At 44.5% G+C, this 72089-nt stretch overlaps 1 protein-coding gene across 2 annotated transcripts; it reads right to left on the bottom strand.

Moving 5' to 3' along the window:
* Positions 1-20123: 20123 nt before the first annotated feature.
* On the bottom strand, positions 20124-71320 carry ZNF395 (zinc finger protein 395). 2 transcript variants are annotated; one of them, XM_060250386.1, is made up of 10 exons: positions 71098-71320; positions 49169-49415; positions 46466-46767; positions 44340-44452; positions 38776-39011; positions 38207-38307; positions 34434-34704; positions 32433-32525; positions 31192-31304; positions 20124-28109 (listed from the first exon to the last, which is right to left on the bottom strand). In XM_060250386.1, exons 2-10 carry the CDS (start codon positions 49403-49405, stop codon positions 27998-28000), a joined length of 1578 nt encoding a protein of 525 aa, XP_060106369.1. In that variant the 5' UTR covers positions 49406-49415; positions 71098-71320; the 3' UTR covers positions 20124-27997. The 2 variants fall into 2 exon arrangements, with proteins under 2 accessions (XP_060106369.1, XP_060106377.1); XM_060250394.1 differs by lacking the exon at positions 71098-71320 and adding an exon at positions 62200-62277 and having other exon boundaries at positions 27685-28109.
* Between the last annotated feature and the right edge of the window lie 769 nt (positions 71321-72089).

The raw sequence follows: 72089 nt of genomic DNA, 5'->3' as shown, positions 1-72089 counted from the left end.
GAATAGAAGAAGAAGATATTGGATTTATATCCCACCCTATACTCTGAATCTCTGAGGCAGGTGAGGCTAAGAGAGATCTTACAGCAGCTGCCCCTTTCAAAGACAACTCCTAGAAGAGCTATGGCTGACCCAAGCCCATTCCAGTAGCTGCAAGTGGAAGAGTGGGGAATCAAACCTGGCTCTCCCAGTTAAGAGTTCGTGCACTTAAGCACTACCCCAAACTAGCTCTCTCATAGGGCTTTCAGGTCTGACTCAGGAAATATTGGGGAATTTTGGGGGTGGAGCCAGGAGCAAGATTGTGACTAGCATGATTGAACTCCTTCAGAGTTCTGTTCATCACATTTAAATAAAGAAATAAAGGGACTGCATTCCTGTTAATTGCCTTCCCTTCACTGGAAATAATGGGAGAATGGGGGCACCTTCTTTTGGGGCTCATGGAATTTGACTGCCTGGTCCAATCTTTTTGAAACTTGGGGGGGGGGTGTCTTTTGTGGAGAAGCACCAGGTATTATTCTGAAAATTTGGCGTCTCTTCCAAAAAAACCAGCTCCACCATCCCCCCCGGAACCTCACATATACATGGATTTATTCTCTTATACACTATGAGAACAAGTCTCCACAGGGTATAATGAAGTCTCCCCCCCCACACACACACAACGCTTTCTGCTAACCCTGAAGTGGGGGGAGGGCCTCCAACCAGGGGATCCTCTGCCCCCAACTGGGGATTTGGGCACCCCTAAAGGTGAAAGACTCAGCAAGGACTACAGCCCTCCAGAAGGCCCCTGAGGCCTGGTGCAAAGTTTGCAGGAGGTCTACATTTCCCAGGCACCCTCTGAGCCCTGCAATTGGATTGGGGTGAGATTGGAGGGAAAGGGAGGGCCAATCACAACCCAGAGGGCAGGGTCATGGGAGAAAGCATATAAGGCCCTGCTGCCTGGGGCTGGGGAGGCAGTCTTTTCCTTGAGTGGGTTGCAGTGGGGCTGCTGCTGGCAGGAGAGGACCCCCCCCCCCAATCCAATCTATCCAAGGATGGTGGGCTAGGACCAGGAGGGGTCCCTCATGAGGCAGCCGCATTAGGAAGTTTATTGCCAGCCTCTTTCTATGTTAATTTCGCCCTCTTAGCTGTTCAGGCTGTTAAAACTACTCCTCTAAAGAAGGTTTTCTTCTTTTCTGGTTGATTCCTACCTTGTTTAATTAGGGTTGCCATGTGGGTTGGAAAATACCTGGGGATGTTGGTGGATCCAGGAGAGGGGGAGGGGTGGGGGCTAAGCATAGTGCAATGCCCTAGAGTCCACCCTTCAAAGCAGCCATTTTCTCCAGGGGAGCTGACCTCTGCCAGCTGGAGATCAGTTACAAAAATCTCCAGGCCCCACCTGGAGGCTGGCAAGCCTAGAAACTTTAGTTTCCCTTCATGCTCCGCGCACCTCAGCCTTGATTGCTCACCTAGTAGTGCCCTCCGTGGGGGGCTGTGGGGAGGGGTTATTCTGGGCCCTCCCTGGTTTGGTGGTTGCTTGCACCAAATTAAGGCCCTTTGCTACTGAAGGGGGAAGGAGGGGTGTGTGGGGCGAAAGGGCTCGTGGGAGGGGCCACCCATCTGAGGTAAGGCCTTGCACCTCTGCCACACCTACTGAGATCTCGCTGTCAGGAAAGGACCGTTTGCCAATTGGGGAGGATGGCTGGTCACGCTGCCTGAGAGCCTCATTTCTCAAAGGTTTAAAAGCACAGAAGTATTTTTAGCCATTAATGAGCAAGCACAAAGAAATTGCTCATAAACTTTCCACAGACACAAGGGGGCAACCACTAAATGTCATCTCCCAACAAACAACAGAAACATGGAAAAATAAGGGCAGACGTATGGGCAGCCCTATCAGTACTTGTATGTTTGAGCCAACAGGATAACTAGTGACTCCTTGGAACTGTTTCAGGTCAGGAAAATGGTGCATGGCTTAAACTCATTCCCTAGCAGTATGCAGTGGGTTGGATTTGGACCCCCATGCACCTAGGATTGCCTGGAGAAGTGTACTATATATTGCACTTATTTTAATTTCTACTTCCATACACTGCACTTATTTTAAAAGGACAAAACATTTTTCTCCAGGTCTGTTGGAACTGTGCATTATGTGATTTTTTAGGAGGGATGTGAAAATGTAGAGAGCTCTATTTGCAGTGCCTCATATAGCTGAGCCTTCAGCTATAGGCTCTTGTCACACCCTACATTCATAAGAGAGTTTGTAAACATGATCTTACAGGGGAATTATGTATTCCAGTGCCAGGCAATCAGTCTCTGCTTTTGAGAGAATACCTGGCGATGGCAATAGCATTGTATTTGGGTACGGGGCCATGGCTCAGTGGTAGAGCATCTGCTTTGACACCCAGAAGCTCCCAGATCCAATCTTTGGCATTTTCACTTAAAAGGACCAAGCATAATATGATGTTAAAGACCTCTGCTTGAGACCCTGGAGAGCCACTGCCAGTCAGAGTGCTTGTGAATGGCCTCATCCTCTTGGAGAAGAGTGACAAGTGGAGTGCCTCAAGGATCTGTCCTGGGACCTGTTTTGTTCAACATCTTTATAAATGATTTGGATGAAGGAATAGAGGGAATGCTTATTACATTTGCAGATGGCACTAAATTGGGAGGGGTCGCAAATACAGTAGAAGACAGAAACAGGATACAGGATGACCTTGACAGGCTGGAAAACGGGGGTAAAACAAATAAAATGAATTTTAACCAAAATAAATGCAAAGTTTTGCATTTAGGTAGAAAAAATAAAATGCATGATTATAAGACGGGGGAGACTTGTCTTGGCAGTAGTTTATGCCAAGAGGATCTAGGGACCTTAGGAGAACATACTGAACATGAGTCAGCAGTGTGATGCAATACTTAAAAAGGCCACTGTGATTTTGGGCTGTTACCAACAGAAGTGAGTGATTGTGAGTGAAGATCAAATGAGTGATGGTATTGCTTTACTCTGCTCTGGTTAGACATCACCCAGAGTATTGTGTTCAGTTTGGGGCACCACAACTGAAGAAGGATATAGTCAAGCTGGAACATGTCCAGAGGAGAGCAACAAAGATGGTGAGGGATCTGGAGACCAAATCCTATGAGGAAAGGGTTTTAAAATTTATTTTTAAAATTGGATTTGTATCCCGCCTTCCCCACATGTGGGCTCAGGTTATAGGGTTGAAGGAGCTGGCTGGGTATGTTTAGCCTGGAGAGGAGACAGCTGAGAGGTGATATGATAACCATCTTCAAGCACTTGAAGGGCTGTCATATAAAGGTTGTATGGAATTGTTTTCTGTTGCCCCAGAAGGTTAGACAAGAACCAATGAGTTGAAATTACTGTAAATCAAAAGAACTCCCTGACAGAGTGGTTCCTCAGTGAAACAGGCTTCCTCCAGAGGTGGTGGGCTCTCCTTCTTTGGAGGTTTTCAAACAGAGGCTAGATGGCCATCTGACAGCAATGCTGATTCTGTGAACTTTAGAAGATCATGAGAAGGAGGGCATGGATGGGTTGCATCCATGCTTAGTTCTTGTGGCCCCTTCTTACACGCCCAGGGAAATGTAGTTTGCCACGTTGAGGTCAGGCAGCAATTTCTCTCCAGGCCAGTTTGGCAAGGGATCCTGGAGAGTTTTTTTTTTTTCTTTTTACCGTCTTCTGGGCTTGAAGCAGTGGTAATTGGGTGTGTGTTAGGGGGAGGTACATGTAAATTTCCTGCATTGTGCAGGGGGTTAGACTAGATGGACCTGGAGGTCCCTTCCAGCTCTATGATTCTATAAGAGTACACAGACAATACTGAGCTTGACAGACCAATGGCCTGACTCAGTAGAGGGAAGGCAACTTCAGCACTCTTGTGCATATCATCTGCTACTGAGCCCAAAAGAATGGTTCATTAAAGCAAATGCCAAAAAGCACACCTACTTTGTTTTGTGCCTTCCAGCCCAAGGGTGCTGGCTTTGCCTCTCATTTCTAGTTTCACTTTGAAGTTCCCACTGGCAGCAATTCATTATCTAGGAGCAAGGCAACCCAAAAAATGTGTTGCAACTATTTCAAGAGCTACACCTGAATCAAGATACAAGCTTGCTGGCATGTTTGGATTTGATCCAACGGCCTGAATACAGACACGATCACAAAGTAAAAAATGTGGTGGATCTGGGTTAGGGTTGCCAATTCTGAAGATTTGGGGGTCAAAGGTGGCATTTGGGGAGGGGAGGGACTTCAGGGTATAGCGCCATAGAAACCATCCTCCAAAGCTGCCATTTTCTCCAGGGGAACTGATCTCTGATGGCTGGAGTTCAGTTGTAATTCTGGGATAGCTCCAGGCTCCACCTGGAGTTTGAAAAAACAGCATGGGGCCACAGTTCATATTAGAGAAAACACAAATAAACAAACCCTGTGCTATGCTGGCTAACACATTTAGCAAATCTTTTTTCAAGAATCATACAAATCTTTTGTCACATTATACAGAAGAGAGCAATTTGTCACATTATAAAGGTAGAGAGCAATTTGCCAGCAAAATTCATAAAGCTTTTGCATCTGGTTAAAGAAGAGTTTCAAGACTAGGATGCTCCTAAATTAAAATTAAACACTTAAGTGGTATTAAGAGAGTACTTTGCCAGCAAGAGAGCATTTTGCCAGCCATATTCAGAAGGTTTTTGTATCTGTTTAGAGAAGAGGTTAAGGACTGGCTTGCTCTCAATATACGCACTAAATTGTAACAAGAGGCTGATAACTTTGAAGTAAATAGGAATTCTACAAAAAAGCCCAGCAAGAACTCAATTGCATATTGGGCCACACCCCCTGTTGCCAAGCCAGCTGAAACTGTGCTCCTGCTCAAAAAAAGCCCTGGGAATACTCCTGAGGAAGACTTTGACAAAATGAGCCTATATCTGGGTACGCATTGGGTGGACCTTTTTTGGTGATATTGCAAGGTTCTTTATAATATGACAAAAGATGTGCATGATTCTTGAAATAAATTTTACTTAAATGCGTTGGCCAGCATACCACAGTGTTTGTTTATGTTTCTTCCACCTGGAGGCTGGCATTCCTAATCTGGATTGCATTTATTTGCTGAATGCCTTTCAGATAGCTCCTATTCAGAAATAAATCCCATTGATTTCTATTAACAGGGTTTGTTGTAGCCTGTAGTTCAGATGTTCCCCACCTGGTGCCCATGAGCAGCAGGGAACCTGCCAACACCTTTTCTAGCATCCAACAAGAGTTTTTAGAAAATGAGTGGAGCTATATGAGGGGCTCTTGCCCAGACGATTAGCCACTGAAGATTTGATCGGCTGTGCAGAATGAAATAACATAATTTTAGTTGAACAAAGTCTGGGTCTAATGGCACTTTTAAGACCCACAAAGTTTTATTCGAGCTGTAAGCTTTTGTGTGCAAGCACACTTCTTCAGATACATTGAAATGGAAATCACCAGTCCATGCATTTAGGTAGAGGATGATCAGCAAACAGCATACAGCATAATGAAAGTGTTTAACAGATGCAAGGATCAAACTGGAATAAGGAGCTTAGTTTATATGGTGGCCATTAGTTTGGGTTTAATTTCAGGGGTGGGGGGTGGAGAGAGACATTGAAATATATCAAATATATCAAAATGGGAGAGTAATGGGCAGAGGTACCCTTTTTACCTGTGGTATGCTGAGAGCAGGGGTGGAATTCTAGCAGGAGCTCCTTTGCATATTAGACCACACCCCGTGATGTAGCCAATCCTCCAAGACCTTACAAAAAAGAGCCTTGCAAGCTCTTGGAGGATTGGCTACATCAGGGGTGTGTGGCCTAATATGCAAAGGAGCTCCTGCTAGAATTCCACCCCTGGCTGAGAGTAATTAACTTGAGATGCTCAAGAGTGGAAGCAACCATACAACATCCTCTTTGATGTGGGGAGACTGGCTGTGCAGTGTATCTCCTCTGTCCCCATCCCAGAGAAATACATTACAATCTACCATTACAAATTACATTACATTCTACTATTCATTACATTGCAATCATTATTCTGATCTACTATTCCTAAAAAATTAAATTAAATTAAAAGAAAGTATAGCCCTTCAGGGGGGATTGGTGAGAATACAGACTGAATGAGGTTAGCGTATGTAGAGAGATAAGAAAAAGCCCAGCAGGGGCTCATTTGCATTTTAGGCCACACACCCCTGACACTAAGCCAGCCAGAACTGCATTCCTATGTGTTCCTGCTCAAAAACAGCCCTGTTAAGTTCTAGGGATTCTATTGTTCTGAGTGTTGTAATAAGTTGTTAAGTCAGCTTTTTCCCTTTCTAGTTTGTTCCTTTCTAGTCCATTCAACCTTCCAGACAAGCTGTTATTTTTTACTTTTTGTAATATTGAGGCAAAATGTAGCAGGAAAATTGTCAAGGTGACAACTCCTAAAATACAGAAAAAATATTTATTCTGCTCCTTTAAATAATGGTAAAATATTTAGTTCCTTCTATGAGACACTTCATTGGTATCAAATGGTTTAGACCTTGAATGGTTAGGAGAGAGAGGTTTAAGTGACTCTCTGTCATGAGGGAGGATGAGATCATCGAAGGATGGGTCAGTTCTAGGTTGGGAAATATCTGGAGATATGGGAAGTGGAGCCTGTAAAGGTCAGGTTTAGGAAGAGAAGGGACCTCAGCAAGGTATTATAATACCACAGAGTCCATAGTCCAAAACTGCCATTTTCTCAAGGGGAACTTGTAACTTTAAGAGAAGAAGAAGATTGGATTTATACCCCGCCCTTCGCTACCCAAAGGAGTCTGAGAGCGGCTTACAGTCTCCTTTCCTTTCCCTTCCCTTCCCACAACAGACACCCTGTGAGGTAGGTGGGGCTGAGAGAGCTCTTACAAGCAGCTGCCCTTTCAAGGACAGCTCTGCAAGAGCTATGGCTGGTCCAAGGCCATCTCAGCAGTTGCAAGTAGAGAAGTGGGGGCTCAAACCCGGTTCTCCCAGATAAGAGTCCGCACACTTAACCATTACACCAAACTGGCTCTAGTCTGAAGATCAATTATAATTTGGCCTGAAGATCAATTGTAATAGTGGGAGATCTCAGGTAATCAATTGTAATAGAGGGAGCTCTCCAGGTGCCACCTGGAAGTTGACAACTCTTTCAGAGGATGGCCATCCCTGTGACCCACACTTGCAGAAACTTTCTGTAAGGTAGACCCCAGAGAAGTAGAACTTCCTCCCAGAAGGGACACTTCATTAGTACAGCCCCATCCCCTAAGTCAGAAGGGCCCTCAAGACAGGAGGCATCAGTATGAGTAGACCTGCTTCTGGACCCACCACAGTCTCCCCCAGGACCTTGGAAAAGGATACCACAGAGTCAGGGGGGAGGCCCTGAGGAGTGCGTGCCTGTAGTCCCCCTGGAAAAGCAGCAGACCCCAGTGATGATTTCTTACAGGACCTGGGCCCTGGTTCTCCTCAGGAGGAGGAAGGTGATCCAGTTAAGAGCACTGACCCTAATGAATGGATCCCAACTGGCTCTGTTCTCATTGATACTGGTTTGATCCCAAGCTTGTTTAAAACAACATCACTGGTTAGGATGTAGCACTTGACAATAGTGCTGCATACTTCAGGTTCACGGTTGATGAGAAGTTTATGTAAAAGAATGCAATGTCATTTTCCTCCAATTCTGACCCAAAGCTCATCTAAACTGTTGTTACAGACGTAGACATGCACTGAAGCTAGGGTTGCCAATCCCCAGGTGGGCAAAACTGGAAACCAGAGTGTACTGATTAGTAACAACTGAAATAAACCACTGTGTTACTTATATATTGCAAATACTTGCTCCACCGATATTTCTTATATCCTATTCATGTATTCTTCACCAAAATTCTTACAAATGTCCATGAATACAGCACAACTCAAAATACAAATTAATTTCCAATTGCTGTAATGGTACCAAAGTCAACTGTCTGTATCCTTTCATTGATAGACACGCAGTACCAATAAATGTGCTACTTCTTGCCTGGGTAGCAGCTCAAAATCCAACAGGTACAGCGTGTGCTACTTCTTGCTTGGGTTGCAGTGCGAAATCCGCGCAGATCCTGCGCGGTGAAGAGGGACGTCGCTGCCGATTAAGGTCAATGCGAAAACGCCCATGGTTTAACACCAATATGAGCATCTTACTAGAATGTGGAAAAGGATCTGCCATCTTGCAAAATGGTGGCTATAGGAAAAATATATCTCTGTACAACTAATATAATTGTATATTTGGATCTATTAACCTCAAAAACATATTTTTGACATCAAGATGAACATCCTCCGTGAATTTTTAAATAACGCAATAACCATATGCACCATCTTGAAAAATGGCAGCTACAGGAAAAACACCCCAAAATCAGGATATCTGCTCAATAAAATTTTAAAGCAGCAGTGCCCTGAAACACACACGCAATAAAATTCTCTGAAGAAGAAGGAGAAGAAGAAGAAGAAGAAGAAGAAGAAGAAGAAGAAGAAGAAGAAGAAGAAGAAGAAGAAGAAGAAGAAGAAGAAGAAGAAGAAGAAGAAGAAACAACTGGATTTATACCTTGCCCTTCACTCTGAATCTCAGAACTGGCCCACAGCCCAGCCAGCTCCCTCTGAAGTGGGGGAGAGGGCCGGGCAAGGGTGGGCAAGCAAGAACCCTCTCTCCCTGCCATTGCGATTACCTCACTTTAAGGTGACATCATTGTGCTGCACGTGCAAAGCATGCACAATTAGAGTGGGGGGGCAGGGCTCTGGGTTCTGGCACCAGCCCTGCCCAAGGCCATTCCAGTAACTGCAAGTAGAGGACTGGGGAATCAAACCCAGTTCTCCCAGATAAGAGTCGGTGCACTTAACCACTACACAAGCTGGCTGTATCCAGGACTATGAGAGGCTGCTCTGTGCTTAGAATGTCTACAGAAATTGCTGGGTGGAATTCCTATGCAGATTTGACACATCAGATTTGGACTCAGTAGAGACTGGGGTGGTTTACCTCATTGGGGAAAAGAACCGTACCTCCTTCCAGGTTTATGTACACTGTTCAGGCTCATCCTTACTTCATCAAGGTTTGGGAGTGGTCCATACCCAGTCTGATTGGATTATTTATTTTTTAGGCTAGATCTTGTTTTCATCTGTACTCTGCAAAGTAATGCAGTGTGCCTATATACTGAGAAATGGGATATCTGGGCTCTTGGTGTAGTAATTCTCCCTTTCCACCCTTCGTTTGTAGCTTTGGTCTGTATATGTAGATCCCTGCCAAGTGAATGTAACACTTCATGCATCTGATGAAAAGGGCTCTAGCCTTTTTTGGTGGCACAAGACACTTTATTGTTTTGGCTACAGCAGACTAATATGGCTACATTTCTAGAGCCTTTGGGGGTTTTTTGAATAGAGGAAAGCTTTGGGGAGAGTGCATCACAGAAATATTTGAGAGGCCCTACAAAGCAGAGGTGGACTGAGTTTTGTTTTCTTGACTGAGTTTTGTCCACAGATAAGGGCTAACAATATGCTAAATTTCCAAAGCAAGAGGTATGCACAATCTGTTATCAGCTGGCATATCTCATCTGAGCTAAATTATTCTTATATGTATGCTCCAGGGAAGCCAGCATTTTTGACAAAAAATTCTTCAACCAGTAAGTTCTCTGTGGTTTATTGAACATTGCTTAGTGGTTTCATTGGTGGACCCATTGCCTCTTTTCTGCACACACCTGCTACAGAAGATTCTAGAATGTGTTTCTTTTAGGATTTTCAAAAATTTCTTGAATGTATTCCAGTTACAGGGGCAAATGTGCCCCCCATCCCGATTAGAATGTGATTAGAATGTGATTCTGTGATGTCAGCATTGGGGATGATGTTCAAGAAACAGATTCTGGGGAGTCTTTAGCTCATTTTATATATTTTATTTTATATAAGATGATAATTTGAGTTTGAAACGTGTGTCTTGTTTTGTTTTGCTCAGAGCTGAATTATCATGAGTGTGATGCATGTCAACATTTCTCAGTTCCCTTTAATTTCTTCCTTCGCTGAGCTCCATTCCCACAAGGGCTTTTTAGGAGAACTTATGGCCTGTTCAGTATTGTATTTATTCTCTATTTTCCAGTTCAGATGAAAAGTTATTTGGTGTTTTTTAAAATATATCCAGAAGCCAAAGTCCAAGTGTCCAAAGCAATATGTATCAGAAGCAGGGCGTTTTTTTAAGCAGGAATTCACAGGAACGCAGTTCTGGCTGGTTTGGCCAGGGCTCTGGCTCAAAAAAGGGTCTCTGGCAGAGGGAAGGCACTAGGCAGCCATGTGCTCCTAGACTGCACTCTCCGTCCTCTCTACCATCTCCAGCCTCCAACGGGCTTGTGAAGAGCAAGACATGCAGAGCCACCCATGAGTACCCCCTTCCGGGAGAAGCTGGGCTGCCACTGCCTGCTCCACCACACATGGGTCTCTCTCTCCAGCCATGTGGGGAGGAGGAAACAAGGTCTCTCATTGGGCTGTATGAGAACGCACATCCATGAAATTCAGCTGATGACACTGTAGTGTTCTGTGTCAATATGCAGAAAATAACTGAATGGGTGACATCACTTGCAGTGACACCAGGGGCGTGGCCTAATATGAGTTCCTGCTAGGCTTTTTCTACAAAAAAAAAGCACTGGCAAGAAAGATTCAGGACCAGGGAGACCATGGGTGACATCAGCATGTAAAGTAGAAGAGAATACTTTCCAGTATTCTGAACAGGAAAACATCTTGGCGAGTCCAAAATGCCAGCAGGAAACCCACCCACTGGAGGATGAACCCATTCTTTGGGAGGGAGGTCAAAAGACACTCCATGAAACCACAGTTCAGATAAGAACTGACACTGGTAAAAAACAAAATACCCACAATGCTTATGGGGAAAGCTTGAGGAAGAACTTGGGCATTCCTCAGGGAACTTGCAGAGGAGGAAAAGTATGTGTGGAAAATATGTCTCTTATCTATCTGATCACAGAAAGCAATTCCAGCAACCATCTGAAGCTGAGACCTGTCTTGGAGAGATGCCTATTCTTGTGCTTTGATGAAGTGAAGATGAGTATTTGGGGCAAGCAGTTACTGGAAATTCTCCAATTCCTATTTCTTGGTTACGAATGCTTAGTGTTCAGGTTTTCTTCCATCTTGGGTTACAGAAGTTACACAATGAAGATGTCACTTTTCAGAGGGGACAGACATTCTGATCTGTTGCTACCCAAAATGACAGAAAGTCTTGTGGCACTTCAGCCAAGTGTAATAAAAGCATAATAACACTGACCTAAAGTTTTTGTCAGGTTTGTGCAAGAAATGTATGGGAAATAATTTGACACTTTAGAAGAGATATAAATGCTAGATGTTGATATAATGGGGAGGAAGAACCATGTATTATTCCCCTTGTGTCTGTGGGGGATAAATAAAATGTATTATGCCAGAAGTTTTCTGAGCTAGATTCTGTTTTGTCAGGTTCTTTGTTTTCACTTTATTTTGCATAATTACATCCAAACATGTTGCCTTGCCTTTCTTGGTGAGAGTTTGTTTTAGGTGCTTCAGCTAGGGTTGCCAGGGGATTTTGGGGGTGGAGCCAGGAGACTTTGGGGGTGGAGCTAGAAGCAAAGTTGTGAGAAGAATAATTGAATTCCAAAGGGAGTTCTGGCCATCACATTTAAAGGGACCACACACCTTTGAAATGCCTTCCCTTCACTGGAAATAATGAAGAATAGGGACACCTTCTTTGGGGGCTCATACAATTGGACCCCCTAGTCCAATGTTTCTGAAACTTGGGGGACTTTTTGAGGAGAGGCACCAAATGCTATGCAGAATATTTGGTGCCTCTACCTAAAAAAACCCAGCCTCCCCAGAGCCCAGGTACCCACAGATCAAGTATACCCTATGGGAATCGGTTTCCATAGGGAATAATGAGCACCCAGCAGACATTTCCTCTCCCTCCCCGTGCTTTCTGATGACCCTGAAGCAGGGGGAGGGTCTCCAAACTGGGGGATCCCCTGTCCCCACCGGGGGATTGGCAGCCCTATCACCTTGTCATAAAGATGTTATCTATCATTTTAAAAGAAAATATCCCATAATCTATGTCCCCCAATTTTTCTGGAAAAGGGTGGGAAACCCCCCCCCCCCTCATTTTTTTCTGGGTTTATTCAGGCCTTCCCATCTCTATATGGATTAGAGCTGTGTTGCTAGAAAAGAGAAGGAATAATTATTTCCCCCTCCCCTTGAAGTTTCCCTGATCAACAGTATGCCTACACACACACAAACACACGATTTTGGCAGCTGTATTAAACATGAGATTGTGAAGTGTTTCCCAGCATCTTGCATGAGTTTGGCCTCAAGCCTATTAACATTTAAATTGACATTCCAATGCAAAACAAGACTCCACTGCTGGTTGTCTGGCCAAGGAAAAGGTATGACCAGCTGCTTGCTGTGGAGGTGACAGGGCGGGGAGCAGTTCAGAGAAAGGGAGGAACTAATCTGAGAATTTGTTCATCCTTCAGGTTCTTACTGATTGTTTTGTTTTTTTCATCCTGGAGGTTAGAAAATAAATGATGGCTAGAACCCCTAGGGCTATCATCAGAAAAAGGCAAATCTGAGGAGTTGAAAGAGAACTTTGGGGAGCCAGAGGGACCAACGTAACAAGGAGAAAAGAGAATGGATAAATCCATCCTTTGTCAGGATGTAAATTTCTGTGAAATCCCTATCAAACAAAAAAGGAAATGAAAAAGAAAATGAACAAATATATTCGTGTTCACTGGAGAATTCACTCAGGAAATAAACCAACTAACGAAGTTTTGGGAGAGCTTCAGCTGGAGCAGAAGCCCTGAGTGCCAAATGCTTCTCAAAGGGGAGAAACCATATAAATAGTTGAGTGTGGGGAAAGTGTCAGCTGCAGCACAAGCTTTAATGCCTGGAGTGTGGAAAGAGCTTCAGAGCACAAGTCTTACATTGCATGAAATAACCCACGCTGTGGAGAGACTGCACAGCTGCTCAGACTGTTAACAGCTTTCATGATTGATCCAGTCATATTAAACATAAGAGAATCCACACAGAAGAAAAACAGTATGGTTGATCTGACTGTGGCCTGAGCTTCAGTACTCAGTCTAGTCTTATTCAACATTAGAGGATCCATTCAGGAGAGATTACATACCAGTGCTCAGAATGTGGAAAGCACTTCTGTCAAAGCACCATGAAAGCATCCACACTGGAGAGACACCACATAAATGCTTGCAAAACTTTGTTAGATTCAGTCACTAGCATTACTTCACATTAGAGGATTCACACTGGGGAGAGACCATACAGTTGTTCAGACTGCCACAAGAGCTTTTGTGATCAATCAAGCCTTATTAAGCATAAGAGAATCCACACAGGAGAAAAACCATATCCATGCTTCAAGTGAGGAAAGGACTTCAGAGGACAAACCTCACGTCACATCAAGGAATGCACACAGAAACACCTGAATGAACCTTCTCATACTCTTTGGTTGACAGACAGAGCTCTGCCTTAAATGCCCCCCATTTCCGAATTTTAGAAAGTAGTAAACAGAGCCTTTTCAGTGGTTGTTCTTTCCTTGTGGAATTTGTTGCTAAAGGTTTTGCATCTCGTTGCTTTTCATTCTGTGTGTTTAACTGAACAGCTCTAAGGTTTGACTGTATTTTATATAAACCACACTGGTAATCCAGGTTGAAAATGTGGAGCAGAAACAAGAAAGAAAAATAAATTGTAAGATTGTATAATGCTTGTTATATGGAAAGTGCTCAAATGAAAGACTCAACATGGGAGGAAACAGATTGTGAAGTTTTTCCCACTCACAGAGCTGTTAGCTTTCTAGATGTCATGGCATTCTCATAGAAGAGAAGCCACTGAAATATTCAGTTGTAGAGGAAGTTTTTCTGATAATCTGGGTGGATTACGTATCAGCCTGACTAGGCTAGACATTCTGAGACTTGCAGTCTAGAAAAAGACAGCTAAGCAGGGGACATGACAGAAGTTTATAAAATTACTAATGGAATAGAGAAAGTGGATGAAGAGAGTTTATCTCCCTTTCCCATAACACTAGAACTTGGGGGTACCCAATGCAATGGTGCAGCCCCAGCTTTAGAGTTTCTGCCACCCAAGGCAGAACCCTGCATTGCTGCCCCTCATGGCCTGTAATTGCGTGTGCAAAGCACACGCGGCGCAATGACATCACCCAGAAGTGACATCATCACAATAGTGCACGGCGCACCATTTGCCCAGCAGCCTTCTCCCACTTCAGAGGGAGCTAAGCAGGGGCTGCAGGAGATGCTGTTTCTTCCCTCCGATCACACCACGCAGCCCCTGTTCAGTTCCCTTCGAAGCGGGAGAGGACTGCTGGGCAGGGGGTGTGGCATTCTTTCTTTGCTCCAAGCAATCAGAGCAAAGAATGTTGCACAGTATCAGGGTCAGCGTGAGCAAGGACAAGGAGGGGGCACCACCCCCGCGGCGAGGTGGTGCTCTAGGCAGCCACCTACCTTGCCTAATCCCACACACTGGCCCTGCAATGGTGAGAGATTCTTTTCTTCTTTATGTAATGAGTAATTTAATTGTGAAATTTGCTGCCTGTGGATGTAGTGATAGCTGTGTGCATAGATGACTTGAAAAGGGGATTTGACGGCTTCATGGAGGTTAGATCTATGGTAGTTAGCCATGGTGACCGAAGGGAACATCCATGTTCAGAAGCAGTACACCTCTGAATAGCAAAGATAGGAGGCAGAATCAGAGAACAGCCTTGGCCTCTGTTCTTTTATTTGGCTCTCTGGGCTGTCTGTTGGCCACCATGTGAGACAAGACTAGATGAATCACTGGTCTGATCCAGCAGGGAACCCCTTATTTCTAATGGCCCACTTCCTTGGATTGTTGTGTGACTAAAAAGAAGGGGGAGGGAAATAATGTATTCCAGCCTAAATGAGCAGATTTGTTCTAACAAAGACCACTCTTTCTCATTCATGCAGTTATCTTTGGTTTTCCTGAAAGGATAGGCTGAGAGTGTGTGACTGGCCCAGAGCCACACAGCAGGCTTCTGTAGCAGAATGGGGATTCAAACCTGGATCTCCCAGGTCCTAGTCGCCACTCCAACCACTGGTTTTAGGTGCTTGTGTCACCTAAAGTATAACACCTGAGCCTGGCCTACTTGTTGCTTTATCATGTCCTTATTACTGTTTATAAATGCAACATCTGGGCTCCATGTGAGTGCCACTTAGCAGTTTGGCTTTCTCAAATGCTGCTGTAATATTAATAATTTGGACTCTGAAGCAAAATGGAGTAATTTGGGTTCACTGTACTCTTCTTTTAGGGTAGGTCTGGGCATGCTGACTTACCAAGTTGGACACAATATTCCAGCAGTGGATTAGGACCTACCAGGTGCTCAGTGAACCACAACATCAGTTGAAATTCTCTCTTCTATACAGCACTGCACAAGCTAAGCTGACTTTATATCTTTTCATTTTAAAAAATTGGAGACTTACATTGTTTGCAGCTGCTAAAAGGTCCTACATAGCTCAGTGGGAGAGCACCTACTGTGCATGAATACATGAAGCTGCTGGATACTAAATCAGACCCTTGGCTCTCCAGGGTCTCAGGCTGAGGGTTTTCACATCAACGCCTACCTGATACTTTTATCTGGAGATGCTGGGGATTGAACTTGGAACCTTCTGCATGCCAAACAGATGTTCTGCTAGGGTTGCCAATCCCCAGGTGAGGGCAGGGGATCCCCCGGTTTGGAGACCCTCCCCCCGCTTCAGGGTCGTCAGAAAGCTGGGGGAGGGGAGGGAAATGTCTGCTGGGAACTCTGTTATTCCCTATGGAGATTTATTCCCATAGAAAATCATGGAGAATTGATCCGTGGGTATCTGGGGCTCTGGGGGAGCTGTTTTTTGGGGTAGAGGCACCAAATTTTCAGTATAGCATCTAGTGCCTCTCCCCAAAATACCCCCCAGGTTCAAAAAGATTGGACCAAGGGGTCCAATTCTATGAGCCCCAAAAGAAGGTGCCCCTATCCTTCATTATTTCCTATGGAAGGAAGGAATTGAAAAGGTGTGCCGTCCCTTTAAATGTGATAGCCAGAACTCCCTTAGAGTTCAATTATGCTTGTCACAGGCTTGATCTTGGCTCCACCCCCAAAGTCACCAGATATTTCTTGAATTGGTCTTGGCAACTCTATGTTCTGCCAATAAGCCAGTCCCTCCTCAAAAGGTTTTGGGTTCAATTTGTAGATTGTAGGAAGTCAGTCTAAAACAGACCTCTTGGGAGAGAGCTGGTGGTTCAGTGCTAAATCAACTGCTTTGCATGTACAGAGTCCCTAGCATCTCCTGTAGCTGGCACTGAGGAAGACCTTTCTCTCACTTGAGACTTAGCAGTGGACAGGACTTTTTTTGTAGCAGGAACTCCTTTGCATATCAGGCTACACCCTCCCCCCCAATGTAGCCAATCCTCCAGGAGCTTATAGTAGGCCCTATAAGAAAAGCCCTGTAAGCTCTTGGAGGATTGGCTGCACCTGGGGGGAAGAGGCGGTATAGTCTAATATGCAAAGGAGTTCCTGCTATAAAAAAAGCCCTGGTGGTGGACACATGGTCTCTGAATCAGTTTAGGACTGCTTTATATGTGCTCAGTAAATAAAAAGATGGTCAGCTTCCACCATTTAGCTGCACCCAGGATATTTGAGGAAGTGTCTTTCTCTCTAGATAGATCCAAGTGGGCAGCCATGTTGGTCTGAAGCAGTAGAACAAAGCAGGAATCAAGTTTCACCTTTGAGACCAACCAATTTTTATTCAGAATGTAAGCTTTCGTGCGCTCTCTTAAGCACACTTCATCAGACGAGGGGATCAGGTATTGTGAGCTGAAATACAAGTTGGATATACATGTCCTTCTGTGATTCACCTAGATTTGCAAAAACACAATTTGGCAGAGAATTTTATTACCTTTTATGGCTATCCAGACCAAATGGCCTAGCCACACTGTTTTATGTGACCAGTTAGTTTGCCAGACTGCTTGTATTTCAGCTCACAATACCTGATCCCCTCGTCTGATGAAGTGTACTTAAGAGAGCACATGAAAGCTTACGTTCTGAATAAAAATCAGTTGATCTTAAAGGTGAAACTTGATTCCTGCTTTGTCTTTCTCTCTATCCCTCCCCTCCATGAGTCTGAAAAGAGGGAATTAAATTTAACTTTAGGTGCACATAACAAAAATGCCCTGTCCCAGAAGCAGAGGTTTGAATAAAGACATTTTACCACATGACAGCAATTGGACCAATTTGTGAGCCACCCAGGTCTCTTTTTAATTACTTTCTCAGGAAGCTGTGAGGTGGGGAATCACTTAAACTGCAAGCGTTTCATCTTTATCTGGAAAAGCTGCAGTCGGCAAGATTGATAGATGCTGGTGAAGTCATAATTCATAGCAATCGAAAGTGAGGGGGTGGGAAATTCCTTTTTGGAAACATCCAATTATTTATTGCCCCACCCAACTCTATCTCATCCAGCCAGGTCTCTTATCTCTTCTTTTTCCATATCGGACCCAACCCAGAAGCCTGAAACAGGTTATGAAATCTACTTCTTTATCTCACTGCATGCTGAAAACTCTCTCCAGTTTCATCCTCAGGGATCTAAATCTGGTTCGCCCGAACCCCACATAGACTCCTGGAGTGATTTATATAAGACCAAATAAAAACCACACAGTATTGAATAGCCCAAGTTTTGCAGATAGTCATCGTTTATTGGACCCAAGTTTTGCAGATAGGCACCGTTTATTGGACTCATGTTCATCTTTTCCATGAAGCATACATGGAAAGCACTGGCTGAGATCCAAAGCATCACTGTGTTTACATGCAGACACAAAAGCTGTTCAGCTTACACTATACAAGGGCAGCCTCCTGGTTCCCCGCAAAGGGCCTCCAAGATTGCCCCCCAGCACCCTTTAAGGCACAAAAACTTAACATTTGTGAGCTCCAAATCAGTGGTAATAAAACCAAACCATTGGGAACTTTCGTAATAAAACATTGATTCCAGTTTTGCCAGACTTAAGACATACTTTCTTCTAGGGTTTTCATTCCCCCACCCGATGGGGTTTCCCCCAATTTCAGGGCCTCCAACTCACCAACACAGAGATGGCTGGCAGGGGGAGCACCACTTTGAAAGAGCTCCATCATCAGCCAATATGCCCAGCACAATGACATCATCCAGAAGTGACATTATCACACTAAGCATGTCGCATGGGGGATGCTCTATCATTTGGATTTAAAAACTCTATGGCGCCCCACCAGCAGCCAGGTAAGATCCGGCAGCTCTTTCTTGCAATGAGATTGTACAGTCCCAGAACTTGTTTTGTTTTTAGGTATTGTCAGGGATCTTTTTAAAGAACTCATTTGCATATTAGACCACACCCCCTGATATCACCATTGTTTCACACAGCTTTTTTGTAGAAAAGGCCCAGCAGGAACTCGTTTGCGTATTAGGCCACAACTTGTGACGCAAAGCCAGCCGGAACTGTGTTCCTGTGTGTTCCTGCTCAAAAAAATCCTGCGTATTGTGATTTAATGGTTTATTTTTTAAAACAAAATGTTATACTACACGATGGATACTGGCCTGACATGGAAGGTCCAGGCTAGCCAAATGTGGGCAGCTAACCAGAGTCTACCCTAAGTACATGGATGAAAGACCCCCAAGAAGAGTTATTTTTATACCCCACTTTTCCCTACCTTAAGGTATCTCAAAGCAGTTTCCTCTCCCCACAACAGGGTCTTGTGAGGTAGGTGGGGCAGGAGAGTTCTAAGAGATTTGTGAGTGGCCCAACAGACTTCATTTGGAGGAGTGGGGAATCAAACCCAGTTCTCCAGATTAGAGTGCTGCTCTTAGCCACTACACCATGCTGGCTCCCTCTGGCACTAAGGAATTCTAGGGTCACAGAGGTCGGCAATGGCAAACCACCTCTGAACATTTCTTGCCCCATGAGGAGTCACCATAAGTTAGCTGCAACTTTACAGCAATTTACACTATCACCATGGTCATTGCTTATAATAGGAAGATAGCATAAAAGTTTACTAAATACATTCTTCAGCGCTGTTTAGGGAACTTTCTACTTACTGACATGGATCCCCAAGTCTTTTGATGTTTGCACACACTGTTGCATTGGAACTGCAGCTCAGCTGGCTCATCTGCATTGTGCTGTGTGTGTTTTGCAGATCAAAAAACAAAATCACACAGCCCAAAGCACCACTGCTTGGCTCTTATTTTCCAAAATGGCAGTGGCCTTTTGCTTTGCCACAGAAGTTGATTTGGCTTTGCCTGCTTCAGAAAGAATCATATTGTATAGATGAGCTTAAGCTCATGGATGCAGTGGTCTCTAGGGTCCGTTTCCCAGCTTTCTTAGTGCATAGCTGTTCCCATGTCAGTCCAGGACCACCTGTGTGAAAAGATTTCCATTCTGGCAATTCAGAGTTCCTGGCATATTTAGAACCCATTCAAGTGACAAGCCAGGAAACTGACCTGCACAGCTAGAATCTTTACACTTAGGTCCCATCTACGTGGGGACACAATTCCCCATTCTGCTTTGAAATAGCTGTCAATTCCCTGCATTGTGCAGGGGGGCAAACTAGATTACCCTTTTGGCCCCTTCCAGCTGTTTCTTTATGAATGGTACTTCTGCATAGAGATTTATTCCATGCTTTCTTCACCTGCCTGCTTTATTGCCCTTCACCACCAATGGGTTTTTTACTCCATCAACTACCATTTTTTAAAAAATGGGTAAAAAACCCTACCATAATGGGACAGTGACGGTGTGCAGGAGGATAAATGTAGTTGTGGGTGGGGAGACGTGGAAATCCACATTTTCCCAAACTTGCTTTACAAAACCTCAGGAAAGTTCTGCTACAGCATGTCTGGGAGAAACTGCAATGCAGCCAGAGAAAGCCAAGAAAGTTAGCTGGTGGAAGTATGAGAGTGTCCTGCAGAAGTCCAAATTATACCACTGTTGTGGGGAGAGCCACAGAGTAAAGAGCTCATGAAAATCAAGTTCAGATCAGCATGGGGGCAATCCTGCTGGGAAAGGTATGCGTGAAGGATATCAGAAGCAGACACATTTCCATTTCCTTATTTTCTACAGACAGAAGTGAAGTGGGGAAAAAGCACAAAAAAGTATTAGGGCATATCATTTTATTATAAAATATATTTCATATTGCTGTTGTAAAAATTACATTTCACATTTTTTTTTGTTTACAATAAAAAATAATACTTGGAAGACAATTGAAAAGCAAAGCTCCAATTAGACAGTAATTCACCAATACGATATATTCCCCCGCTAGGCTTGATAGCGGATCAGCATCCAAAACAGTGGCTGTTTGCACATTAAAGCATCCCATCCTTTTCCCCATTTAAAATGTCTCTGAACTGAAAGGGCAAGTTGTTTCTCACTATATTCCCTAACTACCAAACCCACAAAATAGGTTAACCTGTGTAATTTGGATTTATGGAGATGTGAAGTTAAACTGGACTAGCAGCTTTATCCTCCAAGCTGCCCAAATGCAAATCTCCCTGTGGGAATATTACATAATGGTTGGGAGTAACATGGAGTGACTTGGGTCACTCCCCTTGCTTTTGAAGGCGAAATGGCTAGTTTTTGCTTGGCTCCCTTTTCTGTTGAATATACAGCTTCCTGCACCAGAGATGGAGGGTGTAACGGCTTGCAGCTGCATATAGGTGTCTTTGGGTAGAGATCAATGTCAATCCCAGAGCCCAAGTGGGCAAATATTGTGTGCATGCATATGCATGCATGTATACACATTCAGCATAGCCATGTGCACACATCCCATTGTGCAACTATTCTGCCATTCAAAGGGATTTGGCCATTAAATTTGAAGCAGGCCTTGTAACTGAGTTACAGACTGGGCTATGCTTTGTCTAATGGCTTCCAGTCCAACTACCCATAGACTGGTGTATATCAAAGGTGCTAAGTTTCTCCACAGTATTTGTCTTTTTCGCTCTAGCATCTGGGGTCAAAAACAGGGTTTCACAGTACATAGGAAGAACAGAAAGTAGCCTCCAGTTAGTGCTACTGAAAAAGATTCTTATGCTATATACAAATGCTTAAAATCTCTCTGCCATCCCTTCTGAAAAGAAAACCAGCCCAAAGTGTTTGTGTGCAGGGTGTGGGGGGGGGGGCAGGTTTGCAGAAAATGTCTTGGATCTTCAAAACAGATGCACAGTCACTAGACCTTGAAACCAGGATGTGAAATGGCAAGGTGTGCCAAGGAAAGGAGAGCCATGGTATGTTTTCTTTTCTTTAAATCCTCCAAAAGTAGACATGCACCTGCGTCCTTGAAATATGGCAAGAAAAGGGTTCAGTTAGGACTACTAGCAGTGCAGGTCAGCTGCTCCTATTCAATACGTTGAGCTGGGCAAAGGAATGTTTGGCTTGGGGGAGGGCAGTTCTTCTAACTACAAAAAGTCTTCATTTCTATGAAGGACAAAGGGACAGAGAAAGCAACCACATTTGAAGAGGAAACCTGACCTAAGAAATGGGGGCAGCGAAACTACCCAAAATACTCATAACTCTCCCCCCCCTCTTTTTCAAGACAAAAGATGTAAAATTTCTGGAACAACTGAAGATGTGCATGGGGGGGTGTGAGACTTTGGGTGGGGGTTCAAATTCTTTTCTACAAAGGAAACACTGGAATATTTGTTTGGGGTGGTTTTTATCCCACCAGGGAGCTCAGAGTAGTTCTTCCTCCATCAGCTGGATCATCGATATTAAAGGTGACTCTGTCTTTGAGCTCAGAATTGGTATCTAAATACAGACCTCCCATAACAGCTTTTACCAAAGCCATGGCAAAATTGGATCTGCTCTGGCTTCTGCTAGGACAGGACTGAACAGAAGGGGGGAGGGGTGTGCAGTCACAGGAGGGGCCATGGCTCAGTGTTTTGCCCATCACAGGTTCAATCCCCAGCATCTCCAGTTCAAAAAAAAAAAGGGGGGGGGGACAAGATTTGCACCTATTCAGCGCAGATGTAAAAACTGCAAGTGAGGAAAGAAGAGTCTCCTAGAACAATCCCCCACCCATTTTCACACAGATATCCCCTTCCTCTTCCTGACCTTCACATTACTACAAAAGCAAGATTTTTTAAAAAAGAAAAACATATTCTCAACACACACAAAAAAATCACTGACATATCATCCAGTCAAATGTGTACCGCACAGCTCAAAAAATAAAGTGAAAAGGAAAACAAAAAAAACCCCTTATCCCATTTTTTTAAAAAATACTGATAACAAATATACTCCTATGTAAGGTAAGTTTTTTTTCCCATGCTCCAAACTTAAGTGCTATAAATTTTGGAATGAGGCATTGGATAAAGGTTGGTGATGTGCTGAAAGGTAGAGAACAGCCCCTATTGAGCTTTGGCAGTAGCTGGTCTCTACCAACAGCACATGCTCCTATGGTATCCTGGGAACAAGAGAACCATTTTACACCCAAGAGTCTGCGTAGCTTAGCAAGGGAATACCGTACACCACATGTTTCAACATTTGACTGCTTATTTGGGAATCCTTTACAATTTCCCTCTTTCCCAATTCCACCTTAATCAAAACAAAAACAAGCAAAAGAAGATAATCTTTTTAAATGCAGGGCCCAGGCTTCTGAAAGTGAGGAAACTGATCTTCCACCATATCTGGAACTTCTCCTAAGTCCCAGTGACACAAACAAAACAAAAAAAGAGTGCTTTCTCAACTTCCCTTCCCTTTTAACTGAAGGAGAATTTTTTAAAGAAAATTATTTATTGCCCAGTGTTATTTTAAACCAGGGATGGAAACCCACCCCCACCCCCCAAAACTTCCCTTCTAGAGAGATGGAAGTTGCTTCAACCTGAGAACCATCAGAGATTATTTGGCTATAGAGGCCTTTCAATCCAAAACAAAAGAAACATTCTTAAATATGAATGTTGACTTTTGACACAGTGGTGTGAGCTGTGTGTGTGTGAGTGAAAGGGGGGGGGGAGGTTAGACTTGATGGTGTGGGCAGATGTCAGTACTCTCACTGAAATGACAAACCTGCCTACCAAAGCCAGGGTTTTGAGGAGAAACAAAGTAGAAAATGGCAAGGGATATGGGATTAGAAACAACTGCCAAAATAATTGACAGAAGAAGCCTTTGGGTCATTAGATACAGATGTTGTCATGTAGAACCTCCAGAAGCCTGTGTTGGACTGCTGGTATCACTGATTTGTGCCCAATAGCAGGCCTGAAGACAAACAAAGGCACAGCTATGCCTGTTCACAAAGAGCCAAATCTTTTTAACCTCCTACCAAGCCACAAGTCAGCACTGAAAACTGGCACAACAGTAAGCCTTCCTCTCATCTAACAAGAGAGGCTTCTGAGGGGATGAACGCCCTTCTGCCATCTTAAAAAGGTGGGCTGCCAAAAGGATCAATTGCCGCAGCAGCCAAGCATCTCTCTAGCACCTCTCTGCTGGAAAGACTAATTGGTGCTGGGGGTTCAATTTGATTTGGGAGCCTCTGGTTGATGATTCCTACTGCAATCCATTTTAGAACACAAGAAAGGCTCTGCTGGATCTGATCAGTGGATTCATCCAGTCCATCATCCTGTTTCACACAGTGGCCAATCAGTTGCCCTGAAGGGTCAACCACAGGGTACAGAGGCCAAGGCCTTCTCTGGATGTTGACACTGGTATGTAGGAGTTTACTGCTTCTGAATGTGGAGGTTCCCTTCAGTCATCATGGCTAGTGGCACTGATAGACCTTTCCTCTAAGAACATGTCTGAAAACAGAACTAAAATGAGAACTTCCTGCTTCAGCATTCCACAACAGTCCACTGAAAAAGGAACTCTAGAAGAGAAAGAAGGAGCAACATTCATTGAGTATTTGAGGGTAGGGCCAGGAAGAAGGGAACAGGAGGGGCCAGCTAGAGCTGAAATGAAGGTTTTGTCCCAGTTGTAAATGTAAATTTATGAAAGTCAATATTCAAATTTATTGGGGGGATATTGGGATTTCAAAAACTAAACTCAGCATTTTTAAAACATTGTCACTGAAATCCAAGTTCTGTTATCAGAACTTCACATTTGTAGGAAGACTCCAATGTTTCCACATCATCAAGTGACAACTTCAGATTTAAAAAATAATAATTCAGAAGCACTGGCTAAAATCTGAAGTCTGCATATTCTTAAATTTCCATGTTCCAAATTTGAAAAAATAATCCAGTTGAAATCAAATTTTAGCATTCCAGTTCAACTGACCTCTTGTTCTTTGCAAGGTCATTTTGGCATCCACCAGTTTAGCACTGAACAGAAGTCCGGGCTAGAAAAATAACCCCTCCCCCCTCCCCAACATACTGTGTATATTATGCACAAAATTACAAACAAAAGAGCACAAAAATATCAACAAGCACCAATAATGTACAGAAACTCCTTTTTAAACTGCCCCACCCAACCCCACCCTGGTACCCTTAAAGCAACAGGGCTCACATTTTTGTAAAGAAATAATAGTTCTCCAAGTCACATGGTTCAGTCGCTATTATACAAGAGATTAGCAGGGAGGGGGAAACAGTCCTTCCCCTTTAAAATAGCAGACTTGCTCCTGCAACAGAACCTGCCTTGGGTTTGCATCTTTAGTTTATGGCTCCTGATTATCAAAACGCTGGTGCGGGGGATCCTCCACAAACAGTCCAAACTCTTCTCACTGCCACCCATACCCTCACCCACCTCTGCTGAGGCACTATGCACTATACAGGTTGCAGCTGCCATTTTACATTGGCCGAACAAAAGCAAATGGTGCAATGTGGCTTTTTGAGATGAAGGATGCCATATCCCCATTAGAAGAAACTATGGCTTCTTGCAAACTGGTGCTGGGAGTGGGGGGAGGGAGTCATGATGATAGCCATGTTGAAGAGCAGCACTGAAGTCCTCTGCTTGAGTAGTGCTACACTCACATCTGCGTGGTGTGCACTTGAGTGTTTGCCGCAAACTCCTGGCATTAGGTTCCACAATAGACTCCAACAGAGGTCCAGTGTACTGAATATACCTGTCCCTTTGGGATACTGCACATTCATATGCTGGATGGATCACTTGCACGCGGCCTGTGCACATAAATGCCAATGTGCCTAGGCCCCTGCAGTATCTTCAACCCACACAAAATCCAGTAAACTGTTTTTACAATTTGGTCCTTTCCCACATGATAGTTTATACACTCATAAAATCCATCTGCAAATGTTACAACCAAACACACGAATATTCAGTGGGCATGGACACGTGGACCCAATGGGAAAGTCTAATCCCTCACCTGTCTGCACATAGAATGAGCTGGATGAATGGTTCATGAAGTCCTTATCGAAAAAGAAAACAGACAAAAATCAGGGGGAAGGAACCCCCAAAACTCTTGTTGTGGGTTTTATCTGAAGCTTGAAATCGTGTGTGTGTGGAATGGTCTATAACAACCTATGATATATAGTTTATAACTATTACAGAGATTTTTTTTCCCCCAAGTTTATTTTCTATTTAAACAAACTGACAGGGGAGGGATTACAGGTCAGTGGTAGAGATTCTGCAAGGCACCCAGAAGGTCCCAGCAATCCCTAGCATCTCCAGTTGAAAGAACCAGTAGGAGGTGATGTGAAAGATCTTTCTCCACCCGAGACCCTGGAGAGCTGCTGCCACTCTGAGTAGACAAACTAACCTTAATGGATCAATGGTCTGTTTTGCTATAAGGCAGCTTCACGCATTCATGTGAATTTTATGTTTCTTGTTTGATGATCTATGCACCGTTTTCAGGTCTAGATAATGCCTTATTATTGTTTACTTCAATGTCACTGGTTTCTATTTTTATTTTATTCTTGTGGTCTCAAATAGCAAAATATTTAGATAGGCATTGGTACCTAGGATGCAACAGTCTGCAGCTTCTTCTCTAACTCTGGGTATATTGTTAATTATGATTTGAATAACAGGGTATTTATATTTTTTAAAATTTCATAAATAAAGTAGTGTCATTATCTGAGCTAAAGTGTACTTGATCCGGTTCACATGCTTTAGCTTAGCTTAGTAAGCATTTTATATATTTCGCTTTCCCCCCAAATTTCCATTTTTTTCCAAAATAATATCCCCCCAATTCTTAAAATAAAGGGTTTTGTCCCCCCATGGCTTCAAAAGTTCTAGAAATGTTCTCTCTAACCTGAGGGCCCCTTCACTGTCAAGGAACAAGGCTTCTGCATCAGTTATATTCAGGGGTGGAATTCAAGCAGGAGCTCCTTTGCATATTAGGCCACACACCCCTGATGTAGCCAATCCTCCAAGAGCTTACAAGGTTCTTTTTTGTAAGCTCTTGGAAGACTGGCTACATCAGGGGTGTGTGGCCTAATATGCAAAGGACCTCCTGCTAGAATTCCACTCCCGTTACATTTTATAACAAACACATGACAACCCTACTAACTTGGTTTTGGCTCCATCCAGATGCAGGAAAGATTCCTGTATGCAGGACCAGAAAGGCTTTGGCACTGGACTAGCTCAAGAAGAAGAGGAGACAGCCCAAGACACTTTGTCACCCGCTGAGTTCTCTGCTTAACGCAAGAGTTGTGCTCCAGTATGCTTTGAGAAACAGCAAGGAATTCTGGGATGTAGCACCTGAGTTGCTTGCTGCTTTGCTGGTGCTCAGTAATTTGGGCGGTTTGTGCAACTGGGCTGCCCCTGCCAAGGAAGGGAGGAGAATGGGGAACACTAGACTGCCTCAGCGTTTCAGCACCCCGGCTGGTTTGTTCCAACTACAACTGGAGCAACTACAAAGCTGCCAAACAGCAAGACCTATCCTAGGCATGACAGCTTCACACATTACATTTTATCTATACACTTATATATATATATAAAAACCCAAATCCACAACTTCAGTGTGTGAATAATTCATGTGCATGTTTGGAGACATGTGCATCATTCTAGAAGACCAATCAGGGAGTCAGGATTTCTTGGCAGCTCCTGGTCAAACATGCGTTTAGCCGGAACCTCCAGTTTGCTGCCATGTAATGTGCAGAATGGCCCAGAAAGGGTCAAACCAGGAGTGCAGGAACAAAACCTCAAGAAAAAGAGGACCCCATGCTCTCACCACCCCTCCACTGGTGCAAATAGCCCCACAAACATCAGTCTTCTAAAGTTATTTGCTTTGCAACAATCAGATTCTCCCAGGGGAGGAGAGTGGAACAGGCATCTAAATCCTCTCTGCCCCATAACTGTGGCATATAGAAGAACTGCAAAAGTCACCTTTCAAGCCATTTCAAATGTTCTTGCTTCCCCCTTCAAAGTGACCAAACAGCACTGGTGGAGAAAAGTCATCTTTTTGCAAATTCTTTCTACTTTATGGTGTTTCTAGGTTTGATTGTAATTTGATTGTAATTTAATGCAACGCTGATTGTTTTTCCAACTGCGTCTGCTTTGCAAAAGCAACACACGCTTCAGAGTGCAATCTATTCATTCCTCTGGGGCAGGGGGACCAACAGACTGAAGCAAGTCAACTGCTCCCCTCCGCCAACGTGCTCTGTTCCCTTTTGTGCCCATTAAGTAAATTCAGGGAGGCAGGAAGGACAGACTTAATGCTCCTTACTGCTACCCAGACAACCTCATCCACCTATCAGGAAGCAGTTCAGAGTTCTTTGGTCCCTAGGCCCACCAAGAAAGAAATCTGTCATATCTATCAAGCCAGTTGTTTTCTGCTCCTCCCCTTTCTTTACCCCTCTTATTTACAAATAGAAATGGAGACTGATTGTATGCGTGTTTTTAAAAAGGACAATGTGTAAAAAACATTCCCACAAAACATTGAAAAATAGAAAACCTGGCAGATGTAGACTGTACAGAGCTCAGAATGAGCACGTGGCTCTTGAAATCTCCAATGAAGCACTAGGATCTGCTTCTAGGACACCAAGCCCCCAGATGTAGCATCACACACTGAGGTGTGGCCGGTTGTTTATGGCCAGTGGCTAGAGGGAGATCTCCAAACACTTGAAAGTGTGTGTGCGTGTATATGTGTGTGCTCTCAGTCCAGAAATCGCTGGCAGGCCTTTTTCCACCGACAGGCTGTGCACCACTGGTCACGGTGCTCAATGCCATAAACTTTGCGGCACTTCTTGGCTTCGCCACGGACTTTCCTGTCAGTGAACAACCAAAGTTTGTTTTGTTTAATCACAATGCTTTTAGCTTTACTACACAGCATCTCCAAGGCAGCTTAAATAAGTATGAACATACTTAAATAAGTATGAACAAACATCCAAGCAATAATTAAAAGCAACAATATACAATAAAATATAGGAAGCAGAACATAAATAGTGAGTATATGAAGACGGGTAGCTGTGTTGGTCAGTCTGTAGCAGTAGAAAAAAGCAAGAATTCAGTAGCACCTTAAAGACTAACAAAATTTATGGCAGGGTATGAGCTTTTGTGAGTGACTCATGAAATTGGGTACATGAACACATGTCAAGATAGACCACTGATCAGACTGGCCCAAGCACTAATTAATTTTCAGCAGATTTCTAGAAACAGCCCTTTTAAGGTGAAGGGATTGTGGCTCAACTGTAGAGCAGGGGTTCCCAACCTTTCTGAGCCTGTGGGTATCACTGGAATTCTGACAAAGGATAGTGGAGGCAACCACAAAATGGCTGCCACAGGAGACAGAGCCAACCACATAATGACTGCTGTAGGAGGCAAAGTCTTACATAAAGAACAGGTCTAAGTGCAAGAGGAGTAATTTGAAAAATACACTGGGAAAGAAGACTGAAATGGTACAAAAGGGACACAGTGGTGGCAGCTGCCCATTGAAATAATGTTATTTTAATCCATCCAACCAATCAGAACTTCAGTGGCCAATCAGAAGCCCTGCTGGGCAAGTGCCACACATCTAGCCCCACCCACTTTCTAAAAACACTTGGTGGGCACCAAGGATGGTGTCAGCAAGCATCATGTTGAGGACCTTGTTGCAGACTATGTTTTGCATGCAGAAGGTTCTGATTTCAACTCCTGACATCTCCAGTTAAAAGGATCAGGTAAGAGGGGACATGAAAAACCTCCACTGGAGATCCTGAAGAACTAATGTCAGTCTATCCTTGAGAGAGCCAGTTTGGTGTAGTGGTTAAGTGTGAGGACTCTTATCTGGGAGAACTGGGTTTTATTCCCCACTTCTCCACTTACAGCTTGAATGGCCTTGGGTTAGCCATAGCTCTCGCGGGAGTTGTCCTCGAAAGTCTCACCCACCTCACAAGGTGTCGGTTGTGGGGGGTTAAAATACAGGAGATTGTAAGCTGCTCTGAGTCTCTGATTCAGAGAGAAGGGCGGGGTATAAATTTGCAGTTGTCTTATTCTTCTAGATAAAACCAATGGCCTGATCCCGTATAGGATAGGTTTATAAAACATCTATTCAGCCCTGCTACTTGAGAAAAACCTCAGCTTGAGACCCTGGAGAGCTGCTGCCAGTCTGAGAAGACAATACTGACTTTGATGGACCGAGGGTCTGATTCAGTATAAGGCAGCTTCATATGTTCATATGAGATCCTTTTAACTAGAGATGCTACAGACAGAATCGGAGACTTTCTACATGTCAATCATGTGCTCTGCCAGTGAGCTATAGTTCCTCCCCAAAAGTAGAAGAACCCTCTGTTAATCTCACAGCTTGTAATGGGGGCTACCCTTAAGACACCCAAAAAAACAATTAAGCTCACATGTGCCCTGTTCCCTTGGCCTCAGCTCCTCCTGCCCTTGTGAAGCTTACCAAGACTGAAGTCTTCCGCTACGACCAAGTAGTCAGGACATCCAAATGTGGATGCCTTAAGAAGCTAACAGGGCCATCCTAAGCAAAGTTACAACATTCTAAGCACAGTGAGCTTAGAATGATGCAACTCTGCTTAGGTTTGCACAGTAAGATGTGTTTCTTTCCCAGTTTTTGAGATTCCTAGCTAGGAAGTAATCTTAGCTACTGGGAAGGAAACTAACCTCCATTAGACCCAAATTAAGACATCATGTCTAATTGGGAGCTGGTGAAAGACTCCTTTCTTCAGTCTGAGAGTAATGCACAAAGAAAGGAGGGAGCAAAAGGGTCAGCAGCTTTTTTTTACTGGTCACTCTAGCTGTCCCTTTAGTATCAGTTTGATCTGATACTATTTACCTCCAAGCCATGATGAGCTGACTGTCCATTTCCACATGTTAAGTCTCTATTAAAAGAACAAGAGGAGGGAAGCTAAGCAAGGTCAGTACTTCTTCCGGCAGGCCTATAACACCTAACTGATACTTGGATGGAACATCTTTGGATGGAACAAAATGCTCTTATAGACCGCTGGCTTTATTTTATCTTGTTTTATTAACTATGCTTTTATTGTATCTGTAAATGTTTTAAATGGAACTGTATGAATCATTATGTTGTGAGCCGCCCTGAGACACTTTGGTGAGAAGGGCGGGATATAAGTCCATTAAATAAATAAATAAATACTTGGGAGACATAGGCTGGGATCTAGTGGAACATTTACAGAAGAGTGCAACAGCAAGCACTCTCTGCTTCTCACTAGCCTTGAAAGCCCCTTGCTGGGGTCACCAAGAGTCATAAGAACATAAGAGAAGCCATGTTGGATCAGGCCAACGGCCCATCAAGTCCAACACTCTGTGTCACACAGTGGCAAAAAATTTTATATACACACACACACTGTGGCTAATAGCCACTGATGGACCTGTGCTCCATATATTTATCTAAACCCTTCTTGAAGGTGGCTATACTTGTGGCCGCCACCACCTCCTGTGGCAGTGAATTCCACGTTAATCACCCTTTGGGTGAAGAAGTACTTCCTTTTATCCGTTTTAACCTTTCTGCTCAGCAATTTCATCGAATGCCCACGAGTTCTTGTATTGTGAGAAAGGGAGAAAAGTACTTCTTTCTCTACTTTCTCCATCCCATGTCATTGGTTATAGTCAGACAGCACATATATACATAAAGGGACATGGCATTTTTCTGCACACCTGCTGCCAACCCAAAGGAGGGGACATGTGAGCCTAACCATGTTTGTGCACATCACAGACAAACTTAAGTTTTGTTTGGACATTTGAATGCCAACAAAGTGTTTAAAAACACACACACACAAAAAAAAAATCAATGCCATCCCCCCCAGGGCAAGAAAACAAATAGGATTTCTTCAATAATATTATTTGTAGCCCACCAAGGACATCATGGCCAGCCTCTCGGTAGCTTCTTACCTGGTGCCACTGGGTGCCCGAGGAGGAGACGCAACAATCAGGTGGGATTTCAGAATGGGTGGCGGCTGCTGCTGCTGCTGCTGCTCACTGAAACTCAGGGACCGGCTTCGAACCTGCAACCAAGAAGCTTGGGGGGTCAGTTCTTATTGTTTCACCATAATATCTGGTTTACATCCTTAGTGTTGTAAACTGATTCAAAGTTGCTGGGAAGGGGGGGCTGGGGAAATTAGATATAAATGAAGTAATAAGAAACAATTCCAGATCGTTATCAGGACCCCCTTAGAGCCATACTGTATGGGAAATCAGCGTTCTTCAGATCTCCTGACATCTTTTATAAGTTAAAAGCACGTGACGGTGGGCAGGATTTGAAAGGACAGCTACACAGAGGAAGCCAACTGTGTCCACTTGCGGAGAGGGCGGGATATAAGTCGAAATAAATAAATAAATAAATATTCTTTTTGTAGAAATCCCACTCCTATTCTCCAACTAGCATCTTGCAGAGGGGGGAAAAAAGACATATGCTTGGATCCAGTGGAACATTTACATGAGTGGAAGAGTTTCCACCTGTGGACAACAACTATATCACTTCTCCCCTCTTGTTGCATCTCAAAATGCCCCCCTAAACAGCTGTTCCAGGGTAACAGGGGACCCCAAAGAAGAGCATCTGCTTGGTAAGGGAGGGACGGTGGTTCAGTGGTAGAGCACCTGCTTGGTAAGCAGAAGGTCCCAGGTTCAATCCCTGGCATTTCCAAAAAAGGGTCCAGGCAAATAGGTGTGAAAAACCTCAGCTTGAGACCCTGGAGAGCCGCTGCCAGTCTGAGTAGACAATAATGACTTTGATGGACCAAGGGTCTGATTCAGTATAAGGCAGCTTCGTATGTCCATAGTTCCATATGTCCATAGCATTTGGGGTTGCCACATGGGGGAATGTGAGAAAGTGGTCAGCAAAACTTCTTCCCTATACAGAAATACTTCACTGGATCCAAGCATAATATGGGTAATTGCCTTCCTCACCCCACAACTAGAGCAAACAGCAGTTCAGAGGGTGGGTGGGATTCCTATAAAGGAATGGCATTTGTGCACTATAGCCAAAACCAATTAACCAGTAGTTCAGTTCTTTGCAACCAAAACACACAAACCTGCTGCCTTTCACCAGACACATTTCTTAAATGGGTCTCTGCATTGAACTGGAGCTCTGCATCAAGACTCCTGCCCTCATCAACACAAAAAGCCAGACTCACCGGCGAGAGGGTTGGAATGGTGGATGTGGCAGCAGCCCAGCTGATGCTAGTGAATATGTGTGGGGAGACAGGGATCTGAATGGATGGCAAAGCCTGCAAAGAAAACAAAGGCAAATGGTACATTAAGCAGCCAACCGTACCTCCCTATTGCTGCCATCTTGAGAGCTATCCTCAGCAGGTCTATGCAGTATCCTATTCAAGAAGGTTTACTCCCACAACAAAGTGTTCTTAGGATCGCTCTATTTACAAGACATACAGCTCTTTTATTTTTAACACTTCAAGTTCTTTATTTTCACCCAGTTGAAGAGGTTTAGGATGGGAGGCTGTATATATTTAAAGGTGAAAAAGTTTTAACATCTTGTTTCAGATGTAGAGACTAACCAAACCACAGTCTAAGGATTCCGCTTTCGGCATTAAAATATCAAAAGGCAAATGTACTGCCGCTAACATGTGCGCAGAATGTTATGGAAAGAGTCCTAAAAGCATAAGAAAAGCAGTGGATTTGGGACATTTGAGAGGTTCTTATAACTCAAAAAGGCAATGTCCATTTCTGTTATGATGCAGAAAAGCTACCTTTCAGCTAGACAGCCAAACATGGAACATGTTTATTTAAAATACTGATGCCACCTCTCTGCTTTCATGCATGGGGTGATTTATAACAATACAAATAAACAGTTTACATCCAGACACACACTTGCTCAAATATACAACTTACTCAAATAGCAATCAAGCACGAAAAAAATGACAAAGCATCTCATAAAAGTACTAATAATTAGAGAACTAAACTTCTAGAATTAGTAGAAACAATGAAAATTCAGATACCGTAAAACAATCTGGATTCCAATTTGCTAATGCCAACAATTTCCCAAGGAAGAAATAAATCTACTTATTTAAGTGGTGATTAGACAAAAATACCTAGGTCTTAAGTTTCCCATCTGAAGAGTTTCCAAGGAAGGAATATGTTGTAGGGCCCTTAAAAACCGACATCTTACGCATCAGAACATTAACAGCACTTGACTAGAATATGCCGCTCTTCCAATGTATTCTAGTTGGTTTTTGCAGTTATGATTCATCTTTTTCATAAGTATTTCTATTAAATGCTAAATAAGGAACCATTCTTTGAAATAAAGAACAGGTGGCAAGCCTACCTGGCTAGGTGCCAAAAGATGTGTACAGTTAGTACCAAGCAAAAAGAGCAGAAAGGTGTATTATATAACCACAGTGCCATATTTGGAGATGGTCTCATCCCTCACATAGAAAAACGGTTGTTTGTGGAATCATGGCACGTTAATTACTTAGATAACCGTCTTGACATACATGAAGTTGCCTTTGACTGAGTCAGACTCTTGATCTACCAAGGACAGCATTGTCTACTCTGATTGGCAGCAGCTCTCCAGGGACTCACATTTGAAACTTTTGAGGAGTTTCAAAGATTGCTGGTTTCCAAAAATTCCCAATATCCTATTATTCCCACATTGATACAAATGTTATGTTTAAAAGCCAGCAAATTAATAAACCAGAGGCAGAGCAACCATGCAGGTTATAAAGACTTTGGTGTTGTAAAAAAGTAAAGCTTCACATTGTTTTCTAATTAATTACAGAGAGAAGGCCACAGGCATGAGATGATGCAATGACTGTAAAGGCCTAACCAATGGTAGAGTTCATGTGGGCTTTGGAGGTATTATAACAAACACAGAAGACATCATTACACAGACACTGTGGAGTCTTGACAAAAATGCAACTCCTCCCCCCCCCCCCCCACCGCCAACTCCAGCCATGGTGGTAAAATAGAGTGCAAAGAATTATACTATATAAATACAAGTTGATGGGGTGTGAACTGGCGGAGACTGACCAAAAGCAACCCTTTTCCAGATGGGAATAGGGGCAGAGAGGAAAGGACTGAGGTTTCAACCAGAGTTCAAGCACACAGGGGGTCCATGCACGGTCCACCTTCTGCAGACACCCTACCGCCCTCAATAACATGCTACTCTCTGTACCCACCTGGTATGCATGGTCAGCCTGGATATGCCAAAAAGAACTGGGAGCAGACTGGCTGAGGGCACTGCTGGCCAAGGGAGACTCCAAAGGGGTGGCCTGATCTGGAATGAGGGTCTCGGGCTTGGATGGAGCCTGCTGGATGATAACGGGGGTGGAGTCTGAAGAGGGGTTGGCAACAGTCCCTGTGGGCTCAGGTGGTGCCTCCTCCTTCACTTGCATTTCAGTGTAATAGAAGTCTTCTTCCCTCTTCCTCTGGTCAGAGTTGGCCCCATCCCTGCAGCAGATGGAGGAAGAAAGACATGCTTAAGGGATAGAGAAAGTTCAGGCAACAATACTGTCCCTGGGTTAGTTTTCCAAACTTTTGGATATTCAGTACAAAGACATCTCTTTCCTGCATTAAAAGGAGAGGTCCTCTTCACCCAGCACTAAAAAAAAAAAAAATGCACAGGCATTCTCCTTATTGCTACAGGACAACTGGTAGATCAGGGGTCCCCTATCTTTCTGAGCCTGTGGGACAACTTTGAAATTCTGGCACACAGTGCTGTGTGCAACCACAAAATGGCTGCCACCAGAGGCAGGGCCAATGAAAAAAATGATTGCCACAGGAGACAACCATAAAATGTCAGGGAGTGAGGTTCTGTATAACTCTAACTATTCAACATGTCTGACAGAAGCTTTGATTAAACGCTTATAATGTTTAATGTAATTTTATCCATTTGTATAATCAACCCTGAACTATGTTGTTAGCCACCCTGAGCCTGCTCCGGCGGGGAGGGAGGGATACAAATAAAATTTGTTGTTGTTGTTGATTAACAGAAAGCCTTTTTTAAAGGAACAATTTTTTTGGGGGGAAACTGCACAACCAGTCACATCTCCAATGGCCAATCAGAAGCCCTGGTGAGCAAAAGCCCCACCAGACCTTGCCTGCTTTCTAAAAGGTGCCAGCAGGTGCCATGGTGCCCATGGATATAATGTTGGGGATCCCTGCAACAGATCATATGATCTTCAATCACCCATCCTCTCTGGTTCCCAGCCAGTTGGGGCTGAAAGATGGGACTGTGTTTCTTGATTGATATTTCTGAGACATGGCTGCATCAGTGCACTTTGACATGAGCCACAGAAGGGAAGCTAGAAAGAGGGTGAGGCTGTTGCTCATGAGTAAGGCATATGCTTTGCATGTAGAATATGCAAACACATAACACTGCCCCCCGCCAATAAAAAGGTCAGTCCAGTTGCTGTCATGGAAGTGGAAAGTCAGTTTTGTGTGATACAAACATGACTGTGTGTTGGAGAGGATTGGACAGGCAAGGTAGAAAGTGGGAATTTTGCAGCCAGGATAAAGAAATCGCTCAAAAGAGATCTGCGTGTGGGAAGAGTCAGTGGTGCTAAAGAGCCAGGAAACTAACGAAGCATCAAAGAAGAAAAAGGGATATGGAGGAAATCCTGACCCAGGTCCCTAAGACAAAATGGACTGTGCCTTTACAAGTAAAAGGACAACACAGAACATCTGGTTTTTGGCTGCATAGGTATGTCTAATCAGCCAAACCAGTTTTATTCTAGCACCTAAAAGGAAAATAACACATCCTCCCCACCAGAGGGCCCCCCTCTACATCACACCAAAAGCACAGCTTGAAAAAGTAGCTCTGATAACCCAAGCTGTATCCACAACCACACTGGAAAGTAAAACCTTTAAGAACTCATGAATACATAAACCAGATTAAAATGTCAGCACAATAGTAGCCCTTTGCATTCAACAGAAGTGTGTCTAGGCAATGGGTGTAGACAGGGGAGCAGGATCACACCCAGTGGCCCTACATCCCATAGACCAGGGGCGTCAAACTCAATTGTTATGAGGGCCAGATCTGACAAAAATGAGACCTTGTTGGGCCGAGCCACGTTGGGCCGGGCCATGTGTGTACCTATTTAAGATTAGGTAGCAGAGATATAAATTTTATAAAGAACACAAACACAGATATATTTTTAAAAAACTTTTAAACATACTTAAAACATTAGCACTCACTGGTCTTAAAGATGCTTTCTTTGTATTTCTCCCATAGGAACCAGGGCAAAGGAAGCTCTGGCTCTTTCCTTCCTTCCCCAGGGGACTTGGGTGGAGGAGGAGCCTCAGCCAATAGAAGGAAGAGAGGCTTGGCTCAGTAGCTCTGCTGTGCAATTGAGAGAGCCTGGTAAAGCAAGCTCTCCCTCCCCCCCACCCTCCCCAAGAGAAGAGCCTCAGTCAATGGAGAAAATTGAGGCTTTGCTCTGTAGCTCCTGCGCGATTGAGCAAGCTTTACAAAGCAAGCTGTTATGCAGAAGGAAGCAAGATATAGGGAGAAGGAAGCAGATGACAGCTAGTTGCTCAGGGGCCTGATTGGAGCCCTCCAGGGGCCTGTTTTGGCCCCCAAACTGCATGTTTGACACCCCTGCCATAGAGTGTCTTCTAAAGCCCTGGAAAAGCAACATAAGGTTGCACATATGTAGGCTCTATGGTGATGGCAGGCTGCGAGTTAGAAAGGAGGAGAATCGTGGGGGCACTATCTGGCTCCCTTTTATGCACATTGATTGTGCATGCTTGTATCATGTGTGTATAAGGGATGCTGTCAAAGCCATGTCAGGAATGCAGGCAGCTATCCTGGATCTAAGACTAAGTGTCCTGCGGCCTTAGAGTGCCTGAGGTCAGTTACTGAGGTAAAGCTAGTATTTATATCCCAGCTCACAAAATTGTTTTAAGGATAAAATGGAGGACAACCTTGTGATGTAGGTTAGGCTGAAAGAGAAGGAGAGTGGCTGGTGCAAGGTCTCCCTGTAAGCTTCCATGGCAGAATGGGGACTCAATCCTGGATCCTCCCAGATCCAATCACTCTAACCACCAGAAAGAGACCTATTTCCTTGCAAGAAAGCAGAACAGTGAATCCTGGGACCCTCACAAAATATGACCTTCCTTGGAAGGAAAAAGCAAAGTATTTCTCTCTTGTTCATACCTTGAATTTCAAAGGCCTGAACCAAAACCTTTGCGGCCTAGGCTCAAGCTTGGGATCTGGGTGTTATTCGGGCCTATGTTATCTCATTAGATCTCAGAAGTTAAGCATGACCAGCCTTGGTTAGTGCTTGGATGGGAAACTACCAAGGAACACCAGGGTTGCTACGCAGAGGCTGACAATGGCAAACCAACTCTGAACATCTCTTGCCTTGAAAACTCTACAGGGCTACCCTAAGTCAGCTGAGAGTTGATGGCACTTTTCCACCACCATTTTAATGTACTCTATTTTATGTACATATGTATTTTATTTATATTATAAGTCACCTTGAGCTGCATAAGGTTAATAAATGTTTTTAAATAGCTAACTCAAAATGGGGTGGGGGTGAACACACATGATCTAGGACTGGTATTTAGTCTTTGCATATATCAAAACATCTTCATTAAGTTGCATGCTAATTTGCTGTTCATCTATGTAGAGGAATGTGCCTATATATACAAAAGTTGGTTTCCATTTCTATGTGTCCAAAGAAATGTGTGTGCACACGAAACCTCATACCTTGAATAAACTTTTGTTAGTCCTGAAGGAGTCACTGGACTCAAAATCTGTTCTACTGCTTCAGACCAACACGGCTGCCCACCTGGATCAATCTAGAACTGGATTATGGTAAGACTGCCCACTGCCTCAGCCTGGCTGTGATGGGCTGGGTCAAGTCCCACCCTTCTGAATGACAACTTGCAGGAATTTATCCACTGCGGTTTTTGTGACTGCAGCTTAAACTGGAATTGGAGGCCTTACCCCAAGTGCTGAGTCTTCACATGTCTCTTGATCCCGACAATGGAGCGAAGGACTTTGCCACAGCTGGGCCACAGACACTTGTACATCACCTTCACAGAATTCTAGAAGAAACATAGATCAGGGTCAGCATGTGGCCAAGCCCTCAAGTTACCCCAAATATCTATCTATAGGAGCAAGAATTTCCCTTACTCTTAAAGATACTATCCCCATAATATCAGGGAAACATTAATTCCTGCCCACCCACCCCAGCCACCAAAAAAAACTTACATTATTCTGGGGAAAATTCAAATTGGGGCAGCAAGAATTTAACTGCGACTCCTCATTTTGGTAATTAATTGTAAGAATTATTAATTTATTAACCTCTTCGAAAGATCTAGGACTCCTAGACTAGGAGACAAAAGAGAAGTCAACACTCCTATCCCCAGCTCCCATCTCTATTTCCACAGAACTCCTTATTTTTTTTTTAATTAATTGTAAAATTTATTAATCTATTAACCTCTCCAAAAGATCTAGGGGACAAAAGAGAATTCCACGTGCCCCTCTCCCATTTTTGTTTCTACTCTCCACACCTTTCTTTTCCTCGGAGCAGGCTCCTCAAAGACAAAAGGATCCGAGTCCGTCTCAAAGCCGTCATCAGCCCGAGGGGAACTGAAGGCCTCGCTTGCATACTTGGGGCTGGCCTCAGAGTGGGGAGGTGAAGGGGTGGAGATGCCACTGCCACCACTCCAGTGCCCACTGGTGGTGCTGCTGCCACCGTCCGACATATCGCCACTCTCTTTCCACACATCACACGCTGCTTGGGATGCTGAGGCACAGAAAGAGAGATAGTAACAGGCATGAACAACTGCATCACACTAACAGGGTACCAGGGCGGGGTGGGTGGGTGTTAAGCTCCAGCCCACACTCATAGCAATGTGTGCCGTATCTGCCAATTCTTATAACGTTTTTGTGGAGCTACATGAAAACATGTGCACATCACCAGATAAAGTTTCAAAGAGGGGATGAGCTGAACTTCCAAAGGCCATGGGGGTGAAGGTACAGACTGTACAAATCTAATATAATAATAATAATAAATAATGAGTTTTGTAGCTTCCTGCCCACAACTGAAAACCTGCAGATAACATTTAGATTGCAAGCTAACATGTTTGTGCATTTCTTATTTCCATTCAGTGTGCAGAATCCAGGTCATTCGGCCAAGAACTGTGTTTTTGAAAGCACAGGCTAGATGCAATATATGTCAGTTTAAGAGTCTAATGCAAAAATTCTGAACGTTAGGGACAGAAGAAAGCTGAAAAATTAAGATCTTTCTTAAGGTGAACAGAAGAAACCCATGCTCAGAAATTCTGTGTGTTGCCTGGCCCCAGCCAGTTTGTTGATATCCTTAAAAAAAAAAATAGAAGTTATACAAAAAAGTCCTTTCCTATGAAGCTTTCCCTTTTTTTAGCAGCCCTGTGGCACAGCGTGCTAAAGCTGCAGTACTGCAGTCCGAACTCTCTGCTCACGACCTGAGTTCGATCCCAGCAGAAGCTGGGTTCAGGTAGCCGGCTCAGGGTTAACTCAGCCTTCTATCCTTCCGAGGTCGGTAAAATGCGAACCCAGCTTGCTGGGGGGAAAGTGTAGATGACCAGGGAAGGCAATGGCAAACCACCCCATAAAAAGTCTGCCGTGAAAACGACTGGTGCTTGCACAGGGGATTACCATATATTTTTTTTAAATGAAGCTTTTTAGCACCTGCTATATGAGATCCTTTAAATGCAGATGCTGGGGACCAAACCTTCTGTGTGCAAAGGAGATGCTCTACCACTGAGCCAGTCACAGTCTCCACGTGACTGCCTGATCTGCTTCACCTATGCTGGGGTGGTCAAACTGATTTAACATAAGAGCTACATGGAATAAACATCAGATGTTTGAGAGCCACAAGACATGAATGCCAGATGTAGGTAGGTAGGTAGGTAGGTAGGTAGGTAGGTAGGTAGGTAGGTAGGAAGGAAGGAAGGAAGGAAGGAAGGAAGGAAGGAAGGAAGGAAGGAAGGAAGGAAGGAAGGAAGGAAGGAAGGAAAGAAAGAAAGGAAGGAAGGAAGGAAGGAAGGAAGGAAGGAAGGAAGGAAGGAAGGAAGAAAGAAAGAAAGAAAGAAAGAAAGAAAGAAAGAAAGAAAGAAAGAAAGAAAGAAAGAAAGAAAGAAAGAAAGAAAGAAAGAAAGAAAGAAAGAAAGAAAGAAAGAAAGAAAGAAAGAAAGAAAGAAAGAAAGAAAAGAGATGGGGAGAGGTGGAAAGAAGGCAATGTTAATTTTAAATGCATTCTCCACATTGCCAGTTGGCTTGGTTTGGAGAAGTGATTTAAAGAGACTAATGCCTTCTCCAAGCCAGTCAACAGGGCAGTGAGGGCTTTGAGAGCCACACAATATGTGTGAAAGAGGCACATGTAGCTGTCGAGCCACAGTTTGGCCACCCCTGAGCTATGCAATGCCTTTATTTCTACTAAACAAATATGTGCTACCTAAGTACAACACCTTGCATTTTACATCAGATGTATACATCCAAACCAACAAATGAGGGAGTTATTTCTTTTATATCAAACATGGCTTAGTTCACACCATTTTGGTAAACCTGCATCAGACTGCAAGTGAAATGGAATATTCTTCCATGCAACCGCACATGGAGGGACACCAACCATTCATGATAGGCCCAAAGCAGTGGGTAGGCATTCAAAGTTTGCCATGCTGACTTCAAAAGGTCCCAGAAGGAGTCCATTGAGAAGGTTCCCTGCTACCTGCTCCAGGCTGTGCAGACACGAAGCTGAAGCCAGCAAGATCAGCAGGGACAGGCTACCTATGACCACTCATCCCTTCTTGATTTGGGGCTATTGAGGGCTAGCAACACTAAGGGTTAGGCCCAACAGACAGCTAGGACCCTCACTTCTCACAAACCAAATCTACAGGATAATGACACTTAGTGGTATGTTTACTGCAGGAAGGACAGAACCCTGTGGCACTCCACAAGTGAGATGCCAAACTGGCATTCTCAGTGACAAGTCTCTGAAGCTGCAGTAGACATCAGATGATTGAAACCACCAACGCTACCTTCTTTTTTGGGAGAAATGCCAGGTATAAATATTTTCAGTAAATGAAATACTGTTCCCTTCTCATCAACTCTATTTTCCAACTGCTCCAGCAAGATAAGACTGGCCAACTGTGTCAAAGGCCATAGATAAATCGAGCAGGACCAAAAGGTATGCATTACCCATGGCCAGTTGTAACCGGAGAACCTCCACCAGAATAACCAATGTTGCCTCAGTCCCAACACCAGGCCTGAGACCAGAACAAAACAGGCCAAAAGCAAGCTCCTCTAAGTTCAACTTATGTTAGAACTCCAAGTACACCTGAAGCTTCTAAACGTACAACAGGTAAATGTAGCTTAAAGCTGCATGCCAGCTTTCATTTCCCATTCCCTCCGCTTTAAACTTCACTCTCAGTTTACCAGTTCAGACATGACAGCTGAGAGACTGAGCTGTGATCTGGGAGGCTGCCAGTTCAAATGTCATCTCAGCCCCAAATACTCTCAGTGATTTCAGGCAAGTTGCTCTCTTTCTCTCTCTCTATGTCTCTGCAATAGGACAATTATAATACTGGACTACCTCAGAAGGCTGTTGCAAGGATTACTGCAAGGATTTGACGTGCTACAAATACTGAAACAGCTGTACAAACATACTAGGCGCTATTATTGTGCCAAATCTTACTCAGCAAAACTATGGTCTGCAAACCCACTTCATATCACGGTTTCCAATTTGGGATTTTTCAGCCAATCATGGTCAGCTCAGACAGCATGCCAAGCCAGAGTTATGCTTCCTTAGTCTCACTAGGGGAGACACGATAGAAACTGGCATCTTTTTTCATCAAATTAATTGGTATAATTAAAGTATGCAGCTGGAAACAAGAGAGCAAAATGTGTCCCCCACCCCATTTCCATTGTGTTTTCCCGTCCATCACTGACAACACAGCCTGCAGCTGATCCACAGGCCTGGCTGCCACATTCAGCTGCAAGACTCTTTCATTTCCCACGGTGGCAGGATGCTATTTTTATGCTCTCAGATCCAAGGCAACTCTCCGGAGAAACGGGAAGCGCCTCTAAATAAAGGCACCGGCTCCTTGGTGCTCCCGTGCCCGCCACTCCCGTAATAGGTCTGAGCAACTGACTGGAAAGCAGCGGTGGGTCAGGTTTCTTGTCCCGTGTCTCTCGCTCTCTCTGGGAATGCAGACGGCATCCCTCATTCAGTCAGCTGCCTTTCTAGGCAGCTAGCTGTCTGGCAGCTGCAGAGGAGACAGAATGGATTGCCACGAACAGCAACCTTAAGGGATTTGACTCACAAGTTCCTCACAGATTACAGGGGTGGGTTTTCCCCTCTAAGGAAAGCGTTCTTCCTTCCACGCTTGCAGTTGCTCTCCTACCTTGCTTGAAATTAGGCCAGAATGAGACATTCCAAGGCATAGAGTCCCTAACCCTGAGTCCACCTCCTATAGCTAATATAGGGGTCATTTTCAGAGAGGAATCAGAAGCCCAAGGAAGGCAGGAAGCAAAGTCTTTGCCCCATCTGACAATTCCTTACTCCCTACTGGCCATTTTTCTCATTCCCCCTCCCCTCCCAAAAAAATGGTTCTGAGATGAGAAGTAAGTCTGGTGGTACTTGGGGATGAAGGCCCAAAGAGAGGAATTGTGAGGGAAGGTTTAAGCACCTTGCAAAGAACTCCCCCCCCCACACTTGCATTGCCATGATGACCTAACATGTCCACATTCACCAGCATTGCACATCACTCTATCCAAACTGTCTCTCAGCTCATTGGCTGACGGCCAGAATGGGATACTAGACAGTGTCAGATTAGAACCAGAAAGCATAGGTTCATATTCTCCATTGAGTAGTGAAGCTTACTGGGAAACCACACTCCCTATTTTTTGTTCTAAGCTCCCTCAACAGGGTTGTTGTAAGGTTATAAAAGGAAGAGCCATACATACTTCCCTGGGAGGAAGGGCAGAACAGACAGATACATGAGGCAAGCTTGGGGTGGAGAAGAGGAAGAAGTCATACAGAGCCAGACAATCTGTGGCTAGAGATGGAAAACCTGGATAGCATCACCTCTTCCTGCTAAGCAACATGGGTCACAAATGCTCTAGGTAAGACTTCTCATGAACAAGCCCTGCTGAAATCTGGCACAACTCCTATTCATATCAGTGGGGCTTGCACAGGAGAGCTTCCCGAACGTCCATCCTTTAATGACAGACCTTTAATGACATAACATACACATTTAGACATATACAGAGTGCTTCCCCAATGTATTGTGTCCTGTGGGTGAGAGCCACCTGCCTCCTGGTCTGCTGCTTTTATTGACACCCAAAACTGTCCCCAAGGCAACTGCCTCAATTTGCCTCACAGCAAAAGAGGAGGGGGAGGCTAGGGGAGTGGGACAAGGAACCTGGAGGTCAGAAGCCTAGGTAGTTTAAGAAACAGGAGTAGACACTGGCTGGGAAAAGTGGAAGAAAGGGGCTGAGAGGAAATATAGCAGGGCTTGAAATGTAACAGGCCAAGGATGGGACACCTGTTCTTCAGCTGCAAAAGCAAACAGAGGCTTGCAATATGAGCTCTGACTGGCTGGCAGTATGCAGCCTCTGTATTGGTAAAGCCTGGTATAAATACTAGAGGCGTCTGACTTTCTTCTGCCCTTACCTCAGGGCAATAGAATGAAAGAAGCATCCTGGGAAGCTCCTGTTTATTGCAATGGGCTAATATAGGAAGTATTTGGGGTGGATTGTACTACAGATCTACTGCAATCATTAACACTCCCAAATGCAAGGATTCATTGTTAAAAAAAACAGGCAGTATCTACTGCTCACTGCATTTTTGGCTCCAGCAGTGTGCAAATTGTCCACGGGAAGGAAGGAAGTCAACAGGCAAGAGGGCTCTGGACTACCAAATCCAGGAACAACATCGAGGGAGCAGAGAGGGATTGAAATTTCCCAAATCAGTTTGAGTTAAGCGGCCAAGGTATTTTGCTGACATCTCTAGAATTTATGTCACTGCACTGTTCGTTGTGCATGCAGAAATAGGCTTTCCCTAGCTGAACAGCTGCTGCAGCACACTCACCAGGGATGCTGGTGTCGCTGTTAGGGGGGCTCTGGACAACTGGACTGCAGGATAAGCTGGTCAAGACCATTGCGGCCATCATCTCATCCATGTCCACTGCAGAATCCGATTTCCTGCAATGGGAGGAAGAAAAACAGTAAGCTCCCTAGAACAAGAGACCAATGTCTTCTGGTGGATACAGCACTGGGCTTGGGAAAGCTGATTTCAAGTCCCTCCACAGCATCCTGTGAAGCTCCTGTTTATTGCAATGGGCTCTTATAGGAAGTATTTCAGGTGGATTGTATTACAGATCTACTGGAACCATTAACACTCCCCAGTGCAGGAATTCATTGTTAAAAAAACAGTCTTCCAATAAAGCATCTTGATTTTTAAAAATTCTTTTGCTTTTAGCACACATTTAGGAATAAGCTTTAAGGGACAGCTCTAAAATCAGCAAGGTCAAATCAAGTCCAGGACCCTTTTTAAATACAGGCAGAAAAATGTACACAGCTTGGATTTTTGTACTAAGACAGCAGTGTTGCCTTAAGCAGAGTTGGACTTGTCTAATCCCACTGAAGTCAGTGGATTTAGAAGGGAATAACTCCATTTAGGATGGCACTGTAGGAGTTCCATTCTCTTGCTTCTCCAGGAGGGCTAAGAAAGATCTATAAAACATGCTTTTAGCATAATGAATTATTCAAGCAGTTAGTCCAAACAGCCCCCAAGAGCAGGTCTTTGGAACACTGAGTACCTGGAAATCAGTCGACAGCATGTATGGTTTTTTCACTGCCAATTTTAAATATAAAGCATTAGTTGGGTCAGAGAGTTAAGAGATTTCTTGGGAGATTCCAGGTTTGTACACCAGAATTAAGTAATAGGCCTTAACCAAGGACATTCTAAGTAAATCTGCATATACTCTGGGGAGAAAAAAAGAAAACAGACAAGCAGAAATTTCACATCAAAGTAACAATCTGACCTGTAAAAACTGAGCAGTGTTGTTGTTTTTTTAAACTGTGTTAAGAAACCCTGAGATTCCTCAAAAACCTATCAGGGATTCCAATGGAAAAAAAAAATTAGTAGTACTAGATGAGCATCCCTACAAAGATGTTTGGTCTTCCCCCAGCAACCCAAAGGCAGAGAAGACTATTGGGTCTCTTACAGGTTTTGGAAGAGAAGCAGTTTTTCATTGATTGTACATTGCATTGAGTTGGATGGTTCTTACCAAAAAAGCAGTTAACAAACTTTATAAAAGTCTGTGGTCTTTGGATGGAACCTTCCTGCAGCAACCTGAGGGAGGGCCTTTCCTATCACTGCCCCCTGTGGAACTCACTCCCTTGGTAGACTAGGTTGGCCACCAGGCCTTTCAAAGCAAGCCAAATATATTTTTATTCCAGAGGGTCTTTGAACAACTTTGTGAAAGGGCTGATCACTCTTCTTGTTCAAGTCTCATTTGCTTGTTATTTTCATCATATTTCTTTCTTTCTTTTTTATTAAATGAGGCTTTCCTCCCCTCTCCAGCTTCTTCGGTCAGCCCTCAGCAATCCTGTTGGGTCCACCCTGCCGAATCTCCCAAGGCCTCAGAAATAGGCTAAAAAGGGTGGGTTTGCTTCACACAATTCCTTCTGTCCAAGGACATCAGCTCTTCTCTGGCCCACAGCTGTGCCCTTCCTTCCTGGCCTCTTACAGGAGCCCTCTTTAAAGAATCCATCTAGCCCTGCCTGCCAGTCCCCACCTGGCCAGCCACACCTGGCCTATTCCTGGGGAGTGGTGATTGCTCTCTCCTCTCCCTTCCCTCCTGCAAGGCTGCCAATCTTCTCTCCTCCTCCAGCCCCTCTCTAATTGGCTGTGCCATGGGCTGGCTGGGATAGGCCAGCAAGCAATGAGCTAGGCCTGACCCTTGATTCATAGACTCTGAAAGTAAATTTAAAAGCATGCACATTAGATAGGCATTATTTATTCAGTATAAGGAAATTATGTTTTCCTAATGTTTTTCCTCTTCTTATTAAGCAGGTAATATGAAGTCTTCTCTCAAAAATAATATAGCTGTGCTGCTTCAGAAAGAAAGACTGCAAAGATTCTCTAAATCCAGTAATTCTGCTGGCCCAACAAAAGAAGACCATAATGATGACAGACCACCCCAGACACACCTTTTTGGTACATCAATATTCCTAGAAACCAGTCTTGGAGCAGATGCTGTGGCAACAGGTGCTGTGGTCGGACACTGTTCCATCGCCACAGGGACAGTGCTGTAGCCCACTGTTGTGGGAGTTCCATGGTCCATCTCAAAAGTTGGGAGAGCCGGTATCTGGAGCTCAGCTAGCCTCACTTCCTGGGCTTTCCTGCAGATGTGAATCCCCTGCTCCAGGAGCAACACCTTCACTTCATTACTTTTGGGGTCATGGTGGTCCACCAGACCAGCATTTTCTTGCCCATTGTAGAAGACATAAACCTACAAAGGGAAAACTTTCTATCAGTTAAAGGTAATAATTTATCCTCCAACACAGGTGTTATTTTGCATTTTCTCAGTACATCCACTTTCCTCTTTTGTACAATGTCCCTTCTGGAAAAGAATTCTGCTCGTTCCTGGAAGACAGATCTAACCATAGTCATGACCTCTAACAGTTGGATGCAGTCTCCATGTTCAAAGACAGTATTCCCTCTGACGGCTACCAAAAAAAAGGGAGAGGAGTAGCTGATACCCCGCTTTCCAAAACCAACATCTGACTAATCATTAGAGGCAAAAATATTGGACAAGATGGACTGTTAGTCTGATCCAACCAGACATTCTTGGGATTTTTATCTGACATGTTATCACAGGTAAAGGAAGATTTTTTAAAAAAATTCAAAATAAATTTTGAATTAAATAAATGGGGATGTTACAGGGAGCTATAGACATTTCATACCTATGATTGTTATGCCTAACAAGGTATACATGTATTTAGACTCAAATTGTCTAGCTCAAGTAGCAACAGGTACTGTAAGAAGCATGTGGCTTTCAGTTTGTTTTCACACTATCTTCAAACCATATTCAGATTAGGCTTCAAAGATTATACTTTTCCTTATCGAACATGCTTATAATTGTGCAAATGAAAAGAGTGCATTTGGCAAGGATGGAATGCCTTCTTCTTACAGCAAAACCATTCCCCACCCCCTACTACTCTGTGGAGAGGCTCCCCACGGGTCTTCCCCTGGACCCCCTCCAATATGACCTAACTGGAGATAGCTATTGCCTAACTTCCCAAAGTCTATTTTTATGAATGTAATTATATCTATGCTGAGATGCGCACACTTGTGAAAGCTATTCTTGGGGCCTATTTATAGGGGAACTCCAATTACCATGTGGAAAGATCAAGGATGCAGCAACAACCAGTTCTGTGATAAAGAGGTACAGAAAATGGCCAGCCCAGCACAATTCGGAGATCTCTCTGCCGAAGTCCAGAATGCTTCACACAAAACAGAATCACAAGAGATCTCCTCACAAAATCCATCCTTTTTTTGTGAGTGCTCATAACAAACTGAAAAAGGCTACCCATGCTCAAGTTAATTTTTGCCTTAAGTGTCTCCCTCTTTTCTTATCTTGCATAAGATGAATAAAACTCTTATGAAAATGGGAAATGAGGCTGTGAGGGGAGTTGAAAGGCTGCCAAAAGCTAAAACCAGGCCCATTTCACCATGGCACCTGCATAGGGTAGCCAGGCCTGGTTTGGGAAATACCAGGAGATTTTAGGGGTGAAGCCTGAAGAGGGCAAAGTTTGGGGAGGGATTTCAATGGGGTATAATGCCATAAAATCCATCTTCCAAGATGGTCATTTTCTCCAGGTGAACTGATCTCTCTTGCCTGGAGTTCTATTGTAAGCCCAGCCACCATCTAAGACCAATATGCTGGCAAACAGAACAGAAACCAGTGGGTGGCCAGTGGATCAAGTACTGGGACTTGAACTGGAAAAACCCAGGTTGAAATCCTCCCAGAGTGACCTTAAACCAGCCACTTTCTTCATACCCAGCCTACTTCATATGGTTGACAAGATGATAAAGTGTGGAAAGCCCCATGAATACTACTCACTGGAAGGGTAGACTACAAAGTGGGGATGAAATGGGGGGTGGTCTTACACCTGCCAAAATGCACCCACCCACTTCCATCAGCAAATACACCCATGGGATTTCTGCTGACCATGCAGTGGAGATTAAAGAGACATAATTCTGTTTGTTTTAATCAGAAAACCTGTCCCTATCTCTGACTTTCCATTGGAAGTTTTGACTTTTTGTTATTTGGTTTTCTTGCAGATGTATCCAATGAGCCCCTACTGGCCTTGCTGAATCCAGTACTTCCAACATCAAAATTGGTATTGGCATTGTCTGAAAAGAGGCCTCTCATCTAAACCAAACACTGCAGATATTAAAAAGTTGGGGGATCATTTTATTTTGGCCAGGCTTTCAGGACATAGCTCTGTTTTGTACAATTTGCAATGATTTTATTCAGTGTTTCCTTCAGTGTAGGTATGATTACTTCTGAGCGGACTGTTTTTGTAGACAGTCAGCTGCAGCTAAAGCCAAAGAAGCCAAAGGTGTCTTGTCATAAAATCCAGCGATACAGGCTCTTGCAGTCTATTCCTTCCTGACACCACGTAATTTCAACATGAAACATAACATCTCCAGAAACATAGAGAATAAACTACAAATGTGGAATGCTAATCTTGCTTAACCTGCACTTCTTTCCTACTGTGTTATGTGCCCCAGTTTACAGCAACAGATAGAAGCACAAAAGAACCAACAACAGAATTTTGAATCCCTTATTCAGTGTAAGGTCACCAAGACTACAATACATCCATAAGCAGAAACCACTTTGATACCTGTTGTCCTGGTTGCAGTGCCAGCCAGTGTTGGTTCTGACTGGTGGACTCTTCAGCCTGATCCTTTGAGTGGCTATCTTCATAGGAAGCAAGGGGCGAAGATGTTTCACTAAGCTCTGGTTGCAAAGATGAAACTTGTGTTGTCACAAGAACCCCATCCCCTAGCAAAGGGGGAGCGGAAATGCGGGCACCCAGCAGGGATCGCTTCCCCAGCCGTCTGGACAGCACACTCGCCATCTTGGACACACTGCCAACAACAAAGATAAGGAGATAATGATATTAGCTCATGGAAGATGGAATGCATACACCATATAAACAACCATGTCTCAGAGAACCGCCTTCTTTCTCAAAGCAAGCGTCAGCCCTTCCTAAAGAAGTCTAGGCAGATGCCAGCTAGGTAAAAAGGCTTCATAAATTCATCATACAAGTTTTGAGGTGTGTACTGATAGGACCTAAACATGCATGACCTACAGCAGAAGTCCTGTGTGCTGCCCATCAGTACTATGGTGCCCACCAACAACTTCTGGTGTTAGTCAAGATTTTTTAGCAAAACTTCTGGAGCTTCTGACTGGCCTATGGAGATCAGATTGGCTGTGCAGGTTCTTTAAAAGTTGCTTCAGCAACAGATACCACCACAGTACAAGGATCTTCACTGTGTTACTACATTTATATGCAAGAAAATATTTTAAAATAATATGTTAATTTTGAAAGACATTCTGTTAAACAGAGCTTCTGCCTAAAAATGTTGAAGAGTTACTATTAGAGTTAAACATGACCTCAACTCCCTGACATTTTCTGGTTGGCTCAGCCTCCTGTGGCTGCCATTTTGTAGTCAGCTGCACCTACTCAGGCAGCCATTTTGTACTTGCACCCACCAACCTGTATCAGAATTCTAAAGGTGCCTGCAGGCTCAGCAAAATTAGGGACCCTTGATCTATGCTACAGTGTCTGTGTCTTCCACCTAGTACTTGTCAAGATTAGCCAGAACATGAAGTAGGAGTTTCCACATTGGTATTCTGGTGCCTTTACAGTGAGCCACTCAAATCTACAGAGAGGCAAAGAAAGGGGGCAGTATTGTCTGTCCAAACTGCTGCTGCTTTTCCTAGCTTGCCAGCATCCCCTCTTCCTGCTGTTCATTCTAGCCCCCTCAGCTCAAATTTTGGACTGCAACTGATTCCATTACTGGATTAACCCTAATGGGGATCTACAGCAGTGCTCCAACTCCTAACTCCATCCTCCATCCTACTGAGACACTTTCACTATGTGATCTCACTACAGCCCTATGCTCACAGTTGAATTCCATTTTCTCTCTCCTCTGGCTCACACTTACTCTTCTGTCTTTGAGATTTTAATTTCAATGGCTATGATCCCTCCCCTTTTCTCAAATCAGATTAATCCTCCTCAGGCCATGTTGTTGTTTTTTAAAGTGAGCCTAAAAATGCCTTTCCTTGCAGACAACAGTTGTTATAAAATCCAGTATGTTGATTTTTGTTCCATTCAAAGGTAAGGGAAAGGCAAACAATGTGACTTGCAAAAATATTCAACAACTGCAATCCACACACACACACTCACTCAGGATCCCACTGTGTTTGCCAACCTCCTGGTGGGGCCTGGAAATCTCCTGGAATTGTAACTGTTCTCCAGACTGCAGAGATCAGTTTCCCCTGAAAAAAACCAGCTGTATATGGCGGGTAGACTCTACAGAATTACAGCATGGTGAGGTCCCTCCCCTTGCCAATCTCCAGTCTCCCCAGTAGGGTTGCCAGGTTCAATTCAAGAAATATCTGGGGACCAGGAGGAAGGTTGTGACAGGCATAATTGAACTCCAAAGGGAGTTCTGGTCATCATGTTTAAAGAGACCACAAACCCTTTAAATGCCTTCCCTCCATTCAAAATAATGAAGGATAGAGGCACATTCTTTTGGGGCTCATAGAATTGGACCTCCTGTTCCAATCTTTTTGAAACTTGGAGGGGATTTGGGGAGAGGCACTGAATGCTATGCTGCCAATTTGATGCCTCTATCTCAAAAACAGCCTCCCAGAGTCCCAGATACCCACAGATCAATTCTCCACTATGCCCTATGGGAATAGGGAATAATGATGTGCCCAGCAGACATTTCCCTCCCCCCCCACACACACACACTTTCTGATGACCCTGAAGCAGGCGGAGGGCCTCCAAACCAAGGGATCCCCTGCTGCCACCTGGGGATTGGAAGAAAAGCAGCAGCTCCATGTATGAAGTACCTCTTATCCAATGTTCAGTACTCACTAGAGTTCAAATAAAAAACTGAGGATTGGCAACCCTATTCCCCAGTATCTATCTCCAAATCTCCAGGAATTTCCCAACCCAGAATTGGCAAACCTACTCCTGCCATTTGCCAGCCTCATGTTAGCAACCCTAAGTCTCACAACCTGGACTGCAACGGAGTCTCTTCTCAAACAAATGTACATAAAATTACTCACTGAGGGGAGATTCATCAGGATAAACCAAACCATCACAAAGAAGTGAGCAAACATTCAACAAAACACTTTGAAATCTAGCCTGAAGAAGAGTTCTGTTTAGCTAATAGGTTGCTCACTACTTAATGAAGTTCTTAATACTGTCCTAATATTGCCTGGGGGGTCCTAATGGCTACCTGCAATTTCTATATTACTCAGAAAGATTATTACTAACCACAGCTACTAAGAGGTGAATTCCATTTGTAATAAATGGGAATTGCTTCCAAGTAAACATGCATAGGGTTGAAGGAATGAAATGCCACCATTTAATCTAATTTTCCTTTGCAATAGTTCCATTTCTGGGGGAGGGTCAAGTTTTGTTATTGGCCTAGAGAAGCTCCACATGAATTCTAATAAGTAAGCAGAAAGGATGAGGTGCTGAAGCTACCCAAGGGAAATTATTTTAGCATGGTGAACTTCAATGTGAGTGCTTCAGCAAATAACAGACAAGGAATCAGAAATCACCACCTCCAGGTTAAGAAGATTTGCCTAGAGCTCTCTGAAAAATCACCAGTTTGTTTTGGTGAATCTGAACAGTGTCAAATGGAAATCACAGCCATCCAAAAACTTTACAGATTTTTTTTTATTTCCCCTTTCTTGGGAAGATTTAATTTCTTCTACAGAAACCCAGAGTTCCATTAGTGTGAACACTTATCTCAAGCCAACCTTCTTCCAATTCCATCCAGTACAATCCAATATCAGCAGCTGTATACACAAACCTGGGCACATGCTAGTCAGGGAGTAATGGATGTGCATTTGAATGAGCATTCAGACACCACAGGAACCAAAAACAATGGCCAGCAACCACCTTTGAATACCCATCCCATTTTCGCTTACAACTCCTAAAAGCAAACCCATACAAGACAACTGAATGAACTTTTCACACATACACAAGGCAGCAGAAGAGAAAAGAAGACTTTTCCTTGCATTATTAAACAATGTCCTGCTGAACTCCCATGAAAATTCAAAAATTCTTATTAGAAGAAATCACTATAGAAGCAAAAGTACAAAGATTAACTAAAATATGCCTGTAGCAACACAGAGAAACTGTCCTTGATTGAATGAAGATAAGCAGGATTTTTTTAAAAAAATGATTAACTAAAATAATGCTGCATTTTCGTCTCTGCTGCAATTGGAGAAAGTTTAGTACTACATATATCACATCTGGTTTTGTAGAGACTCTACACCATGAATGAAAGCTCCAGTTTCAGCACCATATCCTCTTCTTCCGCCGCATCCCAGACATTTCTGGATGCCACTGTGCCGCAAGAAAGGTCAACTGTCATGGGCCCTTGGACAGGACCCCCAGCGGTAGGCAAAGAAACTCTAATAAAGTCTGGAAAGAACTGCCAAGAGCCATCCCAGAAGGAGAGGAGAGAACGTGGAGAACAGCTGCAAGCTAATGACAAAAACGGGGTGCGTGAGAAACAATATAGATTATAGAAGAACTGCCCAGGGCAATGCCCAGATTTGGAAGCTTGCAGTGAAAACCTCCACACTGCAACACAAAAACCATTCCCACTAATATGAAATAAGAGGTACCCTCTATCAGAACATCCTCCTGCAGAGACCCTAGTCAAATGAACAAAAGAAACTACAAACACAATTGTGCGTCATGGGACAGATCTACCTGTCTCTCACTATATGTCCTTCACAGAGCTTCCATCTGAGGACTGCTACTTCTCCTTGTTTATGATAAAGTCAACTCTCAAATACATTTCAGGACCAAAGATCCGTAGCAGCCTCACAATTGTTAGCAGCCGCGTTTAACTTCTACACATTCAGCAGTGCCAGCCTGAAAGTCACATGTGCCAACAGAAAGCCCTGCCCCCACATGCGTGGGTACAAGCAGCTGGTTCTCAAGGAAACATACGCTCTACTGGGCCTCACCAAGGAGAGGCAGGGTGTTCCCTGTGCACATCTCCAGCATGGGTTTATACAACTGAATGGCTGAAGTATATTTAGAGGTATTCATTTAATTTGCATTTCCCAATGAATATGAACACACACTCATTTTTTTTTTTAAAAAAAGAACTGTCTAGGAGGAAGGTACAAAAACAAAACAGATGCCCACACATCCCCAAGGGACAATGTTGGCAGGAAACAAGTAACTAAGCTAAGGGATGGTTTTCTCAAAGCCGGATAAGCTTCCGTTGCATAAACAGGGGGTTCACTTCTAATTCAGCAACATAGTCTGTTAATCCCAACCTGGATGAGCTGATCTCATCAGATCTCAGAAGCCTAGTACTGGAATGGAAGACCACCATGGAAGCCCAAGGTTGCTACACAGAGGCAGGCAATAACAAACCACTTCTGTTCATCTCTTGTCTCAGAAACCCTACAGGGTAGCCATAAATCGAGCGTAACATGGTGCCACCACTTCAGCCTTGTCTTTTTTTTTTAAAGAAACCCCTATTAACCATCATTGAGCTAGCATGATCTACAGAAATCCAGGGATTAACCCAACCCCAAGACTCAGCCTGAAGACTTGTAAATAACATACTCATGTGTTTCTGAATGTGTACATAATATTTTTAGGAATACACCACCAAATATTATCTGCTCAGTTTTAAAAGCCGCTTCATATCTATGAGGACTAAAGATAACAAGAGACTTACTGTCTGACCAACTGCTGACAATATTTTATCTTCTGTGAAGACACTTTCTAGGACAGATATTGCAGATGTGGAAAGCTTGAGACATTGGATCACATGATTTTGTATTGCCCATGTTATGACCTATACAGAGTATAATGGTTTGATCCAGTCCTGAGCAATATACAACTTGTACCATTTTTATTAAAGGATGAGGATCCAAGAATTTCTTTAGCCATGGCAAAATTATTTTCAGTGGTGATTACATGGAGGTAAAATATATATATTTTTTAATGATGGGGTTAAGAAGTTTTTAAAGGGTTAATTCCAAATTTAGAAATAAAGCAGCATTTAAAATATAGATAAATACATATGATAAAAATAATTCAGAGTGGACTAACTTGAGACTTTAACTTAAATGAGTTGACCGTTAAAGGAAAGGGAATGGACAAAAATTGGTTACAGAGACAAGTAGTTTAGACTCAACATTAAAGCCTCTGCATTCTAAGCTCTCAATCTCATATCCTCATCTGTAAAATGGGCTCAACCCTGGAGCCTGCCTTGTAGCACTACTGAACTGAGGAATGAGATAAAGAACTGTTCTTGCTCGTTCTGCCAATAAACCTGAAGGATACAAATTTTTCCATAACAAACGAACAAATACGGTAAACAACAAGACATCAACTGGGTCCTGTTCTTAAATCTGTGGTGGTGGAAAGTACCATCAAGTCACAGCTGATTTACAGCTACCTCATAGTTTTCGAGGCAAGAGACTTTCAGAGGTGGATTTCCTTGATGGTATCCAATCCAAATACTAACCGGGAATAACCCTGCTTAGCTTCCGAAATTTGACCACATTGGGCTAGCGTTGGCCATCAAAGTTAGGGTTCTACTACTGTAAACAAACTCAATAATGTGAGAAAAGAATAAACTTCAGTTCCTCAGAAATGTATGTGCCATTTGCTTTCCATATGGTCACAGCAGCTTCTTCTGAGACATCCCTGGGCCCTGAACCTCAGGTCATAAGCTTACAGGCAAGAAAAGGCCTGCTTGCCAGTAGAGGTTCTCCTCATGAGCAAAACAAAGAACGCAGGAATTGGGCATGGCCAAGGAGCCAAATACTAGAGGAAAGAAGGGGAGAAAAAACCAACAGAATATATGAATCAGCGAGAATGGGGAATAGGGGGGGAAATCAAGCCAGTGTGGTATAATGGTTAGTGAGCTGGACTACCAACATATGAGAGATGTAGGGTCAAATCCCAGTTCAGCTCTCTGGGTGGGCTTCAGCCTGTAATTCTCTCAGCCTAACATCTCCCACAGGGCTTCATAATGGGGGAGGAAAACCACACAAGCTGCCCTGGGCTCCTTGGAGAAAGGGTACAATAACAATGTATAAATTTGGAGAGTCATGGTAGTGTAAATCCTAAAATTGATTTTTAAAAATACTTTAAAATAAACACAGAAACACTTAGAAAAATCTTAGGCAAGGAAATGCCATATAGAGATTTAACTTCTTGTACAAAAGACTATCAAAATGCACATTTAAAAATCCATCTTGGCACCCAAGCTTGATTCCTGTCAGCAAATACTGAGTTTTGTCATACACGCGCTGCTGCCAAAGACTGAAATCTCCTGCTGAGTATAAAGTTTCATGCCATGACATGTATTTCAAGATTCGTTTTTGAATTGCCATGTCAAAATTCAAATCCCAAAATGTGAGGCCTACCGGATTCAGTTGGCAAATTAAGTTTACCATTTACAAACGTTTCCACATGCCTTCTTTAACACCTTACCCAGCCTGAACAGGAGATATTTCTGGCTGGATACCCAAAACATGAGCGATTTTTGGTTCCAAAGATACAGATTTGACCAATGTCAAGTATGTTAGCTTCTCAGTTTTCAAGCTCAGGAACGGAAGACCCCAGCTGGGGGCTAGAAAGGAGCACTTTTTAAGTGGAAAATAGGCTATAGTGATCACCATAATCATAATAGCAATATTAAGAAATGTCTGATTGTTGAAAGCATTTAGTAATCCCTGCAAGGTAGCCTGGCACAATTTAGCCTGAAGAAGAAATGACTAAAAGGCAATATGATAGAGCAAAGGTGTTTTCTTTTGCCCCAGAAGGTCAGACCAGAACTAACAGATTGAAAATAAATCAAAGGTTTTCAACTAAACATTAGGAAGAACTTCCTGACAATTAGACTAGTTCTTCGATGGACCAGGCTTTCTCCGGAGGTGATGGGCTCTTCCTTCTTTAGAGGCTTCTAAGCAGAGGCCAAGACGGCCAGCAAACAGCAATGCTGATTCCGTGAACTTAGACAGATCATGAAAGGAAAGGCAGGATGGGATGAGTCAGGGCTCAGCTATCATGGCTCTTTTTTACATGCCTAGAGTAAAATGGATCATCACTTTGGGTTCAAGAGGGTTTTTCCTCCATGCCAGATTGTCCAGGGATCCCTGGAGGTTTCTTGCCTTCCTCTGGGAATAGAGCAGGGGTCACTGGGGAAGGGTTGGGAGGGAGTTATGAATTTCCTGTGTTGTACAGGGGGTTGGACTAGATTGCCTCTGAGGTCACTTCCAGCTCTATGCTTCTATTATTTCTATAATTCAGATAGGAGGACAGAGGCTGAGGTTATTGTCATAGATAGATAGGGATTGTCATAGTTAGATTAAGACTAATGCGGTACAGTGGTTAAGATAGTCAGACTAGTATCTAGAAGACCCATCAAATCCCCACTCATGCTATGGAAGCTTGCTGGGAGACCTTGGACAAGTCATGCTCTCTTAGCCTAACCTACCTCACAGGGTTGTTGTAAGGGAAAAAGGAGAGAATTATGTGCATTGCTTTGGGTCCCTACTGGAATGAAAAGCAAGGAGAAATGAAATAAATAAATAACTTTGCCCTGCAGTGAATTCACAGCTGATGTGATATCTGAACCACTGACTCACTATGTACACATGACTGCAGACATCAGACTTATCAACACAACAGAGAGCAATAAGACTTCTGAGTGTGTGTACAGCACCTCAAGCACATAAGAGAGTTTGATACACATTTACTGGGAAGTAAGTCCTACTATCCCTGATCTGGATAGCCAATCTCATCAGATCTCAGAAACTAAGCAGGGTCGGCCCTGGCTAGTGTTTGAATGGGAGATCTTCAAAAAATATGAAGCAGGCAATGGCAAACCACCTCTGAAAACCTTACATGGCCATAAATCAATTGTAACTTGATGGCAACAACAAAAACAAGCCCTACTGTGTCCAATGGGGGAAAATAAATTCCTACTGCATCCAATGGGGTTAGCTACAGATAAGTGTACTTCCCAGCTTCCACACAATATCTACCAAAACAACATGAGAAGCATCACATGATTGTGACAAAGGTCTTGGGATGATAATATTTGGCCCTACAGACTTCAATTAAACTGACCAGCCTCTGGATTAATCAGAACACAAATCACACTCACTTCTGCCTGTGCTTTCCTAGCCCCAGCACTGAAGCGGAGCAAAGGGTGGCTGGCTGGGCAGCATGTCAACGGGTTAACGGATAGACACAGGAGGAAGGGGGGAGGAGCTAGAGCTGGCAGCTTTCTTAGAAGGCAAGCCTGCAGCTTGTAAACTTAGATCTGATATCCTCAGCATATTCCTGCAAAGCAGCAGGGAAGAGATTGTTACAGGGGGGTGTGGCATTCTTGCCCAGAGGCAAAAGTGAAGGGCATAAGGGTGCAACAAGGGAGCAAAGACTGCAGAACTGAATGCATGCAAAGCACAACCTGAAACAGGCTGTTTTATTCCTCATTTCTACATCTCTTTCAGAAAGGCAATGGTAGCCTGACATACTTCGAAGTCTCTTTTACAGTGCCTCTCCCCTCTTTTTCATCCTCCCAGCAACAAGCCTGCACTAAAGGAAGCTGATCTTACCAAGGAGTGCAGGACAGGATAGAGAGTTTTGCACAAGGCACATGCGGGGGGGGGGGGGGGCGCTGTGCATATGGGCCTAAAAGCAGAAGTTGAGCAGTTTTTTATTCCCTACATGATTCCTTCTGCACTACAAATAACAGATATACTAGCCTCTCAAGTTAATGCTGATTTACTGCTCAGTTTTGCCCCCTCATCTCATGCTTCTGATGGACAGTCCTTTGATTTTATTTTAAAGAGCAACTTGTATGTTTGTCCATTCTGAAGTTCATTTGACAGCATTTATCAAAAAAAAAAATCAGCTTTTCTAAGGTACAAAAACTGATCCAGAAAATGTGGCAGTTTTTGTGATGATACAAGAATGAGCCAATAAGTGCTATGCACACAAATCCATGTCTGCTGAAATCTGAACAAACAGTGGTGAGTGCACTACCACGATGGTCCCACCGCACAAATTATGCATTATGCATGTACCTCAAGCATTCTTAGTTGACTAGGTTTAAACCCAAGTACTTTTGATATGCAAAACTTAGCTTTAGTGTAAACTCAGAAAAATGGAGTAATAGATGAGTGTGTCTGAAGCATTCTTCTTTGGACTGATGATACTAGCCACTTTGAAAGTGACTCAGACATATTCTCCTAGCCCTCAGCATGAGTTATCAGCCAGCAAAAGCTATACATACATACACACTTTGGTGCATGGGCAGAGCAGCATATTACAGCCCCAAAGAAAAAAAATTCACTAAGCATGCCCATCCTATGCAGTGCTAACTCCAGTTAAACCTACTGAAATCAAGGAGCGTAGCCTAGTGTAACTCTGCATAGGACTTCACTTTCATAATCTCTCAGGTTCAAGTCAATATGTTCACCGCCAGTCCATTTCACTGAACAGAAAAACAAAAGCCATGGAGAGAACATGCCCACTGCCCAGTGGAACATCCAGCACTTAATGGCAAGGATGTCCACACAAAATTGCACAGAGGAGCATTCAACAGCGACAGCACTAGACATACAAGAAAGAACTGATCTACACATGCCACATAATCAGATGTTGCAGCTTGCCCTGGACTGTCTTTCTCTGGACCTGCAGGTAAGATTATATCAAGCATGAATGCTCCGCTATAAGAAAGGGGGAAAACCCCTTTCCCTGAACAGTGGTAACACTCTTCCTGAGATGCTAGTTTTTTACATGCAGGGAATTTTATTTTTCTTGGAGGAAAACTCAAGTCATGAGCTATCCCCAACACCTGCTGGCTACAACTGGTGCAAGTAGCGGGGGGGGGGGAGAGTTTCCTCCAAGAAAAATACAATTCCCTGCATGTCAAGGACTAGCATCTCAGGAAGAGTGGGTCTAAATCTGCAAAATGCAACAGCCCTTAATCCCCACCTCCCCTCTCCCCATTCATCTGTTCCTCATACGCCTGTACTGGTTTGTGTGCATCCTCAAAGTACGGGCAACCAACTTTGGTAAACTTCTCTTCCTGGTCTCCTGTACAGGATTCTATGCTCTAGACAAACAGGCAACAGTGACATAAGAGTCTAAGCCACAGCAAGCAGAAAGAAGCATAAAGAAACGGCTGGGCAAGCAAAAGAATGACAGGGCTGACTACCTCCCTGGGATGGTAGCAAAGTATGCTGAGTGCTACTTAAATGTTGGGTGAGAAAGGGAGCAGTTGCATCATGCATCTCGAGGAATGGGATATGACTCACAGGGGGTGCGGCTCACATGCAGCGGAATCGAGATAAAATTCACGTCTGTGCTACAGGTTTCATGGGACAGGGTGGCAAGAGCCAATTAGAGGGGGTGTGGTGGCCCGTGTAAAAAACAGAACCATGGGCATGCACTGGAGTCAGGCACGGTGTTCAATAAGGCTGCAATCTGTTACATCGCAGTGAGGTTGGACAGTAAGAACAGAGAAAGCAGGCTGCAGCAACAAGAGAGCATGCTGCTCCCTAGCTCTGGGGTGACTCCTCCACCCACTATAATCGGAAGCCTGAAATGACATCCAGGAAGCTTGCTTTAGATTAGGGTTCAGCAACTGGAAGCTCAAATTCAATCCACTGATAGGTATCACCTGCCACCTCCCCAGGACAATTGGAGAGGTCAAAGAGGTATAAAGACACGATATCTGCAGCAATCAAGGGCAGCTTAGGGGGTGGACAAGACCAGGGAATATGGGGGTACAATTCCACCCTTTCAATGCTATGCTTTGCTGTTTCCCATTCCCCTAAGCCAACTTCTTTTGCGTCCAGTGCAAAGTTTCTAAAATCAGAGATCCCAGAGCTGAAGCCTGCCTGGAGGGCCCAAACCCAGAAACTAGGCTTACCAACAGCCTCTCACCTGGCTGCTTAAAATATCAATCCCTTTGAGGGGACTGACTGCACTTAACAAACAACAGTGTTAGCAGGGGCAAGGATTAGGTTGTAACGCACTGGGGTAAGTCCCACTGTAGTGGGAAGGATTTACTTCTGTGTAACCATGCTTAGGATCAGGCTCCACAAGACAAAGGAAACTGCCTGCCAGCTAAGGTTGCCAACTGGGCGTGGGAGTATCAAATGTCTTATCCCTTTACTAGAGGTTTAATATGCACAATTTGGCAGTTAAAGCATTTCAAGGCACTGCCCTATATAACACTACCTGATAATTGCTGCAGATCAAAATGATGTTAAATGAAGTTTAAAAGTTGGCAGCCCTACTGGGAAGGTGCAAGAAGGGGCAGACGGTGGCCACACCACTAGGTATTGTAGGGTTGCCTGAAAAGTAACACAAACGAAACTGCAGGAAAACACAATAAGGTCAGTTACATAAGAGGGTAACTCTTCGCTAGATCCAAAGATTGCAACACTGGGGGGGAGGGGGAGGTGCAACAGAGAAACCAGCGGGTCCCGCTGTTGCAAAGAGGGGCAGCGGTGCGGTTACCGCCACAGGAAGACGCACGGCAAATGCACACGAAGGGGCGTGGCTTGGGCGCGAAGCGGCGGCAGCATGACAAGGCCGCAAGAAGGGGGCGTGGCGACTGTGCCGAACCCGGCTGCCAGAGGAGTGGGCATGCCATGTACAGAAAGAGGGCAAGGCGCGGCTGCAAGCAAAGAGGGAGCGGGAGCGACGCTGCTGGCTGCGCTTCTGGAGGGCTGGAGCAGGAGCCGGGCGGGCTCCAGAAGGGGGTGTGACGGGAGTAGCCAGAGCGGCAGAAGCCGAACCGAGCAGGAGGGTGTTTACTCTTTGCGCGCGGTGCAGAACTGACACTGAGGAAGATCGAGGAGGAGGCGTGGCAACCACGCGTGGATCAAAACACAACTCCGTCCACGCACACACACATACACAACCCAAGGGATACTGCACACAGAAGGGCCGTGCGGACTAGTAACGGCGGACAATGGGTTGGGGGATCCTGTAGCGCTCTTACGAAGCAACTAGAGAGGACTATAGAGAGGAAAGGGGTGCGACGCATGCAAACCTCCAGTCCTGAGGCTACGGGGGAGTTTGCATAGGGAAGAGGGAGAAATAAAAAGGGCTCCAATCGCGCAGAGGCAAGACGGCGAACCGGGGAAACCGGCTGTATATGTAGGGTGATCTGAGGGGTGCCCAAGCCGGCTACTCGGACGGCGAGGAAAGGACTCTGCAACGCCCCGCGATCAATCCCTGCAGACAGAGAGATTTGGAGGGGGGTGTCCCTTGCCCGAGATCGGAGCCGCTGGGGAGGGGGGAGGAAGGTAGGGCGCGGAGAGGGGCTCCTTGTGCTAGTCGAGCTCAGGAATCGTGGCCCTGGGAGCAGCAGAACGACGCAAGCCGGGTTTGCACGAGGGGGCAGCGATTGCGCCCAAGGCGGGGAGGGAAGGGGGGCAGCCGGCCGGCCAGCCAGTAGCTGCAGCAACTCCGCCGTCAAGCATTTCCTCCGCTTGTCTGCCGGTCCCCCTTGGCTTGCAAGAACGTCGGCGGGCCGCTTTCCACGCAGCAGCGCCCCCGATCCCGGCGCGCAAGGAGGACTTCCCTTCCCCAAGCGCCCCTCCGCTTACCTCCTGCCGCTCGCCAGCTCCGCTCCCTCCTTCCCTCCCGAAGCTTGTTTTGAAATTCACCTTCCCCTTGCAGCTCCCCCCCCCCTCCGCGCCCGCATCCCCTCCTCCCCGCCAGTCCCCTCCCCTCCGCTGTCCCCGGCACAGGCAGCCTCACGTACGCGGCTGCCGGCAGCCTCCGGCCTGGAGTGCCGGCTGGGAAGGGAGGCGCTCGCAAGCCGGCCCCATAGCGACGCTGGGAGACTCGCGAAGGCAGACGGCGGGCTGGGAGAGGGCGCGGGCGGCTGTGCTCCAACCAGAGGCCGCTTGCCGCTGGCACAAGGCGGCGCGACGCTCTTCCCAGGCGAGAAGCAGCGGAGGCAACGCAAGCCATCACCACCCTCATGCCTTGCTGCTTCCCGCTCCAGCCGAAGGAACGCTGAGCTAGGACTAGGTCCACTTTGGGTTTAGCAACGGCCTGGAGCTGCCGTCGCTAAATGGAACCTCCATGAACAGAGGCAGTCTACCCTGAACACCAGCAGCTTCGCATCCTGCTTACAGGCTTCACAGAGGCATCGAACTAGCCTCCGTGGGAATCTGTGTTTTTGACTCTCTATTTGGTCTTGTCCAGCAGACTCGTTCTTGTATTCTCGAATATAAAAACTGGGGAATGACCAGGGTGACTGACAGAGTATGCCAAGAAGTTGGAAAAGAGGCAAGCTGCTTTAGGAGGCCAATTCTGCACTAGACCTTTAATCCTGGTTCAGCCTTGTCTCCAAACTGATCATCTACGCTAGAATTATAAACTCATAGAGTTGGTTTCTATGATTCAAGTGTAAAATGTCAGTTTGGGGACAGGGCTGAACCAGGATTAAAGGTCTAGTGCAGAATTGGGCACACAATTCAGGATATACCAGACAAGCCCATTCCTCACGAATAGGGGCCAGAAGGCCAATCACACAATACCTATTTTTATGCTGCCCTTTCTCCAGTACACATGGTTTTCCCCCTCCTCCATTTTGTCTTTAATAACAACAGCCCTGTAGGTAGGTCAGGCTGAGACTGACAGGCAGAAATCTACCCCACGGATTGCCATAGCACATATTTAAGTATGAACTGCCTGGTAGGAGTCAGACCGTTTTGGAAGGGATTGGAAGCAAGTTAGGAGTTTAAGACATTTTTATTTGCCCAGACTTTATTTGAGCCCCCCCCCCAAAACACACACATAATTTTAGTTAACTTATTTGGCTGTTTTAAACATTTTATCCATTTTATTGGTTGTCCATCCTGTGTGTGTTAAGTGCTGTCAAGTTACTTCCAGGTTACAGTGACTATATGAATGAATTACCTCCAAAACATCCTATTAACAGCCTTGTTTCAGGTCTTGCAAACTGAGGACTGTGGCTTCCTTTATTGAGTCCATCCATCTCATGTTAGGGGGTCTTCCTCTTTTCCTGCTGCCTTCAACTTTTCCTAGCATTGTTGTCATTTCTAGTGACACTCATGTGATCAAAGCACAGTAGCCTTGGTTGAGTCATTTTAGCTTCAAAGGAGAGTTCAGGCTTGATTTGATCTAGAACCCACTTATTTATCTTTCAAGTGGTCCATGATAGCCATAAAACTCTCCTCCAGCACTACATTTAAAATGATTCAAGTTTCCTCCTGTCAACTTTCTTCATTGTTCAACTTTCACACCCGTACATAGTAATGGGGAATACTATGTCTTGAATTATATTGATCTTGGTTGCTAATGACACATCCTTACGCTTAGGGATCTTTTCTAGCCCCTACCCTAACCAGTTTTCATCTCCTGATTTCTTGGTTGCCTCTTTGTTATCTGTCATATTATATGTTTTTGTCTGGCTTGGGGTGCAGTCACACCATTAAATCCATCTGCAACGCGCCTCTATTATAATCCACACAACCAATTTTCCGATCAGACAACAGCCAGGCTCCCATTCTATCCCATGTGAGTCCCATCGCTGGTCGATCAGAGTGCTCTACCAGACCTCATTTCATGAGATGTCAATCTGCATTAGCGCAGGCGCAGTGATGCCTGCTATCTGCAGCGCGTCACTTTTAAATGGGTTGGATCACTAACAGTTTTGCTAGTCCGTTGGCACTACTTTTCCAGCACGAGCACTACGCGTGCAGAAAAAAACCCAAGGAATTCACATCTAGTTTCAAAAGTGAGTTTTGTTTCCGGACATAGGGGCGGGTAAACAATTTATCGAGCCAACATTCGCTCGCTCATTCACTGGCGCAGTGATATCACTTGCAGGGGGCTTTGGGAGGGAAGCGGTGATGCGCTTCCGATGAGTCGCCAACGATGGAGCATTCAAACAGAGAAATTCCGCTCAGGAACTGTCAGAAGAATTTTGTTCCGGATTTAAAGCAGTATCAAATTAGTCCGCGTCCCAGTCGTCTCAACGCGGGGCTCGAACGAGCTAACCACCATTCGCAGATGCTGACGTTTGGACAACCGCTTAAAATCCGACATGCTTCCGGACTCCACTCATGCCCGTAGCGGGATTTTCTGAGCGTCTGACCTCGCCCTTGTTGTTCCTTTCATGATCTTCATTATGCTTTATGGATGTTCTAGGAAGTTGTAATTTTACTGTTATTGTTAGTTTTAGCTGTACATTACATTGCTATTAGATTGCATTGTTAATGTTGCTGATTGGGTGGGTATTTTCATGACTAGCTGACTTGTTTCCGATTTTGTCATGGGCTCCTTCAAGGAGTTTTGAGAGGCAGTATTAAAGTATAGGCAGTAAACACATAAATGTTTATAAAAGATGCATACAGGAGACTACAGGCTTCTCCATCACAGTCATGAAGCACAGATAGTTAACAATGCAATCCTGTACAAAGTTACTTCAGTCTCAGTCCATGGATTTCAATATAAATACCCTTGACTTTTTACCCCAGGCAGCACCTGGAGGTCTCCCACTATTAGTTGAATTGTTCTAAATGTATAGTTATACCCTTTCAAGCACATTTTCAATAGATTTTGTGTAGTCCAATTGTGCTTTGCAGTGTTAGTATTAGAGCATTACAGGAAATTGATACGTGTGGTAAAAGAATGTGCACAACACCTTGAGCGTATGTGCATATGGATTTCAAAGTATTTTTCTGGGCACAGGGATATACAAGCTTTTCATTTCCACAAAATACACTCAGTACACTGCAGTTAACCCCTGGAGGTGAGAAGCTTCCTATCCTTGCAATCAAACTAACACTTCTGCTGCATTTCATCAATGAGGGCGGTTTTTTTCCTACACAGAAAGTAACTGGCTGGCTGTACATGGGGTGACTGGTGGCTGAATGTGTGAATGGACTCCCTTGAGAAGTGTGGAAAGCTTTGCTTGCAGGATTAGAAATGGCTCCTCCACATCACTTGCAGGGCTATCCTAAACAGAGTTACTAATCCTGCTCAGGCTTAGAAGAGTGTAACTCTGTTTAGGACTGCACTGCTCAGTATTGCCAAGATGCATGTATACTCTACCCCATGGAGTTTTAGACATGCATGCAGTAGATGCAGCTCTGGATGCAGACAGGCACTGGGGATGTGGCTTGGTTTTAACAAAGGCTTCCCTCCCTCCCTGCTGTTTGTTTTGCATGTTTGCAGACATTTGTTTGGAGATAGATTCAGGTGGATAGCCGAGTTGGTCTGAAGCAGCAGAGCAAAGTTTGAGTCCAGACCAACAGAGTTTTATTCAAGGCATAAGTTTTCCTGTGCATGCTGAACAAGTGTGCACACGCATGAAAGAAGCTTGCACGAATAAAATTCTTTTGGTCTTAAAAGGTGCCACTGGACTCAAAGTTTGTTCATTTGTTTGGAGAGACACACCTACAGAGCAAACAGAAGGCTGAGTTGTTTGTAGGAAGGGGTGTAGGAATTGAGGCTCCTCTAATAACAAGGAAAACAGAGGCTTGCCATGATATCAGTCGCAGCTTTCATGACCTCCTGATATCTTTTAAAGCTCAGCCTTCATTTTTGAGGAAGTTCCCCCACCCTTGTTATTCCTGAACACAAGACAAAAACCTAACAGCTCACCAAAAATGTAGTGAAAACCGGAACATGGTTTATAAAAAGAGAAAGAAATTCATTTGCACATGCTTTTTAACCCCCTAAATATAACCCAAAATTAATCCAAGATTTAATTGTTGTTTGGGGGTGCAGAGACAACAGACCTGGACAAGATTTTAAGTATGAAGAAAACAACCCGCAACACAGGACGTAAATATCCTATAAATGTGTAAGTGTACTTAGGCACTCTTGTACAGATTAACTGAGGTAGGTGTGATTTTAAAAACTTAACTCAAATGGATTTGGATTGTCTCTTTTCCATATTTCTGGTTTGAAAGATTTTGCTAAAGAGGTGTAGGGTTGACAACCTCCAGGTGGCACCTGGAGATTTCCCACTATTACAATTTCTCTCCAGAGGACAGAGATCAGTACCCCTGGAGAAAATGGACTCTATGGCATTATACTGTGAGGTCCTCCCTCTCCAAACCCCTCAGTCCCAAGGCTCCACCTACAAAATCTCCAGGTGCTTCCCACCCAGGGCTGGCAACCCCAGGTGTTACTTACCTAGTTGCCAACTTGGATTGGGATTTTAAAAGGCCCACAAAGTGGACCAGCCAACCATTTCTCCCATCCAAACTTCCTTTTTATGGTCAACTTAGAGTAAATTATCATCATAAAAGCACACACAAGGTAGTGGCTCTGTCCCACTCTTCTTTGAGCAGCCTGTCTCCAGAGACCGGATAAAAGATTATCACTGCTACTCACTTCATCCTTCATTTTCCTGTACATGATAGACATGAACATAAGAAGATGTGGTCTCAAAAGACCGCACACCTATTTCGTTTTTGTCTGCCCCTGATTGATACTTCACTTGTGCAATATAATGGCTTCACCAGTTTATTTAAAATATTTGTTAGCCTCCTTTCTCACTTGTGGAACTCAAGGAGACTTACCATATAACTAAAACATAAAAACACAATTACAACAACAATTATAAAACCCGTTAAAAGTCACAATTTAAAAACTGCAATTAGGATTCCCAATAATAAAAGCTAAATCAATCCAAAGCAGTCCTAACTAAAGCTGCCTCCTGAAGACTGACAATGAGGGGGCCAGGCACACCTCCTTGGGGAAGTTGACCCATGATTGTGGAAGAGGCCCTCTCTCATGTAACCACCAAACAAGTATCTTTAATTGGTGAGACAGTCAGGAGGGCATCTCCCTGTGATTTTAATTCCTGGGCAGGAACAGATGGAAGAAAATGGTACTTCAGATACCTGGTCTCAAGCCATATACAGCTTTATAGGACAAAGCCAGCACCCTGAACTGGGCTTGGGAGTGGATCAGTAGCCAGTGTAATTGCTGTACTATCGGGGTCACGTGCTCCCAACAGCTGGTCCAAACCAGCAGTCAAGCCACAGCATTCTGCATCAGCTGCAGTTTCCAACAAGGTTGCCAAGTCTCCTTGCTATCATGGTGGGGGGAATTGGGGAGCATTCTGCAGGTGGGTGAGATGACGCATGCGACGTCCCCGACCTGATGATGTAACTTGGATGTAATGTTTCGTGTGATGCTCTGGTTTTTGGGCAAAACTCTATGATGTCCCTAGCAAGATGATGTCACCTGGAAGTGATGTCATCATATAAGAGAAGTTGCCACGCACTGTTCCTATTGGGGGAGGGGGGGAATCCCCTGCCAGCCAGCTGGTCAGCAGCAGATCAAAACCTCCAAAAGCAGGGGAACCCCTGCTGGGACTTGGGGGCTCGTGGCAATCCTATCTGCAACACTCTTCAAGGGTAGGTGGGGTTGCTAGACCCTCAGGGGTTGGTGGCTGGGGATTCCCTGCTGCCATGCCCTGCTTCCCAGCCCCCAATTAGCTGGCTGGTGGGAGGACTTAACAGTAGAAAGAAGGCCTAGGCCACATTGCTGGTGTTACGCAGGAAGTGACATCATTTTCTAAGTGATGTTCTGGTATTTGGGCAAAAGCTATGGTAGAAGCCAGGTTTACCAAAGAGTTTTTTCCAAATACCAGAGTGTCACTCAGAAATCACTGGCACGATGACATAACTTCTGGTGCAACACCAACAACATGGCCTAGGCCCTCTTTCTACTGGTAAATACCCCCCATCCTCCACCAGTTGCCAGGAGGGATCTGGCCACTCTAAGGGTAGCCCACGATGCCTGGCCTGTAAGGAACATTCCATACAACCAAGCTAGTACACACAATAATTGCAAGGCATTCTATGAATTATGGTATGTGGTTGTATGAATCCAAACTTATTTGTATTTGGGATGACTCAAATGTGGATATTTTTTCTTAACAAGACTAACAATGTCTAAATTTGGAAAATTCTGGTCTAACAGAATATCTGGAAAATTAAGGTGATCAACATGGATGATGGCTGACTATGCATTTTGTATACATCAACCCTTATATTTTAATTCTGCGGAGGGGGGAATACTTCTGCTTAGTGTGTCATATTACCATGCTTAGAGACCCCAAAGGGCTAAGTTAAAGAAATAAATCAGGAAAGTTAGTGCAAACTATAACAGTTTACGCCACCTTTCCACTCAAGTTAGAGCCCCTAAGGTGGCAAACAATCAAAATATTAAATACTTTAAAATACACATGCATAAAACAATTACAAACAATTAATGATGCACATCCATGGGAAGCAGAGCCAGTGAGAACATCAAACAGAACAGAAGAGCCTTCACCTTCTGGAGGAAGGCCATGATGGGGAGGCAGAGTAATTTGCATTGGGGAGGGAGCTCCACAATTTGTCCTGTGTCTAGATGAGCCCTGACCTGGATGTTCCAAGCTAGCCCCATCTATCCCATCAGACCTCAGAAGCTAACCAGGGTTAGCACTGGTTAGTACTTGGATGGGAAGGCCAGCGTTGCTAAGCAGAGGCAGGCAATGGCAAACCACATGTGTTCATTTCTTGCCTTGAAAACCAACGGCATCACCTTTAGATGGCTGTGACTTAATGGCACTTTCTACCACCACTTAGATGGGGCTTGGCTGAAAGTTTATTCAACCAAGGTAAACTGCAAAATCCACTCTCAGTCACTGCTTCACTTGCATGTGTTACAGATCCATTTGTTGTTCAGTTGCACAGTCGAGTCCAACTCTTTGACTCCATGGACAAAGTCACACCAGACCCTCCTGTCTTCCACCATCCTCCAAAGTCTGCTCAAATTCGTGTTTGTTGCATCCGTAATGCTGTCCAGCCATCTCATCTTTTGCTGTCCCCTTCTTCTTTTGCCTTCTGTCTTTCCCAGCATCAGGATCCTTCTGTCTTTCCCAGCATCAGGATCTCTAGTGAGTGCTCCCTTCTCATTTGGTGGCCAAAGTATTTGAGCTTCAGCTTCAGCATCTGACTTTCCAGGGAACAGTCTGTGTTGATTTCCCTTAGGACTGACTGACTGGATCTTCTTGCAGTCCAAGAGACTCTCAAGATTCTTCTCCATACATGGGGGGAAATACATGGGACTGGGGGCAACGGAGTCTGCTGTTCTTTGTTTATGCCACAAGGATGTATTATTTCCATGCAGAAATCTGTGGAGACTATGACATTCTTATGTAACCCTATACAAAACAAGCACAATCACGGTTTGTAGGCTGAAGGGAAGAGATATGTGGTGAGTGTCTCCTCCACAGAGTTCGCCCATACCCATTTGCTGCCTAGAGACTCCTGTTACCCTGCAAACATATACACAACTAAGCACACACCCTTCCAGTCCCACAACATATCTGTTCACACAGCCAAGGCCGCAACTGTGCTGCATTCTGCAAAATGAAATTCATTCAGAAAGTGCACAGAGAGCAAAATGCCTCAAAGTCACTGAAGCAAATGAGCCTCACTTCACTCTTTGGGAGTCATAGTGGCAGCCGGGGAAAATGGCAAGAAAGGAAAATAACAGAAAATTGGGAGAGGGAAGTCAACCAATCTAGCTGGAGTTAAAGCAGTTCAGTTCCTTGATTACACCAGAGGCAGCAAAACCCCAGACATGTACACTATCTGCCAAGATTCATAAAAGTGGATCATGGTACTAGAAAAGACAATATAAAACTGAAATCCAGTGGCACTCAAAAGCCTACCAACATCTCTACATGAGCTTTCCTGAGTCACAACTCACTCCTTCAGATAATACCCAAAAGGGCTGCAGATTCAAAGCAACAAAGATTTTAGGGACTTTTGGGGTTGGGGGGAAGGAAATTAGGGAGGAGACATGATGGAGGTTCATACAGTGATGAAAAGAACACAAAAATTTTTATGTATCATAATTCTAGAATTCAGGACTGCTTAATGAAATTGATTGACAGGTAAGTTCAGGGTGGAAAAAAGTCACTTGTGGAATTCCTTGTCACCAAATCTAGTGGGCAGCCACCACCTTAGATTTGCTATTAACAAAAACAGATAATTAGATGAAGAGCCAGTCTCTAAACCTGCTGGTGCTTGGGAGGGACAACGGTTGTCAACCTCCAGGTGGGGCCTGGAGATCCCCTGGAATTACAATTGATCCCCATAAACCAGTTCCCCTAGAGAAAATGGCTGCTTTGGAAGGTGAACTCTACGGGTTCTTCTCCTTCCCCAAACCCCACCCTCCACCCCCAAATCTCCAAAAATTCCTCAACCTAGAGCTGCCAACCCTAAAAGGAATCCCTCTTATCAGTAGACAAGCAAAGAAAGTCTAAGGGCTATTAGCCTGGAATCATGGAGGCAATATGCCTCTGTGTCAAATACTGGGGGCAACCTACAGGAACAGGCAGTAAGTTACGCTGTTGGGGAGCAGGATCCAGCCCTTCCCCGTTTCTTCTGCAAGACCCACGCGCCTCCCACCCACTGCCCAGCCACAGTCTCCTCTTTCTTTCCTTTTCTTACCTCGAGTCGCTGAACGACGCTGTCTAGCAGTTGCTCCTGAGGGCCGCGACTCTCACCGACGCGCTTGGCCGCCCGGCCGAAAAAGCCGCCTCCAGTGCCACGCGGCTTCACATGCTCCCGGCGCCGGGCTTTGCGTCTCGCCTTTTTCTTGCCGGCCGGGTTAAAGCTCCTCGGGAAGGTCTGTTGTAAACAAGCTGCCCACATGGGCCAGCCCCTCGGCGCGCATTGGCTGAGCGGCTCCATTTAAATACACGCCCCCAGCCGGAGCGCAGCAAAAAATAAACACTGAAGCCAAAGCTTCAGCCCTCCCACAACCGCGCACCCACACACCGCTTGCGCCTCCTTCGCCTTTTTTTCTGATTTGCTTCCAGGGCTGGTGTTTTTAGCGCATTCAAACGCGCGCTGTTGCCTCTGCAGAGCATTCTGTGTGAACCAATCTTGGGCTCCCAAATGCTCATGTTTCCCCTTCCAGCCTGCGAAGGAATTCCTGCCTCCCCCTCCCAATATGAGGAAGATCAAAGGGGAAATCTGCCTAATTTTATTAATTGTTCTCCGGCGCATCCGGGCCTCAGCGCCTGAACTTGCTTTTCAGTGCCAATTGCTGAAGGCGGCTGACTCGCTTCGGAGCTCTGTAGCGGCTCAACAGTTTGCCGGGGCCAAGCGCAGGGGTGCTAAGAAGGGAAGAGGTGCCGGCTGAACGGCTCCGGGTTCAAATGTTTTCTCGCCAGACGGTCGCAGGCAAGCTTTCTTGAGGCCTCCCCAGCTGCGATATGGGCATAAGAATGCTGACCTACTTTCTAATGATTGGTGTAAGGCTTGCAGGGAAAGCCCTCTGGGGACCTTCGAAAGCAGTGGTCCTTTCAACCCCCTCCCCCGGGGGGGGGCTGAAGGGGTCCTGGCTCAGTGATAGAGCATCCGTTTTGCATACAGAAAGAAGGCCCCAATAAAATCCATCTCCAAATGATTTTAGGATCAGGTAGTAGGTGACCTGA

The sequence above is a fragment of the Heteronotia binoei genome, chromosome 1 (genome assembly GCF_032191835.1).
Source record: "Heteronotia binoei isolate CCM8104 ecotype False Entrance Well chromosome 1, APGP_CSIRO_Hbin_v1, whole genome shotgun sequence".
In the NCBI taxonomy this organism is placed as follows: Eukaryota; Metazoa; Chordata; class Lepidosauria; order Squamata; family Gekkonidae; genus Heteronotia; species Heteronotia binoei.
Note: the sequence above shows the minus strand (reverse complement) of the source record. Positions and strands in the feature narration are given on the sequence as shown.

Coding starts and splice junctions, on each gene's coding strand:
- ZNF395 (XM_060250386.1), bottom strand. CDS start 49,405: ATGGCGAGTGTGCTGTCCAGACGGCTGGGGAAGCGATCCCTGCTGGGT. Junction 38,308..38,775: donor CTGCTCCGAGGAAAAGAAAG/GTGTGGAGAGTA, acceptor TGTTTCTTCTAG/AATTCTGTGAAGGTGATGTA. Junction 28,110..31,191: donor CGGGCACCCAGTGGCACCAG/GTAAGAAGCTAC, acceptor GTTCACTGACAG/GAAAGTCCGTGGCGAAGCCA.